Here is a 72089-nt window from a genome sequence, read left to right as displayed (position 1 = left end):
ATCATGCAAAAAGTCACGTTTCCATTTAATAATATATATATACACACAAAGATATTACAAGATGTTCGTTCGGAAAAACCTAGAGTGTCACATTATCCCCAAGTTTTAAGAACTTTCGTCCCGAAAGTTAAGGCAGCCACTGTCAAGCTAGAGTGTTTCAGCGGGGTGTCACATCATCCCCCCGTTAGTTTGGAATTTCGTCCCGAAATTCGGTTGTAGCTTCAGTGCTGGGGGTTTCGTTTGGGAACAACTGGGGATACTTGCACTTCATCTGGTCTTCCCGCTCCCAGGTAAACTCTGGGCCACGTCGTGAGTTCCAACGAACTCGCACGAGAGGTATTTGGCTACGTTTGAGGGTTTTGATCTCTCGATCCGTGATCTCAATCGGTTCCTCAGTAAAGTGTAGCTGTTCTTCAATAGTGAGTTCCTTGAAGGGAATTATGAGTGTTTCATCTGACAGACATTTCTTCAGATTAGACACGTGAAAAACATTGTGCACGGCACTCAGCTCTGCAGGCAGGTTCAATCTATAAGCAACCTTACCGATTTTCTCGGTAATTTCGAATGGTCCAACATATCGCGGATTCAGCTTGCCCCGTTTACCGAAACGAACCACACCCTTCCAGGGTGAGACTTTAAGTAGAACCCGGTCCCCGACCTGGAATTCTAGCGGTTTCCTACGCTTATCAGCGTAGCTTTTCTGACGGTCACGAGCTGCCGCCATGCGTTGTCTGATCTGGGTAATCTTTTCCGTCGTATCTACCACCAGTTCTGGGCCTGTGATTTGACTGTCACCGACTTCCGCCCAGCAAAGAGGTGATCGGCATTTACGACCGTACAATGCCTCAAAAGGTGCCGCCTGAATGCTAGTGTGGTAGCTGTTATTGTAGGAGAATTCCTCCAGCGGTAGATGCTTCTCCCAATTCTTGCCAAAATCGATCACACATGCTCTAAGCATGTCTTCCAGGGTTTGGATGGTGCGTTCAGACTGCCCATCCGTTTGTGGGTGATAAGCGGTGCTCATGTCCAAGCGTGAGCCAAAGGATTTGTGCATAGCTTGCCACAACTCGGAAGTAAAACGAGCGTCTCGGTCGGAAATAATAGAAGTTGGCACCCCGTGTCTCGAGACTACTTCCTTTAAGTAGATTTATGCCAAGGTAGAAAACTTGTCTGTTTCTTTAATGGCCAGAAAGTGTGCAGACTTAGTCAATCGATCTACTATCACCCAAATAGTATCATTCCCGCGTTGGGATCTAGGTAGCCCCGTAACAAAATCCATGGAAATTTGTTCCCATTTCCACTTCGGGATTTCTGGCTGCTGGAGTAAGCCTGCTGGTTTCTGATACTCAGTCTTGACTCTTGCACAGGTCAAACATTTGCTAACGTATGCTGCTATGTGGGCTTTCATGCCAGGCCACCAGTAAGTGGTCCTTAAGTCGTGGTACATCTTATCTGAACCAGGATGTACTGAATAACGGGACTTATGGGCTTCGTCCATCACAAGCTCACGCAGATCTCCGTAAAGTGGGACCCAAATGCGCCCTGCCACATAGTAGGCGCCGTCTTCTTTTTGCTCTAGTCGTTGTCTCGATCCTCGCAGGGACTCAGCCCTGACGTTTTCCGGTTTCAGAGCTTCAGTCTGAGCATTTCGAATCTGGGTGGGGAGGTTAGACTGGATAGTAAGTTGTAGCGCTCGCACGCGCTTGGGCGTAGTGTCTTTTCGGCTGAGGGCGTCTGCCACGACATTGGCCTTGCCCGGATGGTACTTGATGGCGCATTCATAATCATTCAGGAGTTCGACCCATCTACGTTGTCGCATGTTTAATTCCTTTTGCTTGAAAATATGCTCGAGACTCCTGTGATCGGTGTAAATGGTGCACTTGGTACCGTACAGGTAATGTCTCCATATCTTAAGCGCAAAGATCACTGCTCCTAGTTCCAAGTCGTGCGTAGTATAGTTCCTTTCGTGCGTCTTAAGTTGTCGAGAGGCGTAAGCAATAACTTTGTCGCGTTGCATTAACACACAACCGAGCCCATGGATGGATGCATCGCAGTAAACCACAAAGTCGTCAGTGCCTTCAGGCAACGAGAGAATAGGAGCACTACAGAGGTTATCCTTTAGTTTCTGAAATGCGGTTTCCTGAGCTTCACCCCATTTATAAACCATACCCTTCTGAGTAAGAGCCGTGAGAGGCTGAGCGATCTTTGAGAATCCCATGATAAATCTTCGATAGTACCCTGCTAGTCCCAAGAATTGGCGGACTTCGGTCGGAGTCTTAGGGGTAGGCCAATTCTTTATAGAGTCGATCTTAGCTGGGTCGACGTGAATTCCATCCTTGTTAACCACGTGCCCAAGGAAATGGACTTCTCGAAGCCAGAAGTCGCATTTCGAGAACTTGGCATACAGTTGCTCATTGCGAAGGAGTTCGAGGATAAGGCGCAGGTGCTGTTCATGCTCTTCTTGACTTTTCGAGTAGATCAGGATGTCGTCTATAAACACGATCACAAATTTGTCGAGGTAAGCTTTGCACACTCGGTTCATGAGATCCATGAATACCGCGGGCGCGTTGGTCATTCCAAAGGGCATGACAAGGAATTCATAGTGACCATAACGAGTCCTGAATGCAGTTTTGGAGATGTCTTCATTACGGACTCTCAGCTGATGATAGCCCGATCGTAAGTCGATCTTAGAGTAGTAGCTCGATCCTTGCAACTGATCGAATAGGTCGTCGATTCGCGGGAGAGGGTAACGATTCTTGATGGTCACTTTGTTCAGCTCACGATAGTCAATGCACATTCGGAACGTGCCATCCTTCTTCTTAACAAAGAGTACCGGTGCTCCCCAGGGTGATGAACTAGGGCGGATAAACCCTTTATCCAATAGTTCCTGTAGTTGAGTAGAGAGTTCCTTCAATTCTGCGGGGGCTAGTCGATAAGGCGAGCTATGGGCGCTGCTCCGGGAGCTAGCTCGATTTGGAATTTGACCTGACGGTGGGGAGGGAGTCCAGGTAGTTCTTCAGGAAATACCTCGGGGTAGTCACGCACCACTGGAAAATCTTCAATCCTCTTTTCCTTTTCCTGCTGTTGGTGACAAGTGCTAAGATAGCGGTGTGCCCTTTTCGTAAACACTTCTGGGCCTTCAAGAATGAGATAACGCCGGAGATTTCTCCGCCCTTGCCACCTTGTACAATGAGGGGTTTGCCAGAACGGCGGGGAATACGAACTGCTTTCTCTTGACAGAGGATCTCAGCGCGATGCTTGGATAACCAATCCATACCGATGACGACGTCGAAGCTTCCAAGTGTAACAGGGAAAAGATCGATGCTAAACGTCTGACCAGACAATTCTAGTTTGCAGCCTTTGATAACATGTGAGGCCTCGATGTTTCTACCATTAGCTAACTCGACGATATGGTGAGAACTTAGTAACGAAAGCGGACGCTTAAGCTTCTTACTAATACGTAAGGACACATAACTAGCATCGGCTCCAGAATCAAATAATACAGAAACATAACGATCATCGAGTAGGAACTTACCCGCCACGACATTGGGGTCATTCCTTGCTTCTCCAGCTCCAATCACAAAAGCCCTTCCCCTAGCGCCATTCCCAGCATTGTTGTTCTGATTGTTGTTTCCAGCTTCCTGATTGTTGTTGTGGTTCTGGTTCAGTTCAGGGCAATTCTTCTTATAGTGCCCCTCAGCTCCACACTGGAAACAACCCTTAGCGTTCCCGTGATGCTGTTGCTGGTTCTGCCCCGCGGGACGTGGACTCCTACAGTCCTTGGCCTCATGCCCCATCTTGTTACATCGTTGACACTGACTTTTCCCACACGGCCCACTGTGATGTCGATTGCACTTGTTGCTTTTGGGGTGGTTACCGCGATAGCCACCTTGTTGTTGAGTGCCCTTGTTGTTTTCAGTTTTCCTTTGCTGTGCTGGGGCCTGGGTGGGGTTAGCATCCTTGCTTTGATTTCCTTCCCACTTACGCTTGTTGTCACTAGAAGTTCCGACAGTAGCACTGATCCTTTTGGGCAACCTGCCCTCTTCTACAGCCTGGTCAGTGAGTTTGTGAGCAAGTCGAACGATCGGCTGAATGGTAGTGAGGTTGGCTGAAGTTACATGGCTTCGAATTTCTGGAGCCAAACCCTTGACGTACAACTCGATTCTTCGATACATAGGTCGAGACATGTTTGGGCAAAGGGCAGCATAGTCATTGGACAGCTTGGTGTAGGTTTCAATCTCTGACCCAACCATCTTAAGCGCATAGTACTCGTTCTCAAGTTTGTGGATGTCATCCCGGTGACAGTACTCCTCCTTAATCATGTCCTTGAAATCCTCCCACGCAGTAGCATTAGCAGTTTCCAATCCAAACATCTGAATTTGCGCCTTCCACCAAGAAAGCGCGTTTCCTTCAAGCGTAGCAGTAGCAAACTTCACCCAATTCGCAGGGGGACACTCACAGACAGCAAAGACAGCTTCAACTTTCTCAATCCAATGCAGAAGACCTATGGCACCCTCAGTGCCATTGAAAGGGAGAGGCTTGCAATCCATGAAAGTTTTGAATGTACACACGGGTGGTTGCGCAGGTGCATGCTGACCTGTTCGTGAGAAGCGAAGCGTATAGATTTAAGGATAAAAGGCGATGTGGCGGTAGGATCTAAACATCCTAGGGTAACGAGTTTACCTCCAGGGTGAGCTGCGAAAGCTGCAGCCACCGTGTTAAGCAGGTTAGTGAATTGAGCCTGAGTCATGTTAATGTTTCCTCTTCCACGTCCACTCATTGTCTTCATAATCAGAAAACATAGTATGAGTGTGATGTTGTAATGTAGCGAGAATGAGATAGAAGAGAGAGGTGTATCTATCTAATTAGGCACACTAGTACGTACAGTAAAACAGGAAACATAAGGTAAGCAAACTAGTCCGAGCTATGAGGTCAAATGTGTTGAGCCTTGCACTTGGAGTGTAGTGTCGTCGCGAGTCACGGGTTATAGTCTGGTTTTTCCCAAAAAGATTTTCCCCTTTTTAAAACCAAGTTCACTATAACCAATGGCTCTGATACCAATATGTCACACCCCCAAAATCCACATGCGGAACACCACCGCTTGGAGGCGTGACCGACCAGGATCCAGCCACCAATTATACTGAGCATTGATTAATAGTAGAAATATTTGCTATCCAAAGTAGTTAGCAACATCGTAGTTTAAGTTCGATAATTAGTTTAAACAAACAGCGGAAGCATAAACCAAATAGTTTTAAAGATAGTTCTTAGTTTAAGATAGTTAAACCCAACACACGGGTTTTTGACGAACACTACACATCCCCAAGCAGCAGCTCCTGAGTCACTGGTTACCTGCAAAGCATGCAGTAAGGGGTCAACAATAATGCTGAGTGAGTTCACTAGTTGTCCAGTTTTAGTTTACCAAAAACTTAAGTTGTTTAGATAAAGCATTTATAATCACGTTGTGGGGAGCTACCCCATCTGTAAGCTCACTAAACTGTAGATACCGAAACTGTTGACGGAAAGTTGTTGTGCCCCGAGTCAATGTCTATCGTCATTGACCATGTTGCAAGGTCTACTAGTTCACGCCCGATCTCCCCCGGTCACGGTGTGAGGTTGTCAAACCTAATAGCGCTATCAACTAATAACCCGTTCGCCCCCGGCGATTAATCGGTACTGTAAGTAGGGACTTAAAGTGATAGAGTTTCGTTTAGCATGGCTAGTTGTGATTTATAAATAATATCCAAACGTATCTCCCCCGGAGATAGTAGTTACCCATTCTGATTTCCCCCGGAAGTAATGGTTCAAAAGTGTTTTTCCCAAAGTTGGTAGTTTGTTCGTGTCCCTCCGCGGGACGCATGCTTTTAGTGTGTGAACTCACCTTGGGTTGCTCGGCAGATTAGGTTACTTTGTCAAACACGTTGGTCACCACGTCCTAACATGGTTGCCAGTATAGGTCAGGTTTGGTGTACAAGCAATCACGTAAAATCTACACATAACTAACACGTATCATGCATACAAACAGACATGGGGTTATTGGGCCGGCCCTAATATTTACACAATCAAACAGTAACACATAGTCCAGTCAACAGGTAGCCCATATTAAACACATTATGGCCCAATAACCAAAGTGGACAGCCCAGTCGCAACCAGGTGGTCTCGAGTCGCAACCAGGAGGTCTCGGCTTGTCACGCTGTGGTTGCGAGTCGCAACCGTGTGGTCTCGAGTTGTCACGCTGTGGTTGCGAGTCGCAACCGTGTGGTCTCGAGTTGTCACGCTGTGGTTGCGAGTCGCAACCGTGTGGTCTCGAGTTGCAATGCTGTCCTTTTCTTGTTCACGTGCAGATTCAGATATATCAGGCTGAATTGTACTATGTAATCAGGCCCAAATCAAGTAATAACCAATAAGGTTTCACTAACAAGTTTTCCTAATCTGACCATTAATAAAAATGGATCAAACATTGCCCTTTTTAAATCTTCAAGTTATATTCAACAAGTTCATCACAAGTTCATCAATTTTTAGGGTTTTCATCTTAACATAACCATACATTTTTGAACCAAATCACATATTTTAACAAGATCATTTGCAAGAAACAATGAAACATTCATTTTGTAACCTTGAACATAGTTCGGTTGGCCATAATCATTCTTAAACCACCATTCTTTAGCCATTTTAAACATGTTATCAAGCATTCATACATAAGGGTTTACACATATTGTCAAACTTCACAAATCATCCTAAAAATCATGCATAACACTTCTAACTAAGCACTTTCTAGTTCATTCAACACACATAAATCCTATACACATAATAGAACACTAACCGGTTATGAAGAAGGTGCCGAAATGAAGGAAGAAAATGAGAGAATGAAATGTCCGACTTGTGGTGATGATCTTGACCGAGTTTCTTGACCGAGATCCTTTGTTGTTACCGATTTGCTCCAAGCTTGAACCGAGAATTTAGAGAAGGAAAGTGGTGTTGTTGAGGGTTTTCTAGTGAGAGAGAAAGGTGGGTGTGTGTTGGTAACTAAAGAATGAAGAATGAGGGGAAGTTGGGATTTATATACAAGGTTTCAAAATTGGCTAAGGGGTTTCGGCCCAAACCGGTTACGGCCCAAGAGGCCCACTCGAGACCGAGTGGTCTCGAGTCATGGTCTCGACTCACATACACATATATATATAATACATACATACCACACATATCATGCAAAAAGTCACGTTTCCATTTAATAATATATATATACACACAAAGATATTACAAGATGTTCGTTCGGAAACACCTAGAGTGTCACACTTCCTCCCCGGTACGGCGTAAGGGTGCCAAACCTAAGTAGCGCTACCAACTAATACCCCGTTACCTCCCCAGTAACAAAAGATGGGACTTAAGAATGATAGGATGAGAATATTATCAAATATATACTAGTTTTACCCAAAAGACTTATCCCTCCCCGGGATACCCACTGACTGTCCCAACCACCGGGACGCATGCTCAAAGTAGTGAACTCACCTTGGGTTTGCTCGGTAAGACCAGTTACTTGATCACACTTAGTTAGTTTAAGCCTATGATGTTCACACGTATACAATAATCAGTTTGCATCCAAGTTGATCACGTTGTCATGCACGAAAACTACCATAAAGCATATACAATGTATTATAGGTTCCTTTACTACACATCTGTCACACCCCCAAAATCCCACCTGCGGAGTACTACCGCTTGGAGGCGTGACTGACCAGGATCCAGCCACCAATCATACTGAACGAGCATATAAACAGTTATAAAAGTTTAACCAATACGATTGGTGTTTCAAAACAAATAAGTTTAAGTTGCAAGCGGAAGCATAAGTCTCAAAAATAAAACATAAGTTCAAATGTTTTCAAGTTTAACAAGGTACGCAGCAATCCGTGTCCCACAACGACTCTCCTCCATGCAAGCTCCAGCTGAGTACCTATGGTCCTGCAAAGCATGTAGTAACGAGTCAACAACTAGTTGAGTGAGTTCACAGTTGGGTGTTTGTTTTAGTTGTTTCGAAAACAGTTTTCCTTTATCTGGCATCCTGCCGTGGGGGTTACCCCATAGTTTAAAAAACGTGACTTGTTCATTCCCAGTTACTCTGGCACTCCAGCCGTGGGGGCTACCCCATGTTAGTTATCAGGCATTTCGGCCGTGGGGGCTACCCCATGCGTACACTAGACTCGTTACCATATCGACTGCTGACTGTAGTCATGTTTATGTGCCCTGAAAACATCAATGTCTATCATCATTGACGTGCCCCAGATCCATTAGTTCACGCCCGTCCTCTGCGGCACGGTGTGAGGTTTGTCAGACCTAAATAGCGCTATCTAACTAATGACCCGCTCGCCATTGGCCCGGCGATTAAGTCGATACGAAAAAGGAGGGACTTCGTGATAGAGTTTTAGTCTAGTACGAGTTATCCGTCCATCCGGACGAGGAATCACATTCCTGAACCATAGCCGTCCTACCCAAGGAGGACGAGGAACCCACGTTCCTTAACCCCGTTCCCAACCCAGGGAATCCCATGCTTTGTAAAGGGTGTGAACTCACCTTGGTTTGCTCGGTAGTAACACAGAAAAGTTAATCAAATTGCAGGTAATTAATTAGGTCCTATCACAGATATTATTCGTATCATATTCAAGTCAAGCAGTGTACGTATGTTCAACACGTATTGTACACAGGTCATAATCATGGCAACACGTTTAACATTAACAGTTCACAGTTAACAGTCAAACACAATCCAAAGTCCAAGAGTGAGGCCCTAACAGTTGGGCTCATGATAACAGGCCTAAACAATACGTCAACAGTAACACAGAAGTCCACAAGGCCGGCCCATTAACCATGGCCCGTAACTAAGCAAGTCTAATAAGCGTGGTCTCGAGTCGCAACCGGACTCGCAATCATGGTTTCGAGTCAGGCTGTTTGTGTTGATCATGGATGGTTGCGAGTCGCAACCTGTGTCGCAACCATGGTTTCGGCTCGTCATGCTGAGGTCTCGAGTCGCAACGGGACTCGTAACCTGTGGTCTCGGCTTGTCATGTTATGGTTGCGAGTCGTAACCAGGTGTTCTCGACTCGCAACTGGTGTCGCAACGTGGAGGTTTCGAGTCGCAACCAGGGGTTCCGACTCCCCAACAGTTGCTGATTCTGCGCAGATCGTACTATCCAATAGAATTCATGCAGAAATATGTACCAGCCACTAAACATGTTTTGTTGTCTAAAATTTACCCAAAATGGATCAAACAATGCAGGTTTCAAATATTCAAACCACATTCAAAGCATATTCAAGTAGTTCTTCATGTTCTTCAAACATTCAACAAGTTCTTCAAATATTCAAATCACAAACAACCCTTGTTCTAACACATTTTGCATCAATCATCAACATAGTCATGAATAACAAATCAACACATTTAACCGAACACTACAAACTCGGTTCTATACTAAGCCGATTCTATGACACATGTAAACCGGTTTCATGAACATCAACATCTAGTAGTTTCAAACTCCATTTAACACAAGATATCATAACCCATCATGCAATGTATCCGAAATCAAGACATATCAACCGATTTGTCACAATCATGCATATAGTTTCATCTTTTGACAACAAATAGCTATTTTATCAAACAAACATCTTGATAAACAATCATCTCATGTATAAACAACTTAACAATCAAACTCAAACACTAAACATAATGAGAATCACTAACCGGTTAAGGGATGGGAAAGGTGAACTCTAATGTTGATTCCAAGCTTGAATCCAAAGGTCAAGTGTGAGCCGGTTACTTGGAGTGTGTTTATGTTGCTTAGGGTCTTGTAGGAGAGAAGATAGGAGAGTGTGTGTGTGTTGTTTCAAGAAGATTGCAAGGTTTGCCATGAGTGTGATTTATATAGTCCTCTTGGTGCACCCTAGTGGGCTTAGAAGTCGATAGAAGGGGTTTACGGCCCAAAGGCCCAAGCTGGTTACTATACACTCGAGACCTCATGGTCTCGAGTCGGGTCCTTTGTTCTCGGTCGGGTTCTCGGCTCACATATAACACGTACATATATACATACAAATGCACACATGACAAAGCACATAACACATAAAAGGTTCACGTTTATCATTAATTTTAATCAGTTAACTAGTCACATCACGTACAAGTATGTTGCATCAAGACACAACGAAGGTTCTAGATTTCGAGTTGTCACATCATCCCCAAGTTGAAAGAAATTTCGTCCCGAAATTTGATGGCACTCACTGAGGAAGCTAGTCAAGTTGTAAGGTTTTCCCGGTTATCCTGGGGTGTCACATCCACCCCCCGTTGATCTGGAATTTCGTCCCGAAATTCCGTAGCTTCAGCCTCAGTAGCGGTTGTACTGTTCTCAAACAGTTGGGGATACTTTTGTTTCATCCGATCTTCGCGCTCCCAGGTGAACTCTGGGCCGCGACGTGAGTTCCAACGAACTCGAACAAGAGGTATTCTAGTGCTCTTGAGGACCTTAACATCCCGGTCCGTGATTTCGACTGGTTCCTCGACGAATTTCAACTGTTCGTCGATCGTGAGTTCCTTCAGAGGAACTACGTGGGTCTCATCTGACAGACACTTCTTCAGATTTGACACATGGAAAACGTTGTGAACTGCACCGAGTTCTGCTGGTAGGTTCAGTCTGTAGGCCACCTTGCCTATTTTCTCAATGATTTCGAAAGGTCCAACGTATCGTGGGTTAAGTTTGCCTCGTTTACCAAAACGAACCACACCCTTCCAGGGTGAAACTTTGAGTAATACCCGCTCCCCAACCTGGAGCTCAAGTGGTTTCCTGCCCTTATCGGCGTAGGCCTTCTGACGGTCACGAGCGGCCGCCATGCGTTGTCGTATTTGAGCGATCCGCTCAGTAGTGTCTACCACATGTTCTGGACCAGTGATTTGACTATCCCCCACCTCTGCCCAACAAAGAGGTGACCGGCATTTACGTCCGTACAATGCCTCAAACGGAGCAGCTTTAATGCTGGTGTGGTAGCTGTTATTATACGAGAATTCCACGAGTGGCAGATGCCTTTCCCAGCTGTTGCCAAAGTCGATTACGCAAGCACGAAGCATGTCCTCTAATGTCTGGATAGTGCGCTCGGACTGCCCGTCCGTCTGTGGGTGATACGCTGTGCTCATATCTAGACGTGAGCCAAAAGATTTGTGCATTGCTTGCCACAGCTCCGAGGTAAAACGTGCATCTCGATCAGAGATGATAGAGGTGGGCACCCCGTGCCTCGACACAACTTCCTTGAGGTATATTTCCGCTAAAGTGGAGAATTTATCCGTCTCCTTAATTGCCAGAAAGTGTGCGGATTTTGTGAGTCGATCCACGATCACCCAGATAGTATCGTTTCCGCGTTGAGATCTAGGTAGGCCAGTAACGAAATCCATGGAAATTTGCTCCCATTTCCATTGCGGTATCTCTGGTTGCTGAAGTAGGCCTGAGGGTTTTTGATATTCCGTCTTGACTCGCGCACAAGTCAAACACTTGCTGACGTAAGTTGCTATGTGGGCCTTCATGCTAGGCCACCAATACGTAGTTTTAATATCGTGGTACATCTTGTCCGAACCAGGGTGTACCGAGTAGCGAGATTTGTGTGCTTCATCCATCACAAGTTCTCGTAAGTCGCCATAGAGTGGGACCCAAATGCGTCCTGTTACGTAGTAAGCACCGTCTTCCTTCTGCTCTAAGCGTTGCCTTGACCCTCGTAGGGCTTCAGCTCTAACGTTTTCTGGTTTCAGTGCTTCTATTTGAGCAGCTCGTATTTGCGAAGGTAGACTAGAATGGATCGTGAGTTGTAGAGCTCTTACGCGCTTAGGCACAGTGTCCTTTCGACTGAGGGCGTCAGCCACAACATTGGCCTTGCCCGGGTGGTACCTGATGGAGCACTCATAGTCATTCAGCAGCTCGACCCATCGTCGTTGCCGCATATTCAGTTCCTTCTGCTTGAATATGTGCTCTAGGCTCCTGTGGTCGGTGTAGATGGCGCACTTGGTTCCGTACAGGTAATGCCGCCATAACTTAAGTGCGAAAACAACAGCTCCCAGCTCTAAATCATGCGTAGTGTAGTTCTTCTCGTGAACTCTGAGTTGTCGTGAGGCGTAAGCTATGACTTTATCTCGTTGCATCAATACACAACCAAGACCTTGAATTGATGCATCACAGTAAACCACAAAATCTTATGTGCCCTCTGGCAGTGAAAGGATAGGTGCACTACAAAGTCTATCCTTTAGTTGCTGAAAAGCTGACTCTTGTGCATTTCCCCAATGATAAACAACGCCTTTCTGCGTTAGTAAGGTGAGAGGCTGTGCGATCTTAGAGAAATCCTTAATGAATCTTCTGTAGTAACCTGCCAATCCCAAGAATTGGCGAATTTCCTTTGGTGTACGAGGTGCAGGCCAGTTCTTAATAGAGTCCACTTTGGATGGATCAACGTGAATCCCATCCTTGTTCACCACATGCCCTAGGAAATGGACCTCTCGAAGCCAGAAGTCGCATTTCGAGAATTTCGCATAAAGCTGTTCTGTTCGAAGAAGTTCCAAAATAAGTCGTAGATGCTGTTCGTGCTCCTCCTGACTCTTAGAATAGATCAGGATGTCGTCGATGAAGACTATAACAAACTTGTCCAGGTAAGGCTTGCACACTCGGTTCATCAAATCCATGAAGACTGCGGGTGCGTTCGTCAGCCCAAACGGCATGACCAAAAACTCATAGTGCCCATAACGGGTTCTAAAGGCAGTCTTAGAGACATCCTCTTCTCGAACTCTCAGCTGGTGGTATCCCGATCTCAGGTCAATCTTTGAGTAGTAGCTTGACCCCTGTAATTGGTCGAACAAGTCGTCAATGCGCGGTAGGGGATAACGGTTCTTCACAGTCACCTTGTTGAGTTCTCGATAGTCGATACACATTCTGACAGTACCATCCTTCTTTTTCACAAATAGTACTTGAGCTCCCCAAGGCGATGAGCTAGGACGAATGAAACCCTTATCCAAGAGTTCTTGTAGTTGCGTGGAGAGTTCTTCCAACTCGGATGGAGCTAAACGATAAGGTGCACGTGCTATAGGCGCAGCTCCAGGAGCTAGTTCAATCTGAAACTCGACTTGGCGATGGGGCGGAAGACCAGGTAGTTCCTCAGGGAATACCTCAGGATAGTCTCGTACAACTGGAAAATCTTCTAACTTCTTCTCTTTCTCTGTGGTATCAGTAACTAGAGCCAAAATCGCAGTGTGGCCCTTTCGTAAGCACTTCTGGGCCTTAAGGAGAGAGATGATGTTCTCAACAGCACTTCTCTTGTCGCCACGAATCATGAGTGGTTCACTACCGGAACCCGGAATACGAACGATCTTCTCGTTGCAAAGAATCTCGGCTCGGTGTTGGGATAACCAATCCATCCCAATGACAACGTCGAAACTACCCAAGACGATAGGAATGAGGTCAATAGAGAAGGTCTGGTTAGCGAGAATAAGTTGGCAACCTTTGACTACGTGCGAGGCCTCCAAACTCTTACCATTAGCTAGCTCTACAGTGTGCTTGTCGCTCAGGGGTGTTGGAATTCGCTTAAGCATTCTACTAACTTCTAGTGACACATAGCTAGTATCGGCACCCGAATCAAATAAGACTGTAACGTAAAAGTTGTCGAGAAGGAACTTACCCGTCACCACGTTGGGATCATTCCTTGCTTCACCTTGACCAATCACGAACACTCGTCCCCTAGCACCATTGTTGTTGTTGTGGTTCCCATTGTTACCATTCCCCTGATTGTTGTTGTTGTTGTTCTGGTTCAGTTGGGGACAATCTTTCTTGAAGTGGCCTTCAGCTCCACACTGAAAGCACCCTTTGTTGTTACCCTGCTGCTGTCGCTGGTTCTGCTGAGGTTGCTGACGATTCTGATTGGCGGGGTATGCGCTCCTGCAATCCTTTGCAACATGACCAGGCTTGTTGCACCGATGACAGTTGCCCCTGGTGCATGGCCCACTGTGGTGTAGGTTGCAACGATTGCATTTGGGGTGATTCCCCTTGTACCCACCATGACTTTGACCACCAGACGATTGCTGACTGGGGCTCTTGTGGTCGTCAGTCTTTCTCTGCTGAGACTGAGATTGCACAGAAGTTGAACCCTTGCTCGAAGTTCCATCCCATTTCCGTTTGTCCCCACTAGAGGTACCAGAAGTAGTTGCAGCACCTATGCGCTTTGGTAACTTGTTCTGCTCCACCGCTTGATCTGTAAGACGGTGAGCCAACTGAACAACCTGCTGGATAGTAGTCAAGTTTGCTGAAGTCACATGACTTTGGATCTCTGGCACCAAGCCCTTGAGATAGAGTTCAATTCGCTTGTAGGGAGGATCCACCATAGTAGGACACAACAAGGCAAGCTCATGCGATCTCTTAGTATATGCCTCAATCTCTGACCCCGTCATCTTGAGATTGTAGAACTCATCTTCCAGCTTATGAATGTCGTCGCGACTGCAGTATTCCTCCTTAACCATTTCCTTGAAGTTTTCCCATGGGGTGGCGTTGGCAACAACCAACCCCAGCATTTGCACTTGAGCATTCCACCACGTGAGGGCCAAACCCTCGAGAGTACCAGTAGCATACTTCACCCTGCGCGCTTCAGGGCATTCACACATTTCGAACACAGATTCCAGTTTCTCAAACCAGTGTAGGAGACCTACTGCTCCTTCAGTTCCGCTAAAAGTAGTGGGTCGACAGTCCATAAAGGTCTTAAATGTGCACACCGGTGCCTGAGCATGATGACCCAAGGTGGGTGGAAAGAAAGACAGAGTTTAACACAAAGGTTGGTTCACGAGAGTAGGATCCAAATGATCCTAGAACAAATTCGGACTGCAGGATATACCTCCTGCGTTTGCAGCTGCAAGCGCTGCGGCAACTCGCTCGTTGATCAAAGCCGTCAACTGGGCTTGTGTCATGTTAACGCGTCCAGACATGATTCTTCATAACAAGAGTAATACGTGTGAGAGAGGTTCGCGGAAGCACGATAGTAGGATAAAGCAAGCACGCACGTGTTCAAGCAACAGTAGTTATACTAATCAAGTATACCATGGGCAATGTAATACGTAACTAACAAGTAGGCAATATACATATATCATATTACCTAGTATGTCGAGCCTTGCATGCGGAGTGGAGCGTCGTTGTGGACCGTTGAGCACTAAACCGGTTATAGTCTGGTTTTAACAAAAACGTTTCTCCTTTATTAAAACCAAGTTCACTATAACCAATGGCTCTGATACCAATCTGTCACACCCCCAAAATCCCACCTGCGGAGTACTACCGCTTGGAGGCGTGACTGACCAGGATCCAGCCACCAATCATACTGAACGAGCATATAAACAGTTATAAAAGTTTAACCAATACGATTGGTGTTTCAAAACAAATAAGTTTAAGTTGCAAGCGGAAGCATAAGTCTCAAAAGTAAAACATAAGTTCAAATGTTTTCAAGTTTAACAAGGTACGCAGCAATCCGTGTCCCACAACGACTCTCCTCCATGCAAGCTCCAGCTGAGTACCTATGGTCCTGCAAAGCATGTAGTAACGAGTCAACAACTAGTTGAGTGAGTTCACAGTTGGGTGTTTGTTTTAGTTGTTTCGAAAACAGTTTTCCTTTATCTGGCATCCTGCCGTGGGGGTTACCCCATAGTTTAAAAAACGTGACTTGTTCATTCCCAGTTACTCCGGCACTCCAGCCGTGGGGGCTACCCCATGTTAGTTATCAGGCATTTCGGCCGTGGGGGCTACCCCATGCGTACACTAGACTCGTTACCATATCGACTGCTGACTGTAGTCATCTTTATGTGCCCTGAAAACATCAATGTCTATCATCATTGACGTGCCCCAGATCCATTAGTTCACGCCCGTCCTCTGCGGCACGGTGTGAGGTTTGTCAGACCTAAATAGCGCTATCTAACTAATGACCCGCTCGCCATTGGCCCGGCGATTAAGTCGATACGAAAAAGGAGGGACTTCGTGATAGAGTTTTAGTCTAGTACGAGTTATCCGTCCATCCGGACGAGGAATCACATTCCTGAACCATAGCCGTCCTACCCAAGGAGGACGAGGAACCCACGTTCCTTAACCCCGTTCCCAACCCAGGGAATCCCATGCTTTGTAAAGGGTGTGAACTCACCTTGGTTTGCTCGGTAGTAACACAGAAAAGTTAATCAAATTGCAGGTAATCAATTAGGTCCTATCACAGATATTATTCGTATCAGATTCAAGTCAAGCAGTGTACGTATGTTCAACACGTATTGTACACAGGTCATAATCATGGCAACACGTTTAACATTAACAGTTCACAGTTAACAGTCAAACACAATCCAAAGTCCAAGAGTGAGGCCCTAACAGTTGGGCTCATGATAACAGGCCCAAACAATACGTCAACAGTAACACAGAAGTCCACAAGGCCGGCCCATTAACCATGGCCCGTAACTAAGCAAGTCCAATAAGCGTGGTCTCGAGTCGCAACCGGACTCGCAATCATGGTTTCGAGTCAGGCTGTTTGTGTTGATCATGGATGGTTGCGAGTCGCAACCTGTGTCGCAACCATGGTTTCGGCTCGTCATGCTGAGGTCTCGAGTCGCAACGGGACTCGTAACCTGTGGTCTCGGCTTGTCATGTTATGGTTGCGAGTCGTAACCAGGTGTTCTCGACTCGCAACTGGTGTCGCAACGTGGAGGTTTCGAGTCGCAACCAGGGGTTCCGACTCCCCAACAGTTGCTGATTCTGCGCAGATCGTACTATCCAATAGAATTCATGCAGAAATATGTACCAGCCACTAAACATGTTTTGTTGTCTAAAATTTACCCAAAATGGATCAAACAATGCAGGTTTCAAATATTCAAACCACATTCAAAGCATATTCAAGTAGTTCTTCATGTTCTTCAAACATTCAACAAGTTCTTCAAATATTCAAATCACAAACAACCCTTGTTCTAACACATTTTGCATCAATCATCAACATAGTCATGAATAACAAATCAACACATTTAACCGTACACTACAAACTCGGTTCTATACTAAGCCGATTCTATGACACATGTAAACCGGTTTCATGAACATCAACATCTAGTAGTTTCAAACTCCATTTAACACAAGATATCATAACCCATCATGCAATGTATCCGAAATCAAGACATATCAACCGATTTGTCACAATCATGCATATAGTTTCATCTTTTGACAACAAATAGCTATTTTATCAAACAAACATCTTGATAAACAATCATCTCATGTATAAACAACTTAACAATCAAACTCAAACACTAAACATAATGAGAATCACTAACCGGTTAAGGGATGGGAAAGGTGAACTCTAATGTTGATTCCAAGCTTGAATCCAAAGGTCAAGTGTGAGCCAGTTACTTGGAGTGTGTTTATGTTGCTTAGGGTCTTGTAGGAGAGAAGATAGGAGAGTGTGTGTGTGTTGTTTCAAGAAGATTGCAAGGTTTGCCATGAGTGTGATTTATATAGTCCTCTTGGTGCACCCTAGTGGGCTTAGAAGTCGATAGAAGGGGTTTACGGCCCAAAGGCCCAAGCCGGTTACTATACACTCGAGACCTCATGGTCTCGAGTCGGGTCCTTTGTTCTCGGTCGGGTTCTCGGCTCACATATAACACGTACATATATACATACAAATGCACACATGACAAAGCACATAACACATAAAAGGTTCACGTTTATCATTAATTTTAATCAGTTAACTAGTCACATCACGTACAAGTATGTTGCATCAAGACACAACGAAGGTTCTAGATTTCGAGTTGTCACAACATCAGTTAACTATCTAACACAGTCATATTCACCGTTAATATACACATCCATAATGGGCTCGACTTCAAATCACAACCCAACCTATTATGCGACAGCCACAGCCCAACAAGTGTTCGGTCCAAATGCAAGTGTGTATAAGTAACCCACCGAAGCCCCAAATGTACCGGTCCCAACCCAAAAATGACCAGCTACCCCCCCCCCCACGGCCCAACTCAGACAAGTAGCCCAATAATTCCAAATTTAGTTTATAATTCATCTTTGGTTTTTTTTGTGTACTAAAATTACATTATGCTTGCTACCAAAACCCAAGAAAAGAGCCGCCATTTTCACAGCTCTCCATTTCCCAATCCAACACATCATTTCATCATTTATTATTGCACATGTTATGTTTATTGACAATACTATGTAAATATGCTTGATCAAATTTCATATGGCCACATAACTTCAATTACATTAAACCAATAGAACCACTAATATATCAATTCCCTAGAATTTTTATGTGATAACCATTATTCTTTTATCAACAATCAACAATCATTAGAACCATCACATCCATGTTACTCAATTCGCATCCATAAGCATTACCATGGCTATATTCATTAAACATAGATCACATCATATATTCATCGTCGGTCATGTGAACTTCCTGGTGGGGCCGACTTGAGGGACAATAGAGTCTAGGGGTTGCACATGTATATAATTATCTATCAACTACCATTGTTCGGGTTATTAGATTAATCACATAATATATCCATGCCATCAACATCATAACGAGCAGATTGACAATAAGCAGATTAATCCATGCCATCACTAACACAACAAATAGGTTATACATCATATTCATGCGTCACATCAATCTTACTCACACAAGCACGATTATCAAAACAACTCACACAAGAGAAATCACTAACCAGTAATTTGATTCGCTAGGATGATGTCAAGAGAGAGGGGGGGTCTTTTACTACTGCCGTCGCACAACAGATGCAAAGGTAGGGTTTGATCTACTATTCTCCCTCATCAGTTACGTACATGAAATTATAGGGCAAGGGGGTTTGGGCCGGTTGTAATTCTAATCACAATCACAATGTATTGGGCCGGCTACATATAACAATCATCACATTGATTTGGGCCGGTTCTAACTTTAGTGTATAACGGTTTGGGCGAAGTTCAAGGTTTATCTGATAAATTATATCCACGGGCTTCATAATCAAACAAATACATATATATATAGCGGTCCAAATATATGTTACGGCCCAATGGACCACCATAGATATCGGCCCGTTATACACACAGCCACACAACCAGATATAAGCACGCTTATCAGGGTCACGGGTCGATTAGATAGATTAAACAAGAACTGGGAAAAATTCATAAAACCGAAGACACTAACCTTGAAATCTCGGGTTGTCACATCATCCCCAACTTGAAAGAAATTTCGTCCTGAAATTTGACAAGTAAGCACGAGGAGTGAAGTGATAATCAGGATTGTTGCGGATTTTTCTCAGGTGTCACATCATCCCTAACTTGAAGAGGAATTTCTGGTCCACGTCTTGAGTTCCAACGAACTCTAACAATCGGAATACGACTATGTCTACGCACCTTGACCTCCCGATCCATGATCTCAACAGGCTCTTCGACAAACTGCAACTTGTCGTCAATCTTCAGCTCTTGAAACGGCACAACCAGTGTCTCATCAGACAGACATTTCTTCAATTGCGAAACATGAAAAACATCATGAACATTACCCAACTCAGCAGGTAACTCAAGCTTGTAAGCGACTTTACCGATCCGTTCCAGGATTTTGAATGGCCCAACGTAGTGTGGATTAAGCTTTCCACGCTTCCCGAAGCGTACAACGCCCTTCCACGACGAAATTTTCAACATAACCCGATCATTAACTTCGAATTCCAAAGGTTTTCTACGCTTATCGGCGTAGCTTTTCTGACGATCACGCGCCACTGCCATACGATTCCTGATCTGAACAATCTTTTCCGAAGTTTCAAGCACGAGTTCAGGACCTGTGATCTGGCTGTCACCCACCTCAGCCCATCAGAGAGGAGAACGGCATTTTCGCCCGTACAATGCTTCGAACGGAGCTGCCTGAATACTAGTGTGGTAGCTGTTGTTGTAGGAGAATTCTATCAACGACAAGTGTTTCTCCCACCCCTTCCCAAAATCAATCAGACATGCCCGCAGCATATCTTCAAGTGTCTTAATGGTGCGCTCGCTCTGGCCATCCGTCTGTGGGTGATAAGCGGTACTCATGTCGAGTTGTGAACCGAACGATTTATGCATTTACTGCCACAATTCAGAAGTGAAACGTGGATCTCGATCTGAGATGATAGAAGTTGGCACCCCGTGCCTAGAAACCACCTCCTTAAGATAAACTGCTGCCAGCTGTGAAAACTTATCTGTTTCCTTGATTGCCAGAAAATGCGCTGACTTTATGAGACGGTCAACAATCACCCATATAGTATCATTTCCAGCTTGAGTCCTCAGTAACCCTGTAACGAAATCCATAGCGATCTGTTCCCACTTCCATGTGGCTATCTCTGGCTGCTGAAGTAGACCTGAGGGCTTCTGATGCTCTGCTTTGACTTTAGCACAAGCCAAGCATTTAATCACGTATGTGGAGATGATAGCTTTCATATTCGGCCACCAATACAAAACTTTAAGATCCTGATACATCTTATCCGATCCCGGATGAATAGAGTATCGTGACTTGTGCGCTTCGTCCATCACAAGTTCTCTGAGATCACCAAACAGGGGAATCCATACTCTTTCCATAATATAATAGATGCCATCAGATTTCTGCTCGAGCTGCTTTTTCATACCTCGCAAACCCTCAGCTTCAATTTTTTCTTCCTTTAATGCCTCAGTCTGAGCCGTACGAATCTTATCAGGAAGGTTCGAATGAATAGAGAGTTGCAATGCGCGAACCCGTTCAGGCTTCGTCTCCTTTCGGCTAAGTGCATCAGCTACCACGTTAGCTTTACCCGGATGATAGTTGATAGCACATTCATAATGGTTCAAAAGCTCTATCCAATGCCGTTGCCGCATATTCAATTCTTTCTGGTTGTAGATATGCTGAAGGCTTCTGTTATCAGTGTAGATGGTGCATTTGGTACCGTACAGATAATGCCTCCAGATCTTCAACGCGAAAACCACAGCCCCTAACTCCAAGTCATGAGTCGTATAGTTCCTCTCGTGTACCTTCAGCTGACGAGAAGCATAAGCTATCACCTTCTCGCGTTGCATCAACACGCAACCGAGACCCTGAATCGAAGCATCACAGTAAACCACAAAATCCTCGGTACCCTCTGGTAGAGATAGAATCGGCGCGCTGCATAATTTCTGCTTCAAGAGTTGGAAAGCATCCTCCTGTTTCGTTCCCCAAGAATAAACAACGTTCTTCTGCGTCAAGGAGGTAAGAGGTTGAGCGATTTTTGAGAAATCCTGAATAAACCGACGATAGTACCCTGCAAGACCAAGAAATTGTCGCACCTCCGAAGGATTCTTCGGTGCCGCCCAATTCCTAATAGCATCGATCTTAGCGGGATCCACATGTATACCCATCTCGTTAACAATATGCCCCAGAAAGTGTACCTCTCGAATCCAGAAATCACACTTAGAAAACTTCGCATAAAGCTGCTCCTTCCTCAAGAGCTCCAAGATAAGACGTAGATGTCGCTCATGGTCTTCCTTGTTCTTGGAGTAAATCAAGATATCGAAGATAAAGACAATAACAAAATCGTCGAGATACGGTTTGACACACACGGTTCATGAGATCCATGAAGACCGCTGGTGCGTTGGTCAATCCAAACGGCATAACCAAAAACTTATAGTGACCATACCGCGTCCGAAAAGCCGTTCTGGGAACATCCTCCTCTCTAACTCGTACCTGATGATAACCCGACCTTAAGTCGATCTTGGAATAGAAAATCAACCCTTGCAGCTGGTCAAATAGGTTGTCGATACGTGGCAAAGGATAACGGTTCTTGACTGTCACCTTGTTGAGCTTGCGATAATCTATACACATCCGAAAGGACCCATCCTTTTTCTTCACAAACAGTACTGGGGCTCCCCAAGGTGAAGAGCTAGGTCGGATAAAACCCCTATCCAACAGCTCTTGGAGTTGGTTAGACAATTCCTGTAGCTCCCCTGGTGCAAGACGATAGGGAGCACGAGCAATCGAGGCTGCTCCTGGCGCGAGTTCAATCTGAAATTCCACCTGGCGGTGTGGAGGTAAACCAGGGAGTTCTTCAGGAAACACATCAGGGAACTCACGAACTACTGGAAAATCCTTGATCTTCCTCACATCAGATTGCGAGTCAGTAACAAGAGCTATGATAGCAGGGTAGCCCTTACGTAGACATTTCTGAGCCTTCATTGCCGAAATAATGCTCACTGTGGCACCACTATGATGACCCTGAACCGATAAAGATTCTCCGCTAGGGAGAGGAACACGCACGATTTTCTCCTTGCAGAGAATTTCCGCCTGATGTTTGGACAACCAGTCCATGCCAATAACCACATCAAAACTTCCAAGAGTAATAGGGAGTAGATCAATGTCGAACACTTGACCCATGAGGTCGAGTTTGCACCCAACAAGAACGTGTGAAGCTTCAATTGTTTTACCATCAGCTATCTCTACTATGTGCTTGGTTACAAGTGGTGTAGGACTCAACCCTAACTGACGACTGAATCCCAAAGATATATAACGCCAATTGGCACCAGAGTCAAATAAAATAGAAGCAAATATACCATTTACTGAAAACGTAGTTGCCATCATTCCGAGCCTCCCCAGCTCCAATAGTAAACACGCGCCCACGCGCACCGTTTCCCCCATTGTTCCCATTGTTGTTTCCAGCGTTGTTGTTCCCATTGTTATTACCTCCAGCATTCTGATTCAATTGAGGACAGTCTCGCTTGATGTGCCCTCAGCTCCACATTGAAAACAACCCTTACGAATACCCTGGTTCTGCTGAGGTTGCTGCCTAACCTGCTGCTGTGATGGCTGTTGCGGGTTCGGGAGTGAAACCCTACAATCCCTGGCCAGGTGCCCTGCTCTGTTGCACCTGTGACATACCCGAATACACTGCCCCCGATGATGATAGTTGCACTTACTGCACTTTGGTAGTTTTCCCGCATAACACCCCTGACCTGAACCGTTACCCTGATTCTGGTTCACTGAAGACGACTGGCTGAAACTACGATTGCAGCCAGTGTCCGGCCTTTTCTCTGACTGTAATGAATTGGACGCCTTATCCACATCACTCCACTTACGCTTGCTGTCAGTGGCGGGAGTAGTAGCCGTAGTAGCGACAGTAGTAGTAGCAGAAACATGTGGTGACAGCGAATTACACTCCACCTCCTGATCGGTGATCTTGCGAGCCAAACGGACAATCTGAGTCAAGTCGTTGAGGTTTGCTGCAGTAACCAAACCCTTCACTCGTGAAGGTAATCCCTTGATGAACAATTCAATTCTTCGATGCGGAGGTCGGGACAAATTCGGGCACATGATAGCCAACTCATGAGACCGCTTCACGTATGCTTCAATCTCGGATCCCACTATCTTCAGATCATAATACTCATTTTCCAGTTTCTGTATCTCATCACGAGGACAATACTCCTCCCTGATCAACTCCTTAAAGTCGTCCCAAGTAGTGGCGTTTGCCGCCTCGATACCCAACAGCTGAACCTGGGCATTCCACCATGTCATGGCACCATCCTCGAGCGTGCCCATAGCATACTTCACCCGGTCCCCAACCGGACAGTTACACATCGCGAATACGGACTCTGCCTTTTCAAACCAGCGCAAGAGTCCTACAGCCCCTTCAGTCCCACTGAAGGTCTGCGGCTTACAATCCATGAAGGTTTTGAACGTGCAAACAGGCGGATGGTGCGGATTTTGCTGCACCTGTTGACCTATTAACGAAAGAACATATATCAAACGGGTAAGACTCAAGCATGCGACGTAAGGATAAAGAGTGTTTGGTACACATCGTACCAGCCTGATAAGCCGCTAAGGCTTCAGCCACGCGAGTGTTGATGAGATCGGTTAACTCAGCTTGAGTTATAGCAATATGGCCACGTCCACCACCGCGGCCTCCACCACGTCCACCATTACGTCCACCATGTCCGTTCATGACTCTATATATAAGAAAAGGAAGGATTTAACATGCAAGTTCAAGTAGGAGTCAAGCATTACTATGATCTCCACAGATTTCCGAGTTCTAACATAATTTCAACTAACAGAGTAGAACCCCTTTTTCACACTTGTCAAGTGTCATTGGGACTCACATGCACCCCACATTATTATTATGTGTGCACCCACAATAATAATCCAATTTGCATGTTCATCTCAGCTCCACTCAATTCGTGTTAGAAAGGTTCCCCGAATTCAAGCAAAAAGCAGGTGACACCACAACACAGATCATGAACTTTCAAGAAAAGTTGCACTCCTAAAACACGTAATGTGGGTTGGTAACATAAAGTTTCATATGGCAGTGCCAAGCGTGCATTCACATGTGACGTTATTCATAAGCAAACACTAGATATACTACGCAATAGTAAACAAGAGACGAACCTTGCAGTCTGGAGCTGAGTGTCATGGTCGATTTCGGATCTGTTCGGTTATAGTCTAGTTTTATAAAAACATTTTAAAACCAAGTTCACTATAACTAGTGGCTCTGATACCAAACCGTCACACCCCCAAAAATACCACCTAGGGAGTGTCCCTCATAGGCATGTGACGTACTGACAATGAGCCACTAATTACATTGAACCCACACGTTTCAAAATAAAGTTCTCAAATTAATAATAAAGTTCCATCACAAGTTTATACGAAAACCATTATGTTCAGCGGAATCAAGTATTAAACCACAACTAAATTGTTCGAAAACCAATGGGTAACAGTAGACAATTAATCACATAAGTCTCTTCAGTCGACCCATGACCACTCCAGCTCCTCCAGACAGCAAGTTCCCAAATCCAAGTTACCTAACGACCTGCGAGCATGCAACACGTGTATCAGACAAAGCTGGCGAGTTCACAGTTTATAAAAACGTTTGTTACCAAGTGTTTAAAACAGCTTATTAACAATTGTACAAGTAATATTGATAATATATCGATACTGAACAAGACGGCTCCTGATGTATGTTTTGCCATTTCCCCAGTGCTCCTATCAAAGCAATGGGCCCGACTGGGTAATTAGTTCACAATCGTCCTCCCCGGTACAGCGTGAGGGTGCCAAACCTAAGTAGCGCTACCAACTAATACCCCGTTACCTCCCCGGTAACAAAAGATGGGACTTAAGAATGATAGGATGAGAATATTATCAAATATATACTAGTTTTACCCAAAAGACTTATCCCTCCCCGGGATACCCACTGACTATCCCAACCACAGGGACGCATGCTCAAAGTAGTGAACTCACCTTGGGTTTGCTCGGTAAGACCAGTTACTTGATCACACTTAGTTAGTTTAAGCCTATGATGTTCACACGTATACAATAATCAGTTTGCATCTAAGTTGATCACGTTGTCACGCATGAAAACTACCATAAAGCATATACAATGTATTATAGGTTCCTTTACTACACATCAGTTAACTATCTAACACAGTCATATTCACCGTTAATATACACATCCATAATGGGCTCGACTTCAAATCACAACCCAACCTATTATGCGACAGCCACAGCCCCACAAGTGTTCGGTCCAAATGCAAGTGTGTATAAGTAACCCACCGAAGCCCCAAATATATCAAACCCAACCCAAAAATGACCAGCTACCCCCCCCCCCACGGCCCAACTCAGACAAGTAGTCCAATAATTCCAAAATTAGTTTATAATTCATCTTTGGGTTTTTTTTTTTTTTGTGTACTAAAATTACATTATGCTTGCTACCCAAACCCAAGAAAAGAGCCGCCATTTTCACAGCTCTCCATTTCCCAATCCAACACATCATTTCATCATTTATTATTGCACATGTTATGTTTATTGACAATACTATGTAAATATGCTTGATCAGATTTCATATGGCCACATAACTTCAATTACATTGGACCAATAGAACCACTAATATATCAATTCCCTAGAATTTTTATGTGATAACCATTATTCTTTTATCAACAATCAACAATCATCAGAACCATCACATCCATGTTACTCAATTCGCATCCATAAGCAATACCATGGCTATATTCATTAAACATATATCACATCATATATTCATCATCGGTCATGTGAACTTCCTGCGACTTGAGGGATAATAGAGTCCAGGGGTTGCACATGTATATAATTATCTATCAACTACCACTGTTCGGGTTGTTAGATTAATCACATAACATATCCATGCCATCAACATCATAACGAGCAGATTGACAATAAGCAGATTAATCCATGCCATCACTAACACAACAAATAGGTTATACATCATATTCATGCAACACATCAATCTTACTCACACAAACATGATTATCAAAACAACTCACACAAGAGAAATCACTAACCAGTAATAGGATGATGTCACGAGAGAGGGGGGGTCTTTTACTACTGTCGTCGCACAACAAATGCAAAGGTAGGGTTTGATCTACTATTCTCCCTCATCAGTTACATACATGAAATTATAGGGCAAGGGGGTTTGGGCCGGTTGTAATTCTAATCACAATCACAATGTATTGGGCCAGCTACATATAACAATCAACACATTGATTTGGGCCAGTTCTAACTTTAGTGTATAACAGTTTGGGCCAAGTTCAAGGTTTATCTGATAAATTATATCTGTGGGCTTCTTAATCAAAAAAATACATATATATATAGCGGTCCGAATATATGTTACGGCCCAATGGACCACCATAGATATCGGCCCGTTATACACACAGCCACACAACCAGATATAAGCACGCTTATCAGGGTCACGGGTCGATTAGATAGATTAAACAAGAACTGGGAAAAATTCACAAAACCGAAGACACTAACCTTGAAATCTCGGGTTGTCACAGATCGATCATAGCACGATAGAGAGAAGGTTCCACATGTTCACCGGTTTCGTCAGGAGTAATTCCATGATTCTGAGCCAGAGGAGTTCCCGCAGGCTTCGAGTCTTCCATCTGAAATCGCTTTAAGATATCCCCAACGTATTTTGTCTGATGAATGAAGATCCCTTTCTCAGACTGACGAACCTGCAAACCCAAAAAGAAAATCATTTCTCCCATAGCACTCATCTCGAACTTCTCTTGCATCACCCGCTCGAATTCGTTGCACATTTCATCATTTGTAGACTCGAAAATGATATCACCCACATACACTTGAACCAGCAACAAATCCTCGTTTCTTTCCTTGATGAAGAGAGTACAGTCGATCAACCCACGCCGAAAACCAGTTTGCAACAGATAGGTAGACAATGTTTCATACCAACCCCTCGGAGCTTGATGAAGACCATAAAGTGCCTTGTTTAGAATCCAAACTCTGTCAGAATGAATCGGATCTTCAAAACCAGGTGGTTGCTCAACATATACTTCTTCTCGACCACACCGTGAAGAAATGCACTTTTCACAGCCATCTAATAAATAGTGAACTTCTTGTAGGACACATAAGCCAAGAAAATCCTTATCGCTTCAAGACATGCCACCGGTGCATAAACTTCATTATAATCAATGCCTTCTACCTGATTAAAGCCCTGGACAACCAATCTCGCTTTATTTCTCATAACGACACCTCGGTCATCCTTTTTGCACTTGTAAACCCATCGAGTACCAGTCTTCTTATATTTCAGGGGCCTGTCAACCAATTTCCACATGCCCAATTTTTGAAACTGCTGAAGTTCTTCCTGCATTGCTTCAACCCATGAATCGTCTTTCATCGCCTCTTTCCACAATTTCGGCTCAACTTGACAAACATAGCAGGCGAAAGACCAATCATTCTGTTCCCCAGATTCTCTAATTGCCGAATACAACCCAGCATTCTGGTTGTTTCGAATCTAATTACGTGTCTGCACACCACTTTGGACATCTCCTATAATATTCTGCCGAGGATGAGTATCATGAATTCAAGTTTCTGGAACATCGGGAACTCGAGCATTGATACCTAAGTTAGTGATATTCAAATCAACAACTAAATCGATGCCTGGAAACGCGTTAGATGTGGATGCATTCCCTTCAGCATTGTCTTGAACTTGCACCTGAGTAGTTGCTTCAGAAACACCTTGAATTGGAGCTTGGACAGGAGCTGAAGTTGCTTCATCAGCATCATGATATTCCTCATCTTCTGACGAAACATTATAACGCACTGCATCTTCAAATTCCTCATTTTGAACCACATTATTAACCGAACCAGATTCTTTTCAATTAACAATAATTAGTCATACTAATGATGAATTAACTGCTGCATCACCTTCAAGCAAGAATTGTGCTGCTTCAGACGCATCATCAAAAGTAGGCAGATTAAAGGAATCAAACAGTCCATCGTTATCAAACATCCAAGGAGCATCTGGAGCTCTCACACATTCAGTGTACCTTTGAACCCTAACTTCACCCCATTCTTCAATCTTTTTCGTTTCCAAATTTCACACCCTGAAATTTGGAGTAGCATACCCAGGAAGAAACCTTCAATAGCCCTTGGACCAAACTTTCCATGTGGGTCAATCATAGTGCATGGAGCGCCAAAAGGTTCTAAACAAGACACATCCGGTTTCCTTCTGTGCAACAATTCGAAACAAGTTTTCCCATGCCTTTTAACAGTAAGAACCCTGTTCAAAGTTTAACAAGCAGTAGCCACAGCCTCCCCCCAAAACTGAACAGGAAGCTCCGACTCCACTAACATAGTTCTTGCCGTCTCGATAAGCGTTCTATTCTTCCTCTTAGCGACACCTTGTTGAGGAGTGTAACGAGAACTGTACTCATGCAGAATTCCCTTACAAGCACAAAACTCGTCGATAACCTGATTCTTGAATTCTGTGCCGTTGTCACTTCTGATTCGCTTTACCCTCAAAGTATACAAATTTTCAAGTAAAGTGAGCAAATTTTTGAGGATTCCTGGAGTCTCACTTTTGTGTGCCATCATCGATACCCATGAGAATCTTGAATAGTCATCAGTAACTACCAAACAATAAGCATCTCCAAACGTAGTCTTATGCTTCATAGGTCCAAAGAGGTCCATATGAAGACGTTCAAGAGGCATGTTGACGGTGTTGACTTTCTTGATTGGATGGGACTTCTTCGTTTGCTTTCCTTTTCGGCACGATACACAAACATCTTGCAAATGAAAACTCTTGACTGGAACACCATTCAAAAGATTATTTCTCACCATATAGTTCATCTTCTTCAAGTGATTGTGACCCATACGTCTGTGCCAAGATATAGACTCCTTTTCAGTGGCCTTTGAGACAAAACATGTAACTTGTGCAGACGAGGTAATAGCTTGGCTCATATCAAGAATATACATGTCATTAATTCTTGGAGCCATCAACAGAATCCATTCTTTGGGAATCTTGAAACCGGGTTTCAGCACATAACAACCGGTATCATCAAAATGTACCGTGAACTTCTTGTCACAGATTTGCGAAAGACTAAGAAGATTGTGATCAATTTGACGCACAGAATTGATCTTATCGAAACTAACAACACCATTGGAAATCACTCCTTCTCCAGTGATGTATTCCTCTTTATCGCCAGTAAAGGCAACATAACCTCCCCTAATGCTTTTCACATTGTACAGGAGCCTTAAGTCGCCTGTCATGTGCCGGGATGCTCTACTGTCAACAATCCACATACTATTCACAGTTCTGTAACACCCCAAAAACGGGTTTGGTAATTTAGACCCGGTTACTATTAAGAAACGGGTAAGGTACCGTTAATGAGAAAAGTTAACCTGAAAAATGAGGATTTATTAGGAATAGTTAACCTAGTTGATTATTGGTCTCGTTAGTAGTAAGGGAAGAGTTGAAGCCTTATTTAATTAAAACGAAACATGAGGGACCAAAGTGAACAACTTGAAAGTTGTTGTGTTAAAAAGAAACAACACACACACATACACACACATCGTGTGTGTGTTCATGAACGAGCAGGAAAGCTCCCATGGAGCCAAAACCCTAAACTACATCAAAATCTCCAAATTGAAAGGCTAAACGAAGCCCAAATTCACAACCGAGCATGAATTAACGATCACCTTCACAAGGGGATCACAAGGTATGTCTTAAAACTTAGATTTGGTAACCTTGTTTGAAGTGGGTTATGATCAATCCATGAAATTGTATGAAATTAAGCATGTAGAGGTGTTAGAAACACCAAATAGAACTTGTGTTATGAATAATGTCAAGTAATTGGGTGATTTAGAATGAAACCCATTGCATGAGTGTGAAGATGATGATCATGATGAACTTGAAGATGTTATAGTGTAATCTTGTGTGTATAAGGTGTTGTATGATAGACTAAGATAGTTAAATTTGAAGTGAAATTTATGATTATGAGATTTTGTTTGAATGTGATAGTTCATAAGATGAAATAAGGAGGAACATGCTTAAAACATTTGTACATTATGCTTAGGAAGTAGTACGCACGCCAAGTGTTTGATAAAATGTCTAAAAGACAATAATAAGTGAAATTGTATGCAAGTAATAGGTAAACATATATAGTTCATGTGAAGATTATGTAGGGATGATGTCGAGTATGCTTTATGCTTGTTTAAATGGATTAATGATGTTGAGTATAGGTCGTGTGTTAGATGTGAATTTGATATGGTTGTTCATAAGTATAAGCATACATGCTAATAAGAATGTGAATGTAATGACATGAGTGTATAGGAATCATGTCAAGATGGATGGGAGCGTCGAAGACTAACGGGCTACGAAGACTCAATCAAATAAGCGAACGCAAATACGGGCGCGCAAGGTAAGTGAATCCCGGACTTACACTTTAGATGTAAAATGTATTGTAGTATGATGATTATTGTGAAATGTGTGAGAAAGTATGAGACAATGGAAGTAATAAGGTAAGTTTACGGTAAATGAGTCGAAAGTAGTTAAGAAATAGTTTCTATTAAGTATAGGTAAGAAGGAATCTTACGTGATGATATTATGCATAAAGGTGAAATAAGTAGTTATACGCGTAGGTATGGGTCTAATTGTAAGTAAACAATTGGGATTCATAGGAGAGAATGACTAAGAACACGTAAGTATGGATAATTATGTGTATACAATTTACATGTATAGATGGGTGTGTTTAGGATTACAAGTAATATGTGTAGAATGTAAATTGTAAGTACATGTACAAATAGAAAAGGGTATGTATGCATGTATTGGAAGATAATTATACGTATAAATGAATGAGACTTGTTATGCGTATACATTGATATGTTCGTATGAATGAAATCTAAAGATGCTAACCGTTTTCCTATTTAGAATGAAATAGGGAATGCAGGTATACTCGTGATGGAAGTTGAAGGTAGGCGCCAAAATCCAATGCGGGTGGTTTGAATGGATGGATGAATGGACTAATATAAGCGAGAGCATGATATGTTAACGCCTAATTATGCATGTTTAAATTTTATATATGATGACACCGGTTGCTAATGATGTGATTGTACGTGGTGTCTGCAGGTTGTACAGAACTGTGGATTCTCATCATGGAGTGTAAAAGGTTGAAGATCGAGTCAAGAGATGGATTGTACATGTGGGCGCATGGTCACGTAATTTAATAGTAGTATGTCCGATTTTTATAAATTTATAGAAAGCATTAATGTATTAAAGGTAAAAGAGTGAATTAATGTATTTCTAAGTATGTTAGAATGAATATGATGAAAGAAAATTTTTAAGTTCGTATTTCCGCTGCGACTTTTGGTTAAAACGTGTTAGGGCGTTACAAGTTCCTCCTGGAACACCCTGCACAACACACTAAATGATCAGTTCGAGATGGGGACCCAAGCCTTAGTGGTCTTGGGTCGACCTTTATCATCAAGAAATGTTATTTCTATTTCTTGATGATTTGGAAATGGTGTGCCTCCCCCTGAAACTGTACCTGTTTTAGGTTTCCAAGATTGTTGACGTTTACCAGAATGATTGTTATTTACAGATTTAGACACTTCTTGTTTTGATGAATTTGATGAACTTGGTCCCTTTCAACAACATCCGGTTTTAAAGCTTTTTCAATTACCTTAACATTTTTACGTCGTTGTTTTGCTTCTTGTTCCTTAACAATTCATTTGTCTTGTTTAGGTGGTACAGGACGACGTTGGTAATCCTTTTCAGGAGGGGCTTTTTCAACAAACTTTGGTTTTGGTGGGTTTGTACAATTTTTGATTATATGCCTAAATTCCCCACACTTAAAACACGTTCTCCTTTCAACAAATTTAGGAGATTCTGATCGATGTCCCGATGTTGAACTTGCGGGCCTTGAGGTACTAGCTTCATTATCAAACCCATTTGTATGTTGAGTGTAATTGTTATCACAGTTACGTTTCAAAATTTTGACTTGTTGAACAAAAGCAGTATTGGATTTGTTTTCAAAAGTCTCAATTTTGTCAGTACCGCTTGAGGCCACAAATTTAACATCCCTTCCCTTTTTCTTGTTTCGAGCACCTTTTGGTTCGAACTTAGGTTGTTGAGCTCGTTTTTCCTGTTGTTTACCTTTAGGGGCGATTGGTTGTTTCTCAGTTGGTAATTTTTGATTTCCGTATTGTTTTCTAACTTCAGATTTTGGAATAGGATCACATTGAGTTACTGTAACTCTCGGGATCGCCTTACCCAAAAACTTACTGGTAGAATCTTCCAAAACTCGTTCAATCATTGATGGATTAACATTTTTAATTGGGAAATCCTTGTTTGAGCAAATTTTATCATCACCAACCAAAGTATACAACAAATTATCTCCCATGAACATACACACAGACTCATCCACAGATTTGATTGAATCAATCTCTTGTTTTGCAATTGATTGCACAAGGGGTGCAACGGGAGTAGGAGGATCACACAAGATGTGATTCTCAACTGAAATTTAGACTCCTTTCTTCTTATCAAGAGATTGATCCTGATAACTCTCATCTGATTCATCCGATTCATAATCAGATTCATCAACTGATGAAACACAATCCTCAATTATTGGAGGACTTTGTTTCACAGCACAAGACACATTTTCTGTCTTTTCCGATTCCTTTGATGAATCATTCAGTTTGAACCCTAAATCTGCTGCAAACTCTTCGGGATTAAGATGTACAGATGGTTCAAACCGTGGCATTTCTTCCTCATTAGGCATCTTGGTATAATTGTGTCTCAACGGAGGTGGACACGACTTATACCCAATACACTTAACATCTCCTTTCAGCTTCTGAACCTCGATGATATGATCAAGCACATATTGGGAGTTAGAATAGCTCTCCAACTTGAGCTTGATCGCATCATGCTCGCATTTGGCAATGGCTAACTCTTTCTTTAATTTTTCAATGATGTTAAGATAGTTATTAATGCCCGTTTGCATGTTCAAAACTGTTTTTGTTAATTCAGATACACTTTTCTTAAGCGTTTCAATAACATATTTGAAATCTTTTTCATTGTGAGTTAAAGCCATGTTTGCCTCCTTGCATTTCGAATGGTCAACTACCAAACCCTGATTGTGACTAGTTACTACTTCTAGCTTACGTTTCAATTCTACACAATCATTGCATACACTAGAAGTTTCGGTGTTTACCTAACTAGTCGAGGCTGCAGCAGTTACCATAAAGGCAGTCTGATAAGAGAAAGATCCATCCTCAGTGAAGAACTTTTCCATTTCGTTGGAGGCAGCTTCAGCTTTCCTTACCAACACAGATTTCTGCCTTTTAAGCTCTTCTGCTTCTTTCAGTTCCTCAGCTTCCTTAAGCAGACTGTCAACCTCAGCATCAAGAGTTTCCTTTACTTCTGATTCTGAACCATAACCACTCGCATTGGAGCTTTCCTCATCCGAGCTACCACTGTAACCAGAACTGTCATCATCCTCAGAGAACTCTTCACTGTGAACATGCTTGATATACTTGATGATCTTAGCATAACAAGCAGTTCCTCTATTTCCTTCTGTTCCCTGATTACCTAGTTGAACTAACCAGTCACATTCCTCATCTGCATGAACTACTAAGGCCCTGTTTGAATTGGAAGGCCCTGACAGGTTTGAGTTACCCGGATTGTTAACTGCTACAATGCCCCCTTCATTGCTCACTTGATTGGCATTTGATGAGCTTGACTGATTTCTAAAAGGATTTTGATTTCCTTGTCTGCTCGGTCGAGTGCATTCCCGTTTGAAATGGCCCTTCTCACCACAGTTGAAGCACGTAACTGCATCCTTATCAAAGCCATACTTAGTATCCCTTTTGCTTTCCAAACTTGTTCTACCCGTTCTTCTCATATAGTGCTTAGCTCTTCTCACTGCACTTGCAAATGCCCACTATATATCCATCAGTTCCATTTCCTCCCTGTCTATTTGCTGATAGTCTTCATCTGTCAAATTAATGTTCCCAATTTTACCAGCGACTAATCCACAATAGGCACTCACCATTGTGTTTAAAAGCTCTATATGTTCCCGAGCACCTTCCACACTTACTTTGGTGAAGTTTGAGGTATCGAATCTGACAGTGTTGGGGTTTGAAGATTGAGTGTTGTTGTTCCCATAAAAGGCTTATTAAGGAGGTGGTTGACAAGGTAGTTGTAGGGTAGATTGTGTGAATGGAGAGGGTTGTTGTTGAGGAGGTGGTTGACAAGGTAGTTGTAGGGTAGATTGTGTGAATGGAAAGGGTTGTTGTTGAGGAGGTGGTTGACAAGGTAATTGTAGGGTAGATTGAACCGGTTGACCATAAGGGTTTGTATTTGATACAAATGCGGTTTGAAGCTTCGGTTGTTGTTGACTGGTACCAACTCCCATATTGATACCTCCAAAGTATATCTCGGGATTTTGTGGAACTGGAAGTCGTTTAGACTTTCGAGTTTCTTCGTCATCCTTGTTCTCGAGCTTTTGGACGAACTCATAAATGCTAACCGTATCCAAAACACCAGTATGTTTCAACAAGTCAATGAACTGACTCCACTTAGGTGGCAAAGCCTCGGCAAAACGCGTAACCATTTCTTGCTGTGTAGCCAGAACCTTGTATGAGTGCATCTCACTAACCAAGTGATAATACCGAGTAGCCATCTTGTAGAGTGTTTCATTTTCCATGTACCAAAATGCTTCGAACTCCTTCTTCAACAGATCATGACAAATCTTTCTTGTTGCAGCATTTCCTTCTCCTATAGCTTCCAAGATGCCCACAAGTTCTTTGTACTTGTACGATACGAAAATTGATGATAGCTATCCTTATGAAGTGCTTGCGTAAGGATAGCAAATGCTTTCTTCTCGAGATCGTAAGCTTTTTTTATCAATTTCGCTCAATCCCGTCAAAGCTTGTGCATTGGAACCTGCTTCTTCGAGAGCTTCATTGTACAGTGTGATAAAGCATGTCCATAATTCGGTATTTTACCCTAGAACATACGTATGAAAACGACTTTTCCATGATGGATAATCATTCATGTGATTCAATTTTGGTGGACGATTGTTGCTTCCCGTTTCACTTTCGCTTAAGAGAAGATTTTGAATGCTATTGTTTTGATTCGCAACACATGCCCATTGATGTTCGATGATCTCCTTTTTGGGTATCAAACCTTTCACCCATTGTAAAGGATTTTAAGGTGTACTTGGGTTTTCACTCCAACTCCAAGGATTTAAACTCATTATGAAGTTTTATAAAACACTATATAGGTTAAAACACAAACCTATAAGTAAAGACAAAGTTACGAAGCTTCTGTGAAAAATACAAGTTGCTAGACCACGAACAATGATTTCACGAAGATTATAGTCAACGAAGACTATAGTCAACAAAGAATGATTGTTGGTCTACGAAGACTATGTGTCCCACGAAAACTACTTTGTCTACGAACAGTAACTAGTCTATGAAGGATATAAACTTACCAGCCCAATGAAACTTTAATTTGAATCCTAACGAAGATTAAGTTTAAATAGAATGGCCCAAAATCACGAATATTAAATTTTTTTAAAAAAAAGAATGGCCCAATAACTTGTAGGTCCACTAAGACTTATGTCTTATGTCTACGAAGACTATATGAGCCACGAACAATCTAATAGACCACGAAGACTATATGATGTCCACGAAGATTGGGTCAGCGAAGATTCTATCCTAGTCAACGAAGAGTGAACAATGGTCCACGAGTAGACTATGAAGACCTCACGACGAAGACTATAGTACCCACGAACCTTGATTGTTCGTCTAGTGGGCCATGAAGACTCAATGAAGACTAGTGTGCCACGAACAGTTGACAATGAAGACTTCAACTAAAGATTAGTGGGCCACAAAAACTAGGATTCGTCGAACACTATGACTTACGAAGACTCAATGACTTACGAAGACTCAATGACCTACGAAGACTCTATTCTTAGTAAAGTTGATTGTTCGTAAAAGGATACTCTTCGTAAACCTGAGATGTTAGGTGAGATTCCCCTATTTTTAGAAACATACTTTATCTGGTTTTATGAAAGATGAAAGATGGATATCCCAACTTAGTTAAAAACAAACATTCCAGATCTTGCTTTTTCCATAAAATCCTTTTGAAACTTATCTCTACCAACCAAAAATCGGTGACTTTTATGGTTAACCGACTCACCGGAAAGTTTGACGAACGCAAATTTTGAAAGAAATTTTAAGAACAACCAAGTCCTAAGATGTCTCCATGTGTTTTAACTTGGTTTTTGTAAAAATTATCTTCAAACAACAAGTTTTCACTCAGTTTTAAACACTTTTTTACAGAAAAACATGATTTCCTTTTTCTCAAACTCAAAAACACTTTCAGAAACTTCACAAATTGTTCAAACACAAGGTTTTGCTTGGTTTTAAACAAGGAAGAGAGCCAAAGCTCTGATACCACTTGTAGGTCCACTTTGAGGATCAAGATTAAACCTACTTCCTTGTTTTATAACACACTCACGAGTGCGGAATCCACGTAAGTATGTAAACCAAAGCAAAAAGGAACAAACACAAAGTAACCAAAGATTCACAACTTTGATTAAGTGAAGAGAATCAGTACACACATACACACAGTGTTTACAAACTTCCACAGGACTCTCTTAACTGAACTGTGAAACAAATGTGTCCTTATATAGGCCCCAATACCCAGTAACACTACGAAGAGTGTTACTGGGCCACGAATAGTATACAAGCCCACGAAGACTGGACTCTTCGTGGACACTAATCAACGAACCTTCATCAAGGAGTCTTCGTGGACTGTAGTCAACAATTAGTCACATGCCACGAACCATTAGTCTTCGTTGGGAAACAATCATGAGACAACGAACCATGGTGAACAATCTACCAACTCTCAAGTCTTCGTAGACTTCATGAAAAGAATTTCAATATAGACATGTGACATCATCATGACATCATCATGATGATGTCATGGTGATGTTAGCTCGTGGCGCTTCGTGCTTCGTGAGTCGAACTCTGGGGCGCACGACGGAGGAATGTCGCGACGTCGGTCTTAAGCTGAACTTAGCCAAGTCGAACCGAACCGAGCCGCATCCACAAAGTGCATCAACAAGTTATCAATTCACAGCGTCCCTAGGTACAAGTATGGTACATAGCGACTAGGAGGCGTATGGATATATCCTAGGAATATTTATGGAGATGGATGTCGGGTAGGCCAAACCGCACCGTTTCATGTGACAGACTTTGTAGTTGTCACCTCTGTTTAGCTTCGGGTACATCCGTAGGATATGATTTAGTTCAGTTATATGTTATGCTTTGGCTTGTATCGTTTCGCTTCTTATCAACTTATATTACGAGATATAGTGATACCATTTCAGTTGTTTATTTATTCATTTGCTATTTGAGCCTATTATTTCGTACCGGGCATTCAGCACATTCCGTAAACTTTTTTTATACCTTAGGTTCATAGGATACCTTGGGGGGGGGGATCAAGAGAGAAGACTAATGCTTAGGAATAATCTAAATAATCTGAAGATGCCCATTAACTTTATGTTGTTAGAATAGTCTGTATTAGACATTTGGGCTAACCCTAACTTTTTTTATGTATTTCCAACTTTGGTTTAATTAATGGAATTATGACTTTTGTTCTGATCCACTTTTATAGTGACACGTCAACCCATCCGGGTTGGGGTGTTATAATGTAACCCAACACGAGATTTCCGTCAGTTCTCTATCAGTTTTCTTTAGCAGCTAAACCTGGTCACACGTTCAAGTACGCCACCACCGTGAATAATCTAAATAATCTGAAGATGCCCATTAACTTTCTGTTTTTAGAATACTCTGTATTAGACATTTTGGCTAACCCTACTTTTTTTTATGTATTTCCAACTTTGGTTTAATTAATGGAATTATGACTTTTGTTCTGATCCACTGTTATAGTGACACGTCAACCCATCCAGGTTGGGGTGTTACAATGTAACCCAACACGAGATTTCCGTCAGTTCTCTGTCAGTTTTTCTTTAGCAGCTAAACCTGGTCACACGTTCAAGTACGCCATCACCGTGAATTGCTGCTCAGTTTGAGTCCTGTCTGTTAGATCAACTGAAAACTCCAAAATCATTTATTTCTAAGTCGTTTGTTTTAATGATTAACATTTTCTGGTGACCTAAGGACGATACAGATTTATCTTGCTTTTATATTTTGTTTTGTTAAAACTTTCAAATACTTCAGCTTTTACTTGTCTTTCTTGGGTGAACTTACACCAAACCTTCTCCCCAACTAATCTACATGTTGTGGGGCTTCAGTTGAGGTATTCATCTAGAAAGTTTGAGGTTCAAGCACCTCCTAATCAATCCATCTAAGTTGCTAAACAACTTCCAAGTAACAAAGTGAACATGACTACACCAAGTCTCTAGAAACTATCCATGTTTGGAATGCACTCGCCTAGTCAACTCACTTGGTTGTTTAAATGATTCAGATAATTCAAATAATCTAAGTAAAGTGAGCCAACACCACCACGTCTCTAACATTTGCCATGTTGGGCATGTATTCGTCGGGTTATTCTCATTTGGCTACTAAGTAACTTAGCCACGTTCCATTTACATACTTATGTTTCATGACCAGCCGAAATCACCTTCATGGTGGTTTTGTGCATTAGTAAACTATAAGAGGTTTGTGGATTACCCAACCTCCATACCTGACAATCTTGACTTGGACTACTAACAAAATTTATATATATATATATATATATATATATATATAGGGTTCTAGAGTGAACACTGTGCACTAATCTGGGCCATTGGATTACATTATCTAAAGATTTTTAAACAATAGCAAGATTGTAATTATAATGTTGTAACCTCCCTTTAAATTAATTGACATAGGGGTATTTGCGTCTTTTGTAAATTGCATTTATTAAACAATATAATCAAAATCCCTAAAATCTCGCTAGTTTCCGTATATACAAGATACACAGCTATTAGTGTATACACATGTGTACAGTCTCGCTAGTATTAGTTTATACAAGATATACAGATTTTAGTTTATACACATGTGTACAGTCTCGCTAACTATCAGTTTATATAAGATACACAACTGTCAGTTTATACACATGTGTACAGTCTCGCTAACTATCAGGTTATATAAGATACACAGCTGTTAGTTTATACACATATGTACAGTCTTTTATACAGTTGTGTATTATATTCAAAAGTGGTTACATATGTGTATATTAAAAACATATAGTATATTATGCATGCGCACGAGTAGATACATATAAAAACTATGAAATTAATGAAAACGAAACATATCACATGTATGCAAAAATAAATAACTTCATCACATATTCAAAAAAAAAAGAGTTAATGCCCAAAAATAATTACAATTTCAATCTCAGAGAAAATTTTCAATATTTATTGAAAATTATAAAAAGGTAAAAACAATATATTATGATATCTATATATATATATATAGATAATAAAAGAAAAACAATATTAAAGCTAAAATTGAAACAAAATCTACGGATAAAGAAATGATAGAGAAATAATTAGAAATGAGAGATAGAGAGAGAGAGAGAGAGAGTTAAGAGATGAGAAAATTAAGGGATTTTAATTAAACATACTTGGTTAATGTCAATCTTACGCGTTTAATCTAAAAAATGATCAAGGGTCAAGATTAGTTCACATAGTTCACTTTCAAGAAGTTGTTCACTCTTGAACCTAATCCTATATATATATATATATATATATATATATATATATATATATATATATAATGGAGGGTTCAAATGAGAAAATTTTTTTTGTAAGAATAGAAAAGAATAAAATTCAACTGATAAGAATGTTTGATTTTACTTTATTTAATTTTTGTATTTAATATTAGTGTAAGGGTATGTTGGTAAACTTATATAGATCATTAATTGGTATTCTTCCTTTTTAGTAACTAACTATATTAATCTTGTAACTTATTTTCAAAAAAAAAAATATTTTTTTCAAAGAAGAAAAAAAATTATGTAAATTGTTGGATAAATTACGAGGTGTGTAGGATAAATTATGTAAATGTGTAGGATAAATTTTAATATGTGTAGGATAAATTTCAAAACGTGTAAAATAAATTTTGATGTGTATAGGCAAAAAATTAATGTGAAGGATGATAGTCTTTATGCTCATTATTTAGTCAAAGATAATAATAAATGAGATGAGAAAAATTATTTAATGTTTTACAATTGCACCATTTGTTCTTTTTCTTCTCAAATAAACCACCTATATATATATATATATATATAGGGGAATATATATATAGGGGACCGCTAAAATGAAAACCACCTCCAGTTGTAAGAACCATGAGAACTACATCGTACGGGGCGAGTTGGACCAAAAATTTTATTCATAAGCGTAGATGCGTGTATTATAAACACATTTGTAAAAAAAATTAAAAAAAATTAAAAAAAATGTCGTGTGTGTAGTTTTGAGCACCACAAGTTTGTGTTTACGGGTATCGTAAAATTTAATTAAAATTTACGGTACCCGTAAAAACAAATTTGTGGTGCTCAAAACTACACTCACGACATTTTTTAAAAATTTTTTTTTACAAATGTGTTTATAATACACGCATCTACGTCTATGAAAAAAAATTTTGGTCCAACTCGCCCCGGATCAAAAAGTTCTCATGGTTCTTACAACTTGAGGTGGTTTTCATTTTAGCGGTCCCCTATATATATATATATATATATATATATATATATATATATATATATATATATATATATATATATATATATATAGGGGACCGCTAAAATGAGAACCACCTCCAGTTGTAAGAACCGCGAGAACCACTTTCCACCAATAAGATCATGCCAACCAAAGGGGTATTTAGGTCATTTTATTTATATGTCATGTCCATCATGTGTGTCTTGTCTCATCTCTCCTCTCTCTTCTACCTACAAATGTCTGACTTCACATCTCTCTCTCTTCAAATTGTTTCAACTTTCAAAAATCCATCATCTCTCTCATCTTTCATAAAAGAAACCCCAAAACCCTCATCCCTCCTCCACAACTTACCTGCACCACCGCAACCACACCTCCACACCGGCGACTCCTAAAGACCAGACCCACTCCGGCGGCCCCCTCATTTCTCCGACGGCACCTCGTTCTCTGCACCACCTTCATCTCCTTTGATTTTCTGTTTATATAGCAAGGGAAAGGGGGGTGGTCTTGTTGGCGGTGTAGTGGGGACCAGAGAAAAACAGGGTGGCGGTGTTTTGGTGTTTGGAGGCGGTGGCTGTGTGAGCGGCGGCGGATGAACCGCTGGACGTCACTGCCACACAGGGGGGTTGGGTGTGGCATAATTCCTCGTTGGTTTGTTTAACGGCTGATGATGTTGCTGTGTTTATTTTGGTAAGTTTTTTGATGGTGCTTTTCAAAGTTTTGAATCTGGAAACAATTTTTTGAGTTTATTGGGGGTTTCTTGATTTTTGTGGGTTTTGATCTGTTTTGATCGTTGATTCTTTTGATAGGTTTAGGAATCAACTGTTGATAGGTTGATTATGTTTTGCTAGTGCTTTTGAAAGTTTTGATCTGTTGATTATGTTTGATAGGGGATGACTTGTGTTCTTGAATCTGGTGCTTTTTTGAGGGGTTGATTTTGTGTTCTTGAATATTCCTTTGATTTTTGGGTATTCTTTATGAAATGGGTATTTGGGTGTTTTATTAGAGATGTTTTGTGTGCTTCTGTTGGTTGGCTTCGATGTTGTTTTTACAGGTGCCCGCTTGTTCATGTTGAATCTGGGTTGAGTTTGGGTTTGAATGTTGTTTATGTTGATCTATGGGTTTTGATTTGTGATATTTAAATCTGTGGGTTTTGATACGATCGACGGGGTGGCGATGATGAAAAAAAAAAACCGTAGATTTTGATGACGATGGCGCGGCAAGGACGGCGGAGGGTAGGGTTTTTGATCCTGCAACCCCACTTTTGCAGCCTGTTGATTATTGGATAATCTGAGCCAAACCCCGTTTTTTTTTTCGAGATACCCTTTGTTTTTTATGTTTGTTGGGTTTTTATATTTTTTTTGAGGCGTCGATGATGATAATAATATATCTGAGACACCTCCCGAATTTGCAATTTCTGGGTGTGTACGTTTTTGCGTAAAAAAAATTTTGTAAAAAAAAAATAACCCGTAAACGTTTTTACGTAAAACGTAAAAACGTGAAGCGTAAAAAGTTTTACGTAAAACGTTTTACGTAAATCGTAAAAAGTCTTACGTAAAACGCAAACCGTAAAACGTAAAACGCAAAACGTAAAACGTTTTACGTTTTACGTAAAACGTAACGTAAGACGTAAAAAGTTTTACGTAAACCGTAAACCGTAAACCGTAAAAAGTTTTACGTAAAACGTAAAACGTAAAAAGTTTTTCGTAAAACGTAATTTTTTTTCATAAAACGTAAAACATAAAGTTTTTTTTAGTAAAACGTAGAAAGGTTTACGTAAAACGTAAAAAAGTTTTACATAAACGTAAAACGTAAAAAGTTTTACGTTTTACGTAAAACGTAAAAAGTTTTACGTAAAACGTAATTTTTTTTTCGTAAAACGTAAAAAGTTTTTCGTAAAACGTAAAAATTTTTCGTAAAACGTAAAAAGTTTTAGGTAAAACGTAAAACATAAAGTTTTTTTAGTAAAACGTAAAAAGTTTTACGTAAATGTCATTTAAAAACCGGCGCGTAAAACGTAAAAACGTAAAAAACGTTAACGTAGAAAACCGGCGTGTAAAACGTAAAAAACCGGCGCGTAAAACGTAAAAAACCGTTAACGTAAAAAGCCGGCACGTAAAACGTAAATAACGTTAACGTAAAAAAACGGCGCGTTGAAAAAAACGACGCGTTGAAAAACCGAAGCCAAAAACCGGCGCGCAAAAAAATTCGGGACGCCAAAAACCGGCGCGTTGAAAAAACCGGCGCGTAAAAAACGTCATGGTAAAACGGGACGCCAAAAACCGGCGCGCAAAAAAATTCGGTTTGTTAAAAAAATGTTAATTTAAAAAGAGATTTTAATAAAAATATTCTTTTAATAAAAAATTATCACAAAATCTGAATTAAAAAAATGATTTTAATAAAAATTTGTTAGACAAATCTGAATTTTGAAATTTTTGTTTAACATAAAATTCTGAATTTTTAATATAAAGTAATTAATGAATAAAACAAAAAGACAATTAAATATAATATATATATAAAGACAAAATAGTGTAATTTTACTATACTACCCTTTTGGATTATAATATTAAAGACATAATAAGACAAAATCTATTTAATATTAATTTTAGTTACTTTAAATCTCATCCATCCATCTCCTTGATCCAAAGGCTAGAAAGTGGTTCTCTCAGTTTCTTACAACTGGAGGTGGTTCTCATTTTAGCGGTCCCCTATATATATATATATATATATATATATATATATATATATATATATATATATATATATATATATATATATATATATATATATATATATATATATATATATATATATATATATATATATATATATAGGGGACCGCTAAAATGAAAACCACCCCCAGTTGTAAGGACCACGAGAACTACTCTCCACCAATCAGGTTACGACACGTATACACTATTATATTAAAATCTAAAGGTTATTATGGTAAATTACTCAAATTGTCCAATCCATCTGTCTCTTTATCTCTTTAAAGTCTGTCTTCAGACTTTATCACTTCACACACCCCCAAAATTGAAAACCCCCTAATCTCATCTCTCTCTCTCTCTCACACTCGATCACCACCATCATCTTCAAAAAATCAGATCTGTAACATGTTGCCAAACAGGGGGCGCCGGAGTTTGTGACTGGTTGTGTTGGTGTGGGGGGAGGTGGGGGCGACGGTGTTGGTTGTGGTGGCCGGAGTTTTTGTGAATGGGTGTGATGAAATTGACGGTGGTGGGAGGTGGTTGGTGGGGAAGACGGTGGCGGAAGACGACAGCGGGAGGTGGGAAATCGCCGGTGTTTCAGGAATTTTTGTCCGACGGTCTTGCCGGCTGCCGTCTCCACCGTCACCGCCAGTGGCTCTGAACCAGGTCCTGCCGGCTGCCATCTCCACCGGCTTCTGAACCCGACCGCTCCAACTTCAGTCAGATGGTGCAACATGTCACCGGAGTCAAGTTACCAGACTTGCCGGTTGTAAAACCGGTCAAGCGCAAGTCACTTGTCGGATTCCCGGGTTCCGTGAATCATTTGACAGAAGACGGGACTTGTTTTTACTCTCTCTAGCTTCCTTACTCTTGTTTTTCTCTTTCTATTATATGGAAATGAGATGATGTGTGTGGAAATCTCGTTGTAGAGAAAAGGGACGTAAAAAGGGGTTGTTGGTGATATAGCTACAAAAGGCTTTTTTTTTACTGTTATGAAGTAATCTTTGAAGGTTCTGTTATCTTATGAAGTCAGGGAAATTATGATGCTTTTGAGTTCCCATTTTGGACGCGATTACCCGACGATACTGTGATTCAGGGTGGATCCCGTGGTTGAAAACTTGATTTAAGTAATTGTTGATTTTTTGTGGTTGAAAACTTGATTTTTGTGGTTGAAAACTTGATTTAGAGAAGGTTGATTTATTTGCAAAGCGGCGCCCAATGGTGCCCGGCGGTGCCCCGTGGTGCCCGTGCGGTGTCGGCGGTGCCCCCTGGTGTCGGTGGTGCCCGCACGGTGCCGGTGGTCGATTGAAGTGTGGTTTTGGATTTTGGGGCGGTGATGATGGAAAAAAACGCATATTTTGATGACAATGGCGCGGCAAGGATGGTGGAGGGTAGGTTTTTTAACGTGCACCCCCACTTTGCAGCCTCTGTTTATCGAAAAATCTGAGCCAAACCCCGTTTATTCAAGAACCCACTCACTGTTTTGATTTTTGTTTGTTTGTTTTTTATTTTTTCCCCCAATTGTTATAGTTGTTATGATGATAACAATCTATCTGAGACACATACCAAGTTTGCGATTTCTGCGTGCGTTCGTTTTGTGTAAAAAAGTTTTTGTGAAAAAAAAAAGTTAAACCGTAAAACTTTTTAACGTAAAACGTAAAAAGTTTAACGTAAAACGTAAAAAGTTTAACATAAAACGTAAAGCGTAAAATTTTTAAAATAAAACGTAAAACGTAAAATGTAAAAACGTAAAACATAAAAAGTTTTACGTAAAACGTAAAAAGTTTAACGTAAAACGTAAAACGTAAAACATAAATAGTTTAAAAAGTTTTACGTAAAACGTAAAGTTTAAAAAGTTTAGCGTAAAACGTAAAACGTAAATAGTTTTTTTGTAAAACGTAAAACGTAAATAGTTTTTTTGTAAAACGTAAAAAGTTTAACGTAAAACGTAAACTTTTTAACGTAAAACGTAAAACTTTTTCTATGTAAGTTGTAAAACGCAAAAAAGCGTATGATAAAACGACGCCTAAACAAGGGGCGTGAATGCGGCGCATAAAAACGCCGTGGAAAAAACGGGACGTAAAAAACGGCGCGTTAAAACGGCGCGTTAAAAAAACGACGCTTGAAAAAGTCGATCGTAAAAAACGGCGTGCAAAAACGACCCCGTTAAAAAACGAAGCGTGAAAAAGTCGGGCGTAAAAACAGCGTGCAAAAACCGACAATAAAAAAATTCTTTTTAAAAAATAAAAAGTAATATAATAAAACAAAAAAGTAATAAAGAAATAATAAAGACTAAAAGACAAAAAAAGTAATTTTACTATACTACCCTTTTGAAATATTAAAGACATAATAAGACAAAATCTATTTAATATTAATTTTAGTTACTTTCAATCTCATCCATCCATCTTCTTGATCTAAAGGCTAGAAAGTGTTTCTCGCGGTTCTTACAACTGTAGGTGGTTTCTATTTTAGCGGTCCCTTATATATATGGACCGCTAAAATAGAAACCACCTCCAGTTGTAAGAACCGCGAAAACTGATATTAACCAATTAGAGATGGCCACCTCATTAGACATGTGGTTGTTTTTAAGAGGCATTTTCGTAATTTACCCAAACTGATCACCTGTCTCTTTCTATTCATATCAATCTTCTCTCTCTTCTCTTACAAAGTCAGAGAAGTCCAGATCACTTTCTTCCTTTCTCATCTATGATCTCCTAATTCAAAACCCAGCCTTCTTATTCCTTAATTCACCCACACCAAATCTGAAGCAACTTTCTCTTTCTTAAAACACAGCGCACACAAATAATGATGAACGATGATGAGTGACAAGGTGGTTGTTGTTGGTGACCGGAGGTGAGAAGGGTGGTCGGCAGTGAACCAAGGTTGATGGAGAAGGAAGGCTGAACGGTGGTCGGTGTGTTGCAGGTTTATCGAAGGTGGTGGAGGTGGTTCGATGGGGTATGTATTGTGTGGTCGGAGGTTATGAAGATGATGACGATGAACGTCGGAGATGATGATGATGACTGCCGAAGATGATGATGATGATGTCTGGTGTCTGTTCTCGCACAGTATACTCCTTTCTTCATAACTTTGTTAACTGGCTCTTGTTCGTCTTTTAAATCAAGCTACCACAATCAATGATGAAAAAAAACCCAATCGGTAAGACGTGGCAGAAGGTTTGTAGATATTGTTTTAGGATGAAGATTAATTGTTTGAGAATATCTTATGCAAAGAATAATTAGAGCTTGTTTTGAGGTAAATCCACTAAATGGTTCTTGGTGAAGGGGGCTGTAGCAATGATGAAGATTGGTTGCCGAAAGAACAAAGTCTCGCACAGTATACTCCTTTGTTGGAAACAGATGAATGGTGATGTGTAATAGATTTCGAAACTTCAAACTCGGAACTCGGAACTTCGAAAACTCAAAGAACAGAGGTGGTTGGAGGTTGAAGGTGATGTCCGGTGGTCGGAGTTGATGCACGGAGAAGATGAAGACGGTCGTACGATGTAATGAAGACTGTTATGGGGATGTAACAGTTGAGATGGAGTGGTGATGATGCGATCTTTTTAACATAAAACGTAAAGTTTTTAACGTAAAACGTAAACCTTTTAATGTAACATAAACTTTTTGCCGTAAAACGTAAAACGTAAACTTTTTAACGTAAAACGTAAACTTTTTTAACATAAAAATAAAATTGTTTTGGTTTAAAAATCTGGATCTAAAATGGTTTTTAATAAAAAAAATATGTTTTAAAAAACAAGTAATATAATAATACAAAAAAAGTAATAAAAAACAATAAAGACAAAAAGACAAAATTGAGTAAATTTACTAAACTAACCTTTCGGATTAAAATATTAAAGACATAATAAGACAAAAAGTATTTGATATTAGTTTTAATTACTTTTAATCTCATCCATTCATTTTGAAGATCTAATGGTTGAAAAGTGGTTCTCTCGGTTCTTACAACTAGGGTTGGTTTTCATTTTAGCGGCCCCTACATATACATATATATATATATATATATATATATATATATATATATATATATATATATATATATATATATATATATATATATAGGGAGAGGATCATGAGAAAACTAGAAAACTAACTAAAATCCACTAAAAAGGAGGGGGAGGGAGACTTTTAATGAAGGAGGGGGGACTTTTAATGAAGGAGGGGTAAAATTGGAACAAAAAATATATAATTTTTCAAACATTTCCCATTTCTCCATACGTTATCATTTTAAAACAAAAATGGCACCATAAGATCACAAATTTTCTTATCTTTCATTCAAGTATATTCGAGCATATTTTTTATGACATAAAAAAAGATTTATGGTGTCGTCTTGTTTTCAACACTATTATTATAGTAGTGCACATGTGCAATGTAACATGTACTACAATTGCATTACATGCTTAAAATTAGCTTTTTGAGTCTAGTTTAGCTTTTAGGGTTAGTTTTTTTTTTTGAGGTTTAGGATTAGGATTAGGTTTTTGGGTGTGGGGGGAGGGGGGGTTTAGGTTTTTTTTTTTTTTGGGGGGGGGGGGGGGGGGTTGGGGGGTTTAGGTTTTTTTCGGGTTTATGTTTAGGGTTTAGTTTTAGGTTTTTGGGGGGTGGGGGTTTAGGTTTTTGGGTGGTGGGGGTGGGGGGGTTTAGGTTTTTGGGGGGTGGGGGTGGGGGGGTTTAGGTTTTTTTTTTTGGGGGGGGGGGGGGTGGGGGGTTTAGGTTTTTTTCGGGATTATGTTTAGGGTTTAGTTTTAGGTTTTTGGGGGTGGGGGGGGTTTAGGTTTTTGGGGGGTGGGGTGGGGGGGGGGTTAGGCTTTTGGTGGTAGGGTGAATTTAGGTTTTTGGGGGGTGTCAGTGGGGGGTGGGTTAAGTGGTTTAGGCTTTCCGTATTAGTGCACATGTGCAGTACAACAAAAAAAATTTATTTTTTTTTTTTTGAAAATTTTTTTCCATACATATAAAGTAGCGATTTTTTATTAAAAAATTGTAAAAAAAAAAAAAAAAAATTTGGTATTTTTTAGGTTTTTTTAGTTAGTTTTTTTGTTTTCTCATTTAAACTAGTTTTCTCATGATCCATCCCATATATATATATATATATATATATATATATATATATATATATATATATATATATATATATATATATATATATATATATATATATAGGGTAAGGTTCATGCGAGAACCACCTTATTGCGAGAACCGCGAGAACCAATGTGAACACAACCTAAAATAGCTAAAAAAACCTAAAAAAACCCTAAAAAAACCTAACCCTCACTCCCCCCAACCCCCCCCCCCCCCCCAAAAAAACCTAACCCCCCCCCCCCTCCCAAACTAAAATGCTAAAAACGAAACCCCCAAAAAACCTAAAAAATCTAAAAAAACAAAAAAAATCAAAAAAAATCTAAAATTTTTTTTTAATTTTTTTACTATTTTTTATGTTTAAATCGCTACTTTTAGTAGCCAAAAAAAATTTTTTTTTAAAAAAAAAATTTTTTTTTTTGGATACTAAAAGTAGCGAGTTTTATATAAAAAATAGTAAAAAAATAAAAAAAAAATTTGGGTGTTTTTTAGATTTTTTTAGGTATTACTGTTTGTGTTCACACTGGTTCTCGCGGTTCTCGCAATAAAGGGTGGTTCCTAACGGATCTTTGTCCTCTATATATATATATATATATATATATATATATATATAGGCTAATTATAATGAGAAAACTCACTCCGGTTAAGAAAACCTAGAAAACTCAATTGTGTGGACTAGAAGCCTCCACGACATTTATGTAAAATATGAAATAAAGGGTAATTTTGGAATTTTGCACTAGACATGAAAAGCTTTGTGCTGACATATTAATTATACCCCATCTCATTCTTCTCTCCTCATCACCACAAAACCACACACACTTCTCTCTCTTTCTCTCTCTATGGATAACCATCCAGATCTAAGGTTTGAAACCAAAAAATTCTTGTTCTTATTAAAACCCTTCATAATCAACCACCCAAACTCTAGATCTACAATCTTAACAATCCGGTGACGGTGTAGTTCAAGATCCGGTTTCTTGGCGTACGAGATATCCATCGATCCACCACAAATCATCACCAAAACCACTGGTTTTCTTGGTTGATTTAGTGCTTTGAGTGGTTCGATAGATTTGTAAGGTGGGCTCGGGTAGTTCCTCGACAAGGGTTTCAAGATCCGATGGTGGTTTCAAGATCCGGCGGTGGTCAACAAATGCGGTGAAAGTTATAAGAATGTCTTTATCTTTTTTTTTTTTTTTTTGTTATAGATCTGATGATTTTTTTAGTGGTCGGATCTTTGTTTTCCATAACATCATTTTTATGTATCTTGATTTTATTTTATTTTTTTGAAGTTATGAACATCAAAAGATCATCATCCACATATGAACATATGAACATCATGGTGGCTTGGATCATATGGTGGCTTGGTTCCATGGCTACATATGAACATCAAAAGATCAGCATCCACTTGCTCCAAACCAAAAAGATGCCCCGAACCAAAAAAGATGCTTCGAATCATGATCCAGATCCAAAAGATGATGCTTCAGATAACGGTTGAAGATGCTCCAGATGCTCCGGTTGAAGATGCTCCGAAAAGATGCTACCAGATCTACTAGATCTAAGTATGTTTGTTTTCAGTTTTTTTTTAGATTTGCAATTTTTTGTGTTTTGTAGATCTTTTTTTTTTTTTTGTGTTTTGTAGATCTACAACTTTTTTTTATTTTTTTGTTCAAGAAGATGAATGTTTTTAATTTTTTATTTTCTGTATATGTTGTTTTTTATTACCGACTTTATCAATTTTTGTGTAAATTTTGTTTTCAGATCTGAAAAATGGAAACAATTTGATTTTAAGTTCTTATGTATTGGATTATAATGTTACCTTTCTTTGTTTACTGTTATGATGATTGAATCTAAAAAATCTGTTGTTATTGGATTCTTGTTAATGAAGTTAGATTTTTTATATACATTTTGTAACATTGCAAGTTACATTACTTATGTTGGATTATTGTTAATGAAGTTTATTTCCGATGTAACAATTCTCATAACAATTCTTTGTGTTTTAGTTACGAAATGTAACAATCAAATAAATAATGCATGTTACATTTTTTCGTATTACATAAATAATGTATGTTACTGAAAATAAAGAGCATTGTTACACTATTTTAGATTGTTGTAAAAATAAAGTGTGTTTTTACATTTTTTTTTAGATTATTGTAAAAATAAAGTGACTGTTACAGAAACAAAGTGTGTTGTTACATTTTTTTTGTGTGTTAGAAATGTAACAATCAATCAAAACAAAAATGTATGTTACATTTTTTTGTGTTATAGAAATAATGCCCGTTACAAAAAATAAAGTGAATTGTTACACGTTTTAGATTATTGTAAAAATAAAGTGTATGTTACAGAAACAAAGTGTTACATTTTTTGTATGTGGATATCCTTTAAATGGTAAAAAAAAAAAAACAAGCATTTTCTTGTTTACTGGGTGTTTACATTTTTTGAATTTATACAGAAAATGTGTTATTTTTTGTATTTTTTTTTTTTGTAAAATGTTACATATGAATTAAAAAAAAGCCATCATCTCATGAATGAATATTAGGGTGATATACAGATTGTAGTGTTTTTTTAATAAGAAAAAGATGCACGAGAAACTAGGGAGGATTTGTCATAACTATTTTCTTTTTCTTTTTTTAATATGTATTTTGAATTATGTGTTACATCAAAAGGAAGTCAGAAGTCAAGTCAGATGCAGTTGCATCTTCCCAAGAATATATTTATAACTCTCCATTCACATTTTACCCTTACATGTACTATTTAATGATTAATTTAATAAAAATTAAGAGAGATAATACTCAAACACATCACAACCATCCATCTCTTCTAATCAATGGTTATTAGTGAGTTTTCAGGGTTTAGTCAACTGGAGTGGGTTTTCGATTTATCATTGCCCTATATATATATAGGACAAAGATCCGTTAGGAACCACCCCTTATTGCGAGAACCGCGAGAACCAGTGTGAACACAAACAGTAATTCCTAAAAAAATCTAAAAAACACCCAAATTTTTTTTTTTATTTTTTTACTATTTTTTTTGAAAAAATCGCTATATTTTGTTAATAAAAAAAATTCAAAAAAAAAAAAATTCGAGTAACAGTTATCCATGCACATGTGCATATGTGTCGTTTCTTTGTCAAATTCCGTAATTCATTACAAATAATAGTCAATTGCACTTTCATTTACACTACTACGTGTAATACACTATCTTTTACATTACCAATGTTAGAAATGCACATGTGCATCTATATGTATCAACAGGAAATAAGGTGTTTTGGTACACTACTTTCTCTTTCATCTATCATTCCATCCATAATACACAAGCATGCACATGTGCATTTCTGTCATTTCTTTGACAAATTCCGTAATTCATTACATATATTAGACAATTGCACTTTCATTTACACTACCATATGTAATACACTACTTTTTACATTACCAATATTAGAAATGCACATGTGCATTATATGTATTAACATGAAATAAGGTGTTTTGGTACACCACTTTGAATACACTTTCCCTTTCATCTATCATACCATCCATAATACACTACCATTACCTCCTACCATCCATAATACAATACCATTACCTCCTACCATCCATAATACAATACCATTAACAATATTTTCACTTTATTACATATATGTAAACACCATTTATACCATCCAATCAACATATTACATAAAAAATTGACAACTATAACCAAACCATCAACCACTAGATATAACTAACCAAAAAACATGTATATGGGTCTACTTCTCCATTCAAAATCACAAACTTTTTGTATCAAAACACGTTATATCATGGTTATACCTAATTATGCACATGTGCATTTTGAATATTGGTAATGTAAAAAGTAGTGTATTACTAATGGTATTGTAAATTAAAGTGCAATTGTCTATTCCTGATAATGTATTACCGAATTTGTTGAAGTAATGATACATATGCACATGTGCATGGATAACTGTTACTCGAAAAAAAAAAGTTTTTTTTTTTTATGGAACGAAATATAGCGATTTTTTGTTAAAAAATATTAAAAAAATAAAAAAAAAATTTTGAGTGCTTTTTTGATTTTTTTTAGATTTTATTTTGTGTTCACATTGGTTCTCGCGGTTCTCGCAATAAGGGTGGTTCTCGCATGAACCTTACCCTATATATATATATATATATATATATATATATATATATATATATATATATATATATATATATATATATATATATGGTAAAGATAGTCTAAAAGGGGCCTAAAGTGTGAGAAGTGTATTATAATACTATATATAATACTATATAACACCATATAAACACCGTATAACAATATGTAACACCATATAATACCATATAACACTATGTAACACTATATAATATTATATAACAAATATAACACTATACAGTAGAAACTCGATATATTAATACTCGATTATTTAATAAACTCTCTAAGATAATATTTTTTGCCGATCCTGACTCGGGGATAGGGTGCTAAATTAATAATTCGCTAAAATTATAAGATAATACATTTTTGATAATTTCTTTAGACCCCATATAAAATATAAATTAATAATTCCTTATATATAGCATATTACATGAATGATTTATAAAGGTTTCTTGAAAAATGACTCAATTGTCTTTTGTTTTTTGTTGAAATCAATTTCCCCTTGAATCTCGTCTCTAATTTTCCTTAGCATGGTAAGAACTTCTGGTGTTGTTTTCTCATAGCTCAACAAGAAATTGTTCAATGTGCACTACAAGAAAATGATGTTATTGTAACCCCGGTAAAATGTTGCGTTAGGCTTTAAAAAGGTTGCATTAAGCCTAATGCAACCTTTTAGTGGGAGCTGCATTAGAAGCAGTTGCATTAGACATAATGCAACATTTTTAAAGTCTAATGCGACATTTTCTTAAAGTGTTGCATTTATTATTCAAATGCAACCTTTTTAATGCAACTTTTTTTATTTTGAAATGCAACTTGTTTAGTCTTCAAATGCAACTTTTATTACAGTTTGTAGTAACAATTCATATACTCTATTGCAACTTTTTTTATAAATAAATGCAACCTCTATTATAGTTTTGTTACAACAAAGCAACCCTTTTCTAGACTTAATGCAACCATTATTATCTTTTTAAAGGAGAAAATGCAACCTTTTTTACAACCAAATGCAACAATGTAGCATAAAACTCAAATGCTATTAACTAATATGCATTCAGTGACAATTACACCAAAACAATAATAACATAGTTATCAGATAGTCAAATAAGATATCACTGATAACTGATAGTCAACTAACGTACTTTGATATACTTGTCCAAACTCAAATAATAATATGGTAAACACAATGTGTAAATTACAATAATAATGGGTGATGAATAATATTCTACCATCTCGATCGATCGAACTGGCACTTGTTACATAACCTTCCGCATCATAGCTTCCAAGTCTTCTCTTTGGTTGTTAACATCTTTTTGCATAACTTGAAGTTGACATTTTTTTTTCTTTCATGATCCTCTTCAATCTCTTGATGCATTTCCAGCAACCACTTTTTCTCAACTTCAATGTTTTCTTTAAATGATTTCATCAGCCCCTCCAAAATCATGGACGATATGCAAAAACTATCTACTTTTTATCAACATATTTGTAACGCATCTACCATAAAGCTATGCATGCCTCTCTTTATTCATTACAGCCTGAAAGGTCGGTTCTTCCATCTTGTAGCGTTCTACAACATATTGAGATATCCATGACCTGATATCCCAAAAAACTAAATCCATGTATTTCTCTTGGAAAACATTATAAGTAAACTAGCGCACCTGTTAATTAGGTAGGTTGCATATTAGGCGAATTATCAGCAAACATGATAGACAATTTCCTTTTCAAGCCTTCAATATCTGCAAGATAACAATGGAAAATAAATAAACATGGCTGTCTCAAATAATTTGATTTATACAACATGGTCATTGAAAGTTGGGTGAAATATAGTACCAAGTACTCAAGGCTTTATTGACCCACAAAAAAGTTGACAAAATGTGTTGCCAATTTGCATAAGAAGAATGTGGGGATAATTATGCCCTTGCACCTGCATGTTACTACAAAGCTTTAAAACAAGAACATATATCCAAACCAAAACAAATATTTAGTTTTATGCGTACCGTCATGACCATTGAAGACTCTAAAGAGACCAATGGTTTCAGTATATGCACCGTTGATTCTTGCCTCGGATAAATCCTCCATTGCAAATCTATTTCCAATAGAGGTTGAAACCCATAGTTGGATTTTGGATCTTCACTCACATCGCCACCACTATCAGGGGAATTACTAATGTGTTGACCTTAGATGGTGAATCATAACAAACAAAGATAGCCCATAGCCACCAAAGTTGAATCAAATTTCCTATAAAAAAGTTTAATCTTAAAAGTTATAAATATGAAACCAAACATGCTTCACAAAGAAAGGAAACTACCACAAGCTGAAACAAAATTCTATAGACAGCAAATTCTTTGAACAAAAAGACTATCTATATTATAATTAAATTACCTTTGCATTTGAAAAGCAACGGATAACACAACCCAATGAATACATATTTTGTGATTTCATTTAGAATAAAGAACCATGTTAGACAATCAGCAAGGGCTAATTCTTTATTTCTATCAATACGAAAAAAGATTACGAAAGGCAATGTTGTAATCTATCATTTTACAACAAAATTTGGCCAATTGCGTAAATTTGTTTTAGATGTATATGCAACAGTATCATATTAAACTGCAAATCAACAACAATATGAAAGTATTTACTTTTTGTACACCAGCGTATTATGCAGTTTCAACCAACAATTTTAACACTAGCAAAGTAACTTTTTATAAAATAACCTGTTTTGTGATGACGCTGAAACTCTGTTCGTCGATCAATCAGCGTAAATTTAAAAAAGAGGATTCGAAATTGATGAGAAAAGTTCTAAAACTACTAACAATATTGACATATATACAGAGAAATTACTCACCTAGTTGCAACTATCATTATTGACATCTGACCGCAACATCGTTATCTAGATTTGCCCAGATATGCTCGATGGCATGGATTGTAGCGACGGCTAAGCAAGACGACAACAACAGCGGGGTGCAATTAGCAAAATCCATCGGTGGAGGCTAGATGGTGGTGCGTAGGCTTACGAAAACGGGAAAACGATAACCAGCGGATGAATTTTGGGGATGGAAAATTAGGGTAAGGTTAATGGAGGGAGATTGAAAATGAGACGGTAATAAAAATTTTTGAAGGTGGGTGGGTTAATCGGAGGGGGGGGACTGGATTTGGGGGATATTAATTAAAGTTGTTTCTTTTTCTTAAAAAACATTAAATTAAAACTTGAGTTAATTGTCAAAATCGTCCCTAACATTTGGGCACGTTTGTCATTTTCATCCAAAATGACCTTTTTGTACCGTTTGCGCATGAAAAAATTAAATTGGATGTAGAAAAATTTACAACGCCAATAGACATATCGATTATAGTTATTATGCATTATATATACACACACAACTAGCCAATATTGGTTATAAGTTAACCATCATTTACTTATACTGACACCAAACCGCATCATTGATTAAAAACTGACACAAATCCATTATAACTAACCATCATTTACTAATAGCTCCTTAATTGATCAAAACTGACCATCATCGACAATATCGTGTATTCACTACATTAATTTCTAAATAACATACTATAAACATAAGCATTGTTTCAGAGACAGTCCTAAGGATTCAAGTGTCCTATACAAGCCGAAAAAAGCCCGAGACGCTAACAAATCATATAAACTAATTTTTTAACCAACGATTAACATTGTAGCAATAAACATAGCAAAGTCATAGTATTAGAATGACATAACGTAATAGCTAGTCGATGATTCGTGAAGCTCTCCTAACATTATTAATTAGGTCTAACTTGTAGAAAGCAAGGAAGTGGAACAAAAAAAACATATTGTGAGTGGTTGTGGTGGTCGACGTAGGTAAGTGGTAGTGGTTAGGCTTCGGGGGGCGTGGATCGCCCACCTCTAGGTTCAGCCCTGCATTGTTTAATGGCTGTCACTTAGAATCTATTATTGCTTATTACGATATAACATGAATCACTACAACACAAATTAACCCTTTCAACCTAATATGACGTAATATGACCCACCATACTCTATATAAGAGTTGTGACGTAATACACCCAACTAATACATGTATGAACCATCATAGCTAATTACAACCTAACATGATTCATTGCAACACAGTCCAACCTTTCATGCCTAATATGGCATAATAGGAATCATCATGCTAAACTAAAAGTTATGATGATCCGTAAGACTCAATATACATATACCTCACTAAAACATGTATGAACAATGATAGCTCATTATAACCTAACAAAACTCACCACACCACAATCTAACTCTTCACTACCTAATATGACGTATTAGGGATGCTAATTCTTGACACGACTCAAAGCCCAACCTGAACCATATATAAAAAAAAATCAGATTTTGGGTCGATAATTAACACGACATGTTTTTAAATAGGCCGGGTTTAGGTTGACCCACATAAAGACTCTAAATATTAGAGTGCACTTCATAGCCTAAGATTAAATTAAGTTATCACGATTCATCCAAACATTAATTTACATATGTTTTCCCAAAGTTAAATTTGCCCCCTTTATTTTTTTTGTCAAAAGAAAATTTTCATTCCCTCCAAACAAAACCTATTATCCCCACCCTTCTCTCCCGCCTACCCAAATCGAGTGTCTTGCCCACACCTCTAATCGATTACCTTCCTCCCTCTAGGTCCTAGCAATTTTGACTCATGGGTCTTTTGGAATTATGGGATGATATGGTCTTTGTTATCTATCAATCTTTTTATCTTCTTCGGTCACTTGATTTAACAACCAATTTCCAATTACAAGAAATTTAAAATTAGCCCTGTACCGCTGTCCAATTAATTTTTTTTTTTTTTTGTTGTTTTTGGTGGATATAAAGCATTTGTAGATATTCTTTTAAGTATACTCTTTTGGTTGCTATACTGAACCAAAATAGATATCGACTAAAACCCCACAACATAGCGCATGTAATCTTACTAGTTATAAGAATGCAACAATTCTAATAACAATTGCAGAGTTCAATAAAATTTTTAACCTTTAAGAAAAAGGTTGCAAATTTTAGTTATAATCGCAACTTTTATATCAAAAGGTTGCAATCTCAATAGAATTTTGCAACTTTTTTTAAAACAAGTTGCATTAGATACCTTAATGCAACCTTTGTAGTAAATGAAGTTGCATTAGAGTCAAATGCAACATAATTGAAAAAAGTTACATCTGAAAAGTTGCAATAGCCTCATTTTCTAGTAGTGGTGATTGCCGCTTTAATAGCTTCGTTTCGCGAAGGGGGCTCCATTGTAGAACTTTCATCATCTTCTTCATCGATATCATCTTTATTAATTCCAATAACGCTTTCAATAATTTCTTCATCAGTCAACAACTGTGCAACTACATTTTCTTTTGGGTGAGTCAGAACATCTTCGACATCCATTGCATTGCGATAACCCAACTCTTTGATCAAATTCTGGAGTTCTTGAGTGCTTTCACCACCTTCATCTGAGTTCTCAAAAGTCGACCAATAGAAAAAGTAAAGTCTGGAGTATCCACTGGATACATATCTTTCATGAACTTTTTCGCCTTCTTGATGATTAGTTCACCTGTCATATTCACATGTTCTTGATATTGAAGAATCCATTCATAGAGAGATTTTTCTAGGTCAGGAAATTTTGCCCGTTTGTGTCGCTTAACATCGCCTCTTTCGGGAGCAAGTGAGAGATACTCTAAAGACCGCTTAACTGTATTCGATATTGTCGCTTGACTCACCTGCAAACCATAGTTACTATGAACCCATTCTTGCAATTGCTTTTGAGTGAGACTTGGATTATCCTTGTTGTGCTTGCATAATGCTCTTCGAATCTCGTCTGTCATTGTTGTTTTTTTCACACCTTTAAGATAGGAAGCCATGTTGTGTGTATGATTTGTTTGTGTTAACCTATTTTGATCTTGTATTTATATAGAAAATATTTTTAATGTCCATAAAGTGATACATTGAACACAAGAAGCATAATAAGGTGGGAGATTGAAGGTTTCTTTCAAATTGGGTCGTTCATTTGATATACATGCATTGTATACAATAATTAAGTGAAAACTTGAAAGGCGTTTGTAAACTAAGTATTCTACTATAAATTAATAAAATATTAATTAATATATAAATTAATATTTATTAATTTATCGATTAATTAATAACTCTTTTAATTAATAAATTTTGGTGGTCCCAAGTGTATTATTTTATAGAGTTTCTACTGTACATCTATCATAGACATGCTATCAGACAAACTATAGTGTTATATTTGTTATATAATGATATATAGTGTTACATAGTGTTATATGGTATTATATGGTGTTACATATTGTTATACGGTGTTTATATGGTGTTATATAGTATTATATATAGTGTTATAATACACTTCTCACACTTTGAGCACTTTTTACAGGATCCTCTACCTATATATATATATATATATATATATATATATATATATAGGAAAAGGATCATGTGAGAAGTGATATGCTAGTTGAGAAACTTGAGAAGCATTCTGGACCACACATTTTTCTAAGCCTTTCGTAATATACACATATGTATAGTTTAAAATTGACTATATACATATGTGTATAACTCAATATACATATATGTATATAGTCAATTTTAAACTATACATATGTGTATATTACGAAAAGCTTAGAAAAATGTGTGGTCCAGAATGCTTCTCAAGTTTCTCATATAAGGTGGACTTCTCTTAGGATCCCTACCCTATATATATATATACAGGGTAATGCTAGACAAAAAACCCTAAAATTCTTAGAAAACTCTGGAAACCCAAATCTCCCTCCATTTTTACCCGACCTCCCGACATTTTTTTTTTTGAAAAAAATTACACATGTAATATACATGTTTTAGAGTGTTTTGGGCCAAAAAAAAAAACAAAAAAGCGCCGAAGGGATTTTTTTAAAAAAAATAAACAAAATTCAGCGCCTAACACGTGTTAGACAAAAATGCTGAAAGTTGCTGAATTTTTTTTTTTTTTTAAATTATCCCTTCGGCGCTTTTTTGATTTTTTTGGCCCAAAACTCTTAAAAACATGTATCTTACATGTGTTATTTTTTTCAAAATAAAAATGTCGGGAGGTTGGGTTTTCTAGGGTTTTTTATATAGATAGGGTTTTCTATCTAGCCCTACCCTATATATACACTCCTCAACAAACCAAACCATGGTATCAATCAAACCTTAATTGAATATTATGAGTTATGGTGTTACCATCTTAGTTCTCTCTCTCTCTCTCTCTATATATATATATATATATGAGAAGGATCCGTTAGAAACCATCCTTTATTGCGAGAACCGCGAGAACCAATGTGAACACAACCAATAATATCTAAAAAAATCTAAAAAACACACAAATTTTTTTTAATATTTTTTAATAAAAATCGATACTTTTCGTCAATAAGTTTTTTTGGAGACTAAAACTAGCGATTTTGTTTTAAAAAATATTAAAAAAAATGTGTGTGTTTTTAGATTTTTAAGGCTTTTTGGAGGTTTAGCTTTATGGTTTAGTTTTAGTTTTAATTTTTAGCATTTAGGTTTTTTTTTTTTTTTTTTTTGGGGGGGGGGGGGTTAGGTTTCTTTTAGGTTTTTGAGGGGTTTAGCTTTATGGTTTAGTTTTTTGCATTTAGCTTAGAGGAGGTTTTTTTAGATTTTGGTTGGTGTAGTAGGTTTATTTTGTTGTGTTTACATTGGTTCTTACGGTTCTTGTAATAAGGGTGGTTCTCGCATAAACCTTATCATATATATATATATATATACACACACACACATACTGTTCATACAAACCAAACCATGGTATCAATCAAACCATGATTGAATATATGGTGTTACCATCATAGTTCTCAATTCCTCAAAGTTTGGATTCTAGTGATGAGTTGGTATCCATGAAAACACACTAATACATAGTGTCCAAACTATTGTCTAAGACAAGATGTATTTTCTATCATTTTAATACCGAACCCAAACCATCAATCAAAATCCATGAATTCATGCACCATCGTTTCCCCCGTTGTAGGGTAACTCTGGTGTTCCAATCTCAAGACTCATCAACTACGTACGTGGAACTTCAACGTAAACCGTGAGTTTACATGATCCGATTTTACATTTTATGCACTTTTGGGTGCAATATGTACAACCTTATCAAAATCACAATCACAATATCAATCACATTATTCAAATCAATCAATCCATTATTACATGCTTAATCGATATGCTTTGGATACATACATGCTAGAAACCTTTCTTGCACAATATTTGTCATTAACATCATGAGCCAACCTTAACATGTATAGCGCTATAGGAGTAGCACACCGCTCTAAGGAAGGGTCTATGCTAAGTTATTCAATCATGGTCATGTTCAACTTTTGTATCTATGCTATTAGCCAAAACTTGTATGCTCACCAATGCTTTATGTGTTGACCGTTACTTTAATATATAATGGAGGAGATTGATGCTATGACATTTCAAGAATCTAGTTGGATGGATTTTAGAAACACATTTAAGTTTATGTACTTACCATTTTGTCGTAATTGAATTTCCTTGTTGTATTTCCATTCTAAACCATGTACCACTTAGTTCATCATGAAAATGGAATTTTATTTAAGTATTGTCATATTTACCAAGTTGTGATGTCTCGAACAATCTATTTTGTCCCGCCCCGATGTTTTCGCCATCTGTTGATGTGTGAGAGTAATGAAACGGTAAGGTGTCGCTTATCAGCAACTACTACATCAAAATGATGATTGGTAAAACCCTAGAAGCATTTATATGCAAAAATATGTACACATAGTCAAATTAAAAAGTATATAAATAGCGTGCACTTAGTGAAATTTGATCTTCTTGTACATTATAACATAACTACTTGGATCAAAGGTGTACCAACGTTACCAAACACCAGGGAGATACTGCCAACTTGGTTAAGATGTCAATCACTTCATCTGGATATGAAAATTTAGCATTCAATATACATGGACAAAATCTTATCCAGTGACTTTATATGATGGTTAGACTCTGTTAGAATTCACAAATCCCAACGTTAAAACAGAAGCATATGTGAATGTAAAAAGCAAACATCCTTCACTGGAATATATTTTCTGCTATAGCAGATGGAAAAATTCAAATTAAACTGCAATACATCTCTGGATGCCTAAACTCAACTACAGATGATATTAAGATATTGGACCCTAGCTCGCATTTTGCAGATATAAAATAGGTTTAAAACAATTCAACGATACTTCAAATATCTCATAGAAGTGGGTTTCATTCAAGCATTTCATCCAACAGATCGGGTTCATCGCAGGTTATCACGTTGACATAATCAATATCAGATAACCTATGCCAGCTAAACACAAACTGCACAAAATCTAATCTAGTTATTTGAAAAAAAAAAGATAAAAGAATCATAGATAAACAAAGCATTTGAAGCCAAAGGGCATCAATCAGGAACCCAAAGACATCAATTCGTCAATCATTAACTACATGAATGATGTATACCTTCAGTCTTTTGGGTTTTAAGAATAACATACGGGTCATTTCACCGATGCATGTTTATTGGACCAGACTCTAATAAAATGATGGCCAAAGCCCTACTGTTTTTTCTTTCGCTAATGGGCCAGCTCTAGCCCCGTTACTTGGGCTTCTGCTATGTTAGATAAACCACGTCGTTAACTGATCATTAACTTTTGATCCCGTTACTATACTTTTGGGGGTGTTATATGGATCTTAGGAAGGTTTTTGGGATCTTAATACACCCCAAAAGTATAGTAACAGGATCAAAAGTTAGTGTCAGTTTACGACGTGGTGACAGAACACACTAAGTTTTAAGTTGGCGGTGGTGAGCGTCAAAGTGATAGTTGGAGATGGCAGCGACCAATAACCAATAGTTAAGGGTGATAAAATCCAATAACCCTTTATAAAATGATAACGTGTATTAACAGTTTTTGACATTAGTCCAACCATTTAAGTATAGGATCCACTTACCTGCCTTTCAATGCATATTTCCTGGAGTTGCACAATATTTGTTAACCACACTAACATAGCTTTTATTTGGCCTTATACACACCATTAGCCACATTAGACTTCAAATTGCATGAGTGTATGCTACATTTACCATTTCATCAACTTTATAATAAATTGCATGAGTGTATGCTACATTTACCATTTCATCAACTTTATAATATGTTTGTAGAAAATCCTTGCTTCAAAGTTTGAATTTCTCACCAATAAGGGTCGTCACAAGTTACAACTTTGCTTAGTCATATAGGAGATGGAGATCTTGATTGTTCACGTCCTAGTAAAACACCTTTACGAATTGAAACTAATCAAGGTACTACAAAAGAAGCTGAAAGTACAACTATGAAAGCATTCTTAAATAAAAGTATTAGCTTCTTGTATGAGAATAGACAACTCAATTGACTGGTTTGTTGCCTTGAAGAAACGAAGGAACCTGTTGACCCCTATTCATCAACACATCTCATGCTGTTGTTTACTATTTTGACTTTTTTGATCAAAGTCAACGTTAACTTTGTACAAAAGTCAACTTAGACTTCATTTGCAGAATTTATTTTCAGCAGTTCTTCATTATCTTGATGGCTGCTGTTGTCAATTTTGTCTCCTCTCAACCCAACAAGGTAGTTACAAACTGCATTGATAACATCCCGTCCATCATCGCGTATCATAACCAACTCACGAATAAACACGCAACTCAGATCGATGATATGTCTGTGTTTGATTGCCAACATGGCAAGTGTCATACAGATCGCCATCATGGGCAATCAGATAAAATATAATGAAGTTGATAATTAAGCCATAATCCCAACTTGACATTCTGATACCCCTTTGTTGAAACACCCAGAGAATATATTGAAATCCTTAATCTCTACACATCCTTCAAGTACAAGGGTTTATTAGTTATTAGTATAAAGTTAGTTATATGGCGGTTAAAAGGTAGTTATATGGCGGTTACAAAGTTCAGGGGCTGTTTATGACATTTCAGAAGTTGGTAACTTCCACCCTAAAGGGTGCGAAACCCCGTGGGAGGCATCCATTCAGAATTCGCAGCCATACAAGGATGAAGGGACGCGACTTTTGGATCTTAGAGGCGCACCTCTTCACGTTTAATTACAACCACAAGATCTAGAGACACATTCGTTCATGAAGGGACATGTCTCTACACTCGTACCCATTAGATTAGTATAAATAGGGATAGATAGTTTCATTTGTAATCATTCCATTGAATTCAAATTTCAGTATTCAATAAAGTTACGTTTATCATTTGCGATCTAGAGATCAAAGATCATTCTGGGCAACAAATTGGTATCAGAGCGTCAGGCTCTAGGCGTGGGAATCGCAAGGCATCGCAGGGAATTCGCGATCAGGTTTCAATTTCGTTTTTAAATTCGCAAATTCAATTCAGAATTTTTTATTTCGGTTCTAGGGAAATCGGTCGAACCGAAGGGTTGGTTAGGAATCTAGGGTGTGTTTGATTCCGGGGTTTAGTGCGAATTAGATTGCTTGGTTGTTTGATTGTTACACGATTCGGGTAATCGTGGGATTGTGAGATCTATTGAAACCAAGAAAGTAAAAAGTTTAGTAGAAGTGAAGATTGTTCGGCAAGAAGGAAATTCTCTTTCCTAGTTTCAGTGTCCGATTCTGAAACCAACAAACTATACGGTTTGGGCTATTCGTATCAAGACGATTCTTGAAGCGAATGGTTTGTGGGAAACGATTGAACCAGCAGAAAATGCAACGGTAGACACCAAGAAAGATAAGTCTGCAATTGCATATCTGTTTCAAGCAATACCGGAAGATGTTGTATTGCAAGTTGCAAGTTGTAAGACTGCAAAGGAAATTTGGGATAATCTAAAGGTTAGACACGTTGGTGTTGATCGGGTACAAAAGCGCGTATGCAGACGCTATTATCAGAATTCGAATTATTGCAAATGAAGGATGACGACACTATTGATTCATTTACCGCAAAGATTAATAGTATCGTTACCCGGGCAACTGAAGTAGGAACGACATTGAGTCAACCGACTCTAGTACGCAAACTCCTAAATGGCGTACCGGATAAGTTTACTCAAATCGTTGCCTCCATGGAACAATACTCCGATCTAGAAACTATGACGCTAGAAGAAGAAGTCGGAAGATTAAAGACGTATGAAGAACGGCTCAGGTTAAAGAAAGGAAATCAAGGAGAAAGCGAAGATAGGCTTATGTTCACACATAATGATAACACCATAGGAAGACAATCTGGAAACCGCGGACGTGGTAGGTTTAACCAAACACGTGGAAATTGGCGAAACAACGGAAATAGGCAAAGTCCCAGAAACGAAGGATCTACATCTAGACCTAGAAATGGAAATTCTAGAAATTGGAGGAAGTTTGCAAGAACCGACCTAAGTAAGATCCAATGTTTTAAGTGTCAAAAGTTTGGACACTTCAAGAAGGACTGTTCTGAGAAAGACGAAGTACAAGAACATTCAAACCTCGTCGAGGAAGACGAAGCACCCATATTGCTAATGGCAATACAAGAAGAAAATGTTGTTCAAGAAAGGGCTCTGCTAAACGAGGAACGTATAAAACCAACAAGTTACGCCTCAGAAGATGAAAATCTATGGTATTTAGACAACGGGGCCAGCAACCACATGACAGGACTGCGAAGTCACTTCAGAGAATTAGATGAAAAGGTGACAGGGCAAGTTCGGTTCGGTGATGGGTCGCACGTAGAAATTAAAGGCATAGGTTCAATACTGCTGGAATGTCTGGACCAAGAACAAAAGATTGTTTCTCAAGTATACTACATTCCAAGTCTGAAAAGCAACATATTGAGCCTCGGACAACTTATAGAAATTGTTTGCAAAGTAGTAATGGATGGAGACTTACTAACAGTCCGTGACAGAAATAGAAAGTTACTAATGCGAGTCAGGAGAATGAGAAACAGGTTGTATAAAGTAAAGTTGAAGATTGGAAGGCCAATCTGCCTGTTTTCAAACACAGAAGATTTAGCATGGTTATGGCACGCAAGGTTAGGCCATTTACACTTCGTTGCTATTAAGGAAATGACTCGAAAGAACTTGGTACATGGAGTTCCTCAAATAAGTCGTGCCAATCAAGTATGTGACGCATGCTTATTAGGAAAACATACTAGGACACCATCTCCAAATCAGGCAAAATTCAGATCTTTGAGACCTCTGGATTTAGTCTATGGAGATTTGTGTGGTCCTATATCCCCACCAACACATGTTGGGAAGAAGTATATATTTCTACATGTAGACGACTGTACTCGCTACATGTGGGCATATCTACTAACTTCCAAGGATCAAGCATTCGAAACTTTCAAGCAGTTCAAAGAAAAGGTGGAGACAGAAAATCGAACCAAGTTAAAAATGCTAAGAACGGACAGAGGAGGAGAATTCACGTCAGTTGAATTCAACAAGTATTGCAAAGACAATGGCATACCAAGACAGCTTACAGCACCATATTCCCCACAACAAAACGGAGTAGTGGAAAAAAGAAACAGGACGATGTTGTCAACTACTCGAAGTATGTTAAAGGCGATGAACATGCCACAAAATTTCTGGGAGAAGCAATAAGACATACGTTATATGTATTAAACCGGATTCCAACGAAGGTTTTGGTAAACAAGACCCCGTATGGAGCATTGAAAGGAAGAAAGCCAAATCTGGAACATTTAAAGGTTTTTGGCTGCACAGCATACGCTAAGGTATTACCACTTCAACAAAAGAAGTTAGATGATAGAAGTGCACCTATGGTTTACCTTGGAATAGAAGAAGGATCAAAGGCATACAGATTATATGATCCGGCGAAGAACAAGATATGTGTCAGTAGAGATGTAAAGTTCATGGAAGGTCAACCATAGAACTGGAATAGTTATATGGAAACGGTAGATTCAGGGAATCCCGAATGGACAAACTTTGTCATTCAAGAAGATGACAACCCACCAGAGTTAGAAGAAAATGAACCAAGTAGTCCTGGTAGTAGCGGTCCACATCATGATGATTCAGGAGTAGATCAGACAGAAGAACCAAACTCCTATGTAACCCCGCCAGCACGTTCGTACAATCAGAACTCAGCAGGAAGTTCAAGCATAGAGGTCCATCTACCTCTGAAAGTACAACGGAGAGAATTAGTGACACTCCAGTAAAACTAAGAAGTCTCGAAGAACTATACGAAGAGACAGAGGAAATTCAAGTAGATCCACAAGAATTATTACTTGCTGAAGAAGAACCAAGGAATTACAAGGAAGCGTCTAGAGACAAAAAGTGGATTGAAGCAATGAAGGCCGAGTTAGACTCGATAAACAAAAATAACACTTGGAGGTTGACAGAGTTGCCAAGAAATCACAAGGCAATAGGTAAAATGGGTATTCAAGACTAAGAAAGATGCAAACGGAAACGTGGTCAGACACAAAGCAAGGCTGGTTGCAAAAGGACATGTTTAGCAACACGGAATAGACTTTGATGAAGTCTTTGCACCAGTAGCACGTATAGAGACAATTCGACTAATGTTGGCTTTAGCAGCATATCAAGGTTGGGAAGTACATCACTTAGACGTGAAGTCTGCATTCTTACACGGAGATCTCAAGGAAGAGGTCTATGTCTCACAACCAGAAGGATTTGTAAAGCCAAAAAATGAAGGAAAGGTTTATAGACTATCAAAAGCACTGTATGGATTGAGACAAGCACCAAGAGCTTGGAATACGAAGTTAGATCAAACCCTAAAGTCACTTAACTTCAAGAAGTGCACTTTAGAGAACGCAATCTATACAAGGACGAGTGAGACTTATACACTGATAGTTGGAGTCTATGTTGATGATTTGATAGTCACTGGAACATCAAGAAAGGAGATAGATGTTTTCAAATCTCAGATGAAGAACAAGTTTGAAATGAGCGATCTAGGATTGCTAGCATATTATCTGGGAATAGAAGTTATTCAAGTAGGGGGTAAGATAGCCATCAAGCAGACATGCTATATCAACAAGATACTCAAAGACGCTGATATGTTATCCTGCAACGACACAAAGATTCCCATGAATCCAGGAACATAATTAACGCAGACTAAAGAAGGCCAGATAGGTTCTCTCAGGTACTTATTGCATACAAGGCCAGATCTATGTTACCCAGTCAGTTTGCTTAGTAGATTCATGCAAGAACCAAAGGAGCAACACTTGAAAGCAGTGAAGCAAATACTACGTTATATCAAAGGAACTAAAGAGCATGGAATCATATACAAGAAGCAAGGAGGATGTAAGATCACAGGTTATAGTGATAGCAGTTTTGGAGTTAATACAGACAAAGGAAAAGGAATAACTGGTCTGGTATTCTACTTTGGAGAATCACCTATAGCCTGGTGTACACAGAAGCAACAGACAGTGGCATTATCATCATGTGAATCAGAATTCATGGCAGCAACATGCCAAGCACTATGGCTTGAAGACTATTAAGTGAAATTACAGGCTGGAAGGAAGAGAAGATAACACTTAGAGTGGATAACGTTTCTACAATAGCACTCATGAGAAATCCAATCTTTCATGGAAGAAGCAAGCACATTGATACACGCTATCATTTCATAAGAGAATGCGTGGAGAACGAAGATATCACTGTGGAACACATAAGTGGAGAACTACAACAAGCAGACATACTAACAAAGGCACTAGCAAGAGTCAAATTTGCTACAATGCGAGAACTGCTCGGAGTTCAAGATCTGCAATAACTCAAGGATGTTCAAGATTAGGGGGTGAATGAAATCCTTAATCTCTACACATCCTTCAAGTACAAGGGTTTATTAGTTATTAGTATAAAGTTAGTTATATGGCGGTTAAAAGGTAGTTATATGGCGGTTACAAAGTTCAGAGGCTATTTATGACATTTCAGAAGTTGGTAACTTCCACCCTAAAGGGTGCGAAACCCCTTGGGAGGCATCCATTCAGAATTCGCAGCCATACAAGGATGAAGGGACGCGACTTTTGGATCTTAGAGGCGCACCTCTTCACGTTTAATTACAACCACAAGATCTAGAGACACATCCGTTCATGAAGGGACATGTCTCTACACTCGTACCCATTAGATTAGTATAAATAGGGATAGATAGTTTCATTTGTAATCATTCCATTGAATTCAAATTTCAGTATTCAATAAAGTTACGTTTATCATTTGCGATCTAGAGATCAAAGTCATTCTGGACAACATAGATGAAAGCCATTTTATCAAATGAACCCTTTCTACCTGCCAATGTAAAGGCCCATTATAAAGTTCAGCGTTAAGATCACAACTTTGACACATTAAGACTAAGCCCAAAATGCTGACTTTGACCTTCTTTGATTTTTTTTCCCAGAAAAAGATTATTTTCTTTTTGAAACTTTCTTGTTTAATTATATATATAAAATGCGAAAACAACAAATTACAAACAAACGGCAGGTAAACAGACAACAACCTGTGTCGCAACCCACTTTTGCAGCCCTGTTAATCAACAACATATGGTCATTCACAATCATTATGCTACTTTGACCAGCTTTGACCTTTATCAAAATTTGGCCATATTTTCTCCACAAAATAATGAGTTGCAGGCTGTCAAGACTATCCAATTGCCATCATTTTCCCAAAAAAAATTCAGTAACACCCGATTCAGTATAAACAGCCCCCATACAAGAACACCCAACATATTGCAAATGAGTCAACTGCAAATAATGTTGGCACCAACTGCCACCTGCATCATCCAGCACTAGATAATATTGGCCGATACACGGTACACAGTTCTTATCTTCATCCCAATCCTTAATCTTATTATCCTATATAACCAAAAAAATCGACGTAATTTGTAGTTTTAAAAAGAAGTAAAAGAATAACTTTAAGGAATTTATAAAATCCAATATATAATATAAGTGATGTAGTGGGCGTATTTGATTTAAAGCATTTAGAAAATGAGTTTTAAAAGATATTGAAAAACAAACTGAATTTATAAAATCCAAGATATAATATAAGGTATGTAGTTTTCGTATAGAATTTCTTAGGTATATACGTTTTCGACCCCCCGGTTTTATAATTTTTTTTAGATATATACTTTTTCGACCCCCTGGTCGGAAATCTCAAGCTTCGCCACTGTTAAAGTCAATAAACAAATAAGAAACTTAGCATACTTGGTTGGTTCATCATTCTTGGGTGAGTACCTTGATTCATCCATGCTTACCCTACTTCCTCAACCACGCTAAACCACCTACAAGCACCACCTTGATCTTGGCTTCTTACGAAAGAGTGAAGTTAAAAAGATGGAAAATGTGCCTATCCACTGAAAAATCCGCATTCACCGTGAACTATATAGATTAACGAAAACCTTCTAAGGCACTCATCCTATTAAAATTACACCCGCATGTCTTCATTTGATTTAATACATAATTAAATCACATTTACGCACAACTAGTTGGTTCCTATGAACTAAATAGATTAACAAAAACCTTCTAAGGCATTATGTATTATGAATTACTATATGTCTTTGTAAAGAATGAGGATAATAAAGAGAAAAATAATGAAATTATGTATCCTATTTATAATCAACCAGTAATTGGTATATTTTACCTAATAAGCTTTAACATAGTTGAAAAAACCTACAAATCTATCAATATGTTATTATTTTGAACTCTAGACATAAAGTTAGGATTTACAGGGAGAAGGAGCAAAATAAAACAATTTAAGTACCGAATCAGTCAACGAACGCCTCATATAAAAAAAACTACTAAACTTATGCCAGAAGATAATCATCACCAGCATCATACCAAACTTGATCATTATTATCATCATCTTCTTCTTCTTCTTCTTCTTCTTCTTCTTCTTCTTCTTCTTCTTCTTCTTCTTCCAATGCTCGAATGAGGGCCAAACGTGACTTGTTTGCCATCTCCACCTTCTTCAACTCCTCCTTGAGCAGTTTTACCTGATTCTCTCCGAGTGTCACCTCCTGTTTCAGGTGGTCTAGAACCCTCTGCTTGCTTCCCGGATGGATAATTGTGGCTTTATGATTTGTGGGAGAAACAGGATCCTGCTCTATGTGCTTATATAGCTCTGGATCTTGAACTTGCTTTCCAGTTTCAGAATATTTGTTGGACAAGTGTTGTATGTCCCCAACTGTTTCAATCGGAGTGGCATAATCTGGTCCCCTACATCCTTCCTCATCTTTATCCATGGACTGTACCTAGAAAGCATGAGTAAATCTGACATGATTACAAAACAAAAATCTCACACAAATAAATAGTTGATATCCATATATCCCTGGACATTTACATTGCTACGTACAACTCATTCTTTATCATGCCTTTAGTTTTTGGAAAATCTGAATCTGGGCCAAATCTTGAAAAGATGTTAAGTTTAGGTATATATTATTGCATATAAAGGATCCCAGCTTTCGCTAGACTATGAGAATTACTTACTTGAAACTCAAGTGCCTTCTGAAGTTCCCTTAAAATTTCTTTAGCGGTCGGCCGTTTTTCCCTTTCGTTATGTAAGCATTGGTAGGAAATCTCTTGAAATGTAGTCAATGATTTCGTTACGATTTGTTTTCTTATTTTTTTGAACACCACCTCATCATGCTTCCCTGCTATAAATATGTTTTTAATGAACTCCGGTAAATAGTGGCCCTCATGTTTTTGGATTGCAAATGTCGATCTCCCACACAAAATTTCAAATAAAACAACGCCAAATGAATAAATATCAGATTCTATGGTTAGGAATCCTGTTTTTTTGTAAAGTGGGTCCAAGTATCCAGGTGTGCCCCACGCATGATCAATGACATAGCTCGTTTCTTGAATTAATGGACTTATTAAGGACAGACCAAAATCAGCAAGTTTTGCTTTCCAATCATGATTTAGTAGAATGTTAGCACTTTTAATATCCCTATGTATCACCTTTGCCTGTTTTCCAACTCCTCCATGTAGGAAATCTAACGCCCTTGCAACATCAATGCATATATTAAGTCGTTTCACCCATGTAAGAGAAGCGTCATTCAAATATCTATCAAGACTTCCTCTAGACGCATACTCATAAATAATGACTTTTTCATCATTTTCATTACAGTAGCCTAGAAGGCTAATGACATTGTCGTGCTTATAATCCAAAAGAATTTGAAGCTCACGCAAGAA

The 72089-nt window shown here is 38.8% G+C and overlaps 2 protein-coding genes and 2 long non-coding RNA genes across 6 annotated transcripts in view; 1 reads left to right on the top strand and 3 right to left on the bottom strand.

Moving 5' to 3' along the window:
- The first annotated feature begins 29864 nt into the window (after positions 1-29864).
- LOC110905536 lies at positions 29865-31608 on the top strand. 2 transcript variants are annotated; one of them, XR_002573208.2, is made up of 4 exons: positions 29865-29993; positions 30608-30695; positions 31205-31247; positions 31403-31608. It is a non-coding gene; the product is annotated as an uncharacterized LOC110905536 (long non-coding RNA). The 2 variants fall into 2 exon arrangements; XR_002573207.2 differs by lacking the exon at positions 31205-31247 and having other exon boundaries at positions 31403-31564.
- Positions 31609-54029: 22421 nt separating this feature from the next.
- Positions 54030-56050, bottom strand: LOC110908577. 2 transcript variants are annotated; one of them, XR_002574727.2, is made up of 5 exons: positions 55778-56050; positions 54930-55170; positions 54763-54856; positions 54591-54668; positions 54030-54525 (listed from the first exon to the last, which is right to left on the bottom strand). It is a non-coding gene; the product is annotated as an uncharacterized LOC110908577 (long non-coding RNA). The 2 variants fall into 2 exon arrangements; XR_002574728.2 differs by having other exon boundaries at positions 54030-54499.
- A 2088-nt stretch (positions 56051-58138) lies between these two features.
- On the bottom strand, positions 58139-58770 carry LOC110906861. Its single transcript, XM_022151929.1, has 2 exons — positions 58500-58770; positions 58139-58398 (listed from the first exon to the last, which is right to left on the bottom strand). The coding sequence occupies exons 1-2, from the start codon at positions 58768-58770 to the stop codon at positions 58139-58141; spliced, it is 531 nt and encodes a 176-aa protein (XP_022007621.1).
- Positions 58771-70549: 11779 nt separating this feature from the next.
- LOC118486504 (probable serine/threonine-protein kinase PBL28) overlaps positions 70550-72089 on the bottom strand; it is a 1708-nt gene continuing 168 nt past the window's right edge. The window contains exons 1-2 of the mRNA XM_035982990.1: positions 71382-72089; positions 70550-71146 (exon numbers count right to left, since the gene is read on the bottom strand). The exon at positions 71382-72089 is cut by the window's right edge and continues 168 nt beyond it. Coding sequence (XP_035838883.1) covers positions 70700-71146; positions 71382-72089 — 1155 coding nt within the window. The 3' untranslated portion in view covers positions 70550-70699. The remainder of the gene's footprint in view (positions 71147-71381) is intronic.

This window comes from Helianthus annuus, chromosome 14, assembly GCF_002127325.2.
Source record: "Helianthus annuus cultivar XRQ/B chromosome 14, HanXRQr2.0-SUNRISE, whole genome shotgun sequence".
Classification (NCBI taxonomy): Eukaryota; Viridiplantae; Streptophyta; class Magnoliopsida; order Asterales; family Asteraceae; genus Helianthus; species Helianthus annuus.
The sequence above is the reverse complement of the archived record's forward strand: the minus strand, read 5'-3'. Positions and strand labels throughout refer to the sequence as shown.

Bases quoted from the DNA above. Each gene is read 5' to 3' on its own strand.
- LOC110906861 (XM_022151929.1), bottom strand. From the start codon at position 58,770: ATGACAGACGAGATTCGAAGAGCATTATGCAAGCACAACAAGGATAAT. The intron at 58,399-58,499 runs GTGAACTAATCA...TTGAGAACTCAG, and splicing joins AGAACATGTGAATATGACAG to ATGAAGGTGGTGAAAGCACT.